Source organism: Populus nigra, chromosome 12, assembly GCF_951802175.1.
Source record: "Populus nigra chromosome 12, ddPopNigr1.1, whole genome shotgun sequence".
In the NCBI taxonomy this organism is placed as follows: domain Eukaryota; kingdom Viridiplantae; phylum Streptophyta; class Magnoliopsida; order Malpighiales; family Salicaceae; genus Populus; species Populus nigra.
The window spans coordinates 11647546-11718265 of record NC_084863.1 but is presented as its reverse complement, the minus strand read 5'-3'; the positions used below and the strand labels follow the sequence as shown (position 1 = coordinate 11718265).

General features: G+C 33.7%; 7 protein-coding genes across 9 annotated transcripts in view; 4 read left to right on the top strand and 3 right to left on the bottom strand.

Annotated features, from left to right (window-relative positions):
- Nucleotides 1–5411, top strand: part of LOC133669067 (MICOS complex subunit MIC10-like) — a 5714-nt gene extending 303 nt beyond the window's left edge. The window contains exons 2-3 of the mRNA XM_062089078.1: nt 639–820; nt 4955–5411. Of these exons, the coding sequence (XP_061945062.1) occupies nt 639–820; nt 4955–4969 (197 nt within the window). The 3' untranslated portion in view covers nt 4970–5411. The remainder of the gene's footprint in view (nt 1–638; nt 821–4954) is intronic.
- Nucleotides 5412–11901: 6490 nt separating this feature from the next.
- On the bottom strand, nt 11902–16436 carry LOC133669292 (uncharacterized). Of its 3 annotated transcripts, XM_062089372.1 has the most exons (8): nt 16005–16434; nt 15453–15521; nt 14132–14248; nt 13977–14051; nt 13470–13601; nt 13040–13126; nt 12507–12648; nt 11902–12342 (listed from the first exon to the last, which is right to left on the bottom strand). In XM_062089372.1, the coding sequence occupies exons 1-8, from the start codon at nt 16359–16361 to the stop codon at nt 12182–12184; spliced, it is 1140 nt and encodes a 379-aa protein (XP_061945356.1). In that variant the 5' UTR covers nt 16362–16434; the 3' UTR covers nt 11902–12181. The 3 variants fall into 3 exon arrangements, with proteins under 3 accessions (XP_061945356.1, XP_061945358.1, XP_061945357.1); XM_062089374.1 differs by lacking the exon at nt 14132–14248 and having other exon boundaries at nt 16005–16436; XM_062089373.1 differs by lacking the exon at nt 13040–13126 and having other exon boundaries at nt 16005–16428.
- A 3834-nt stretch (nt 16437–20270) lies between these two features.
- On the top strand, nt 20271–26606 carry LOC133670177 (uncharacterized). Its single transcript, XM_062090683.1, has 5 exons — nt 20271–20778; nt 21256–21455; nt 24420–24521; nt 26044–26095; nt 26217–26606. Exons 1-5 carry the CDS (start codon nt 20688–20690, stop codon nt 26327–26329), a joined length of 558 nt encoding a protein of 185 aa, XP_061946667.1. The 5' UTR covers nt 20271–20687; the 3' UTR covers nt 26330–26606.
- A 4657-nt stretch (nt 26607–31263) lies between these two features.
- Nucleotides 31264–39098, bottom strand: LOC133669506 (uncharacterized). Its single transcript, XM_062089676.1, has 11 exons — nt 38712–39098; nt 38495–38625; nt 37491–37935; nt 37283–37398; nt 35721–36465; nt 35166–35627; nt 34848–35036; nt 34515–34742; nt 32407–32719; nt 32128–32311; nt 31264–31968 (listed from the first exon to the last, which is right to left on the bottom strand). The coding sequence occupies exons 1-11, from the start codon at nt 38910–38912 to the stop codon at nt 31485–31487; spliced, it is 3498 nt and encodes a 1165-aa protein (XP_061945660.1). The 5' UTR covers nt 38913–39098; the 3' UTR covers nt 31264–31484.
- A 7461-nt stretch (nt 39099–46559) lies between these two features.
- On the top strand, nt 46560–51123 carry LOC133669068 (phenylalanine--tRNA ligase, chloroplastic/mitochondrial). Its single transcript, XM_062089079.1, has 10 exons — nt 46560–46825; nt 47197–47387; nt 47511–47717; nt 47820–47937; nt 48554–48630; nt 49020–49199; nt 49371–49415; nt 49535–49639; nt 50670–50783; nt 50878–51123. Exons 1-10 carry the CDS (start codon nt 46633–46635, stop codon nt 50926–50928), a joined length of 1281 nt encoding a protein of 426 aa, XP_061945063.1. The 5' UTR covers nt 46560–46632; the 3' UTR covers nt 50929–51123.
- A 7607-nt stretch (nt 51124–58730) lies between these two features.
- Nucleotides 58731–66751, top strand: LOC133669268 (beta-galactosidase 16-like). The gene is made up of 19 exons (XM_062089335.1): nt 58731–59434; nt 61366–61461; nt 61573–61685; nt 61770–61836; nt 62097–62189; nt 62268–62411; nt 62578–62672; nt 62796–62904; nt 63103–63187; nt 63281–63399; nt 63632–63796; nt 63903–64084; nt 64333–64424; nt 64674–64783; nt 64899–65003; nt 65147–65251; nt 65367–65509; nt 65877–66231; nt 66428–66751. The coding sequence occupies exons 1-19, from the start codon at nt 59270–59272 to the stop codon at nt 66536–66538; spliced, it is 2454 nt and encodes an 817-aa protein (XP_061945319.1). The 5' UTR covers nt 58731–59269; the 3' UTR covers nt 66539–66751.
- Nucleotides 66752–67450: 699 nt separating this feature from the next.
- LOC133669269 (pentatricopeptide repeat-containing protein At1g51965, mitochondrial) lies at nt 67451–70225 on the bottom strand. The gene is made up of 2 exons (XM_062089336.1): nt 69350–70225; nt 67451–69154 (listed from the first exon to the last, which is right to left on the bottom strand). Exons 1-2 carry the CDS (start codon nt 70130–70132, stop codon nt 67949–67951), a joined length of 1989 nt encoding a protein of 662 aa, XP_061945320.1. The 5' UTR covers nt 70133–70225; the 3' UTR covers nt 67451–67948.
- Between the last annotated feature and the right edge of the window lie 495 nt (nt 70226–70720).

Sequence of the window (70720 nt, the reverse complement as noted above, 5' to 3'; positions counted from 1 at the left end):
TTTTCTTATCCTCTTGTTTCGTTAATGAATAATAATGGCTTGTGGTTCTGGGCTTTCTTCATTTCTCTTTTCTGCGGTTATTTGATACTGCCACCCTAATTATTTTGTATTGAGTCAGGGTTTTGTAGCTAATTTACAAGTTTCGATGTTTACTTTGGCCTAATTCTTCACTGCTGTTATTTTAGTAGTTAACCCGGATTTATCTTTTGATTTTACTTTGAAATTTCCTTTTTTTTTTTAGGATTTGTGAGTGACAAATGTTATGTTTTCTGAAGAGAACAATGGGGGTTAAATTTATTAATAATTTCCTCATTGGTAAATCTGTGGGCCTATCGATTAAGAATTGCAATAAGCATACTTGCATTTATCTAACAGAGTTCGTAAAATGTAAAAAGTGAAAGCTTCCCGTAGTGCTGTGTTTTTTGAGTTTCGAGGATCTGAACGGTTTAGATAACTTATTTATTAGGCCCCTGGCATTTTATGCTTGGTGTGAAAACTTGGTCTATTGTATGGATAGCTCTACTCTTATGTGTCGTTGACTGGTTACATTATATTTTTTCCCGTCAGTGAGAATTTCAAATTGATCAATGTTTTCATATATATATATATATATATATATAATTTTTTTTTTCAAATAGGGACCCCAGTGTCTCGCTGGGCATCTATAGCTTTCGGTGCTGGAGTAGGCATTGGATCTGCATATACTGACTGTTCTCGAATTTTTGATGGGTCAACTGCAAAGTTGGTACCACCTAACACTACTTCAAGTGCTCCTGAAGAGTTACAACCTCCTAATACTTTGAGTACTCCTGTTTCTCAGGTATGCTGATGATAACGACAAACATGTACATAAATTAAAATTTTCACTCTCTTTTGGACTCCTTTCACTGATACTTGTGCTGCCCTTCTGTGTAAATCTTGAGAACACATTGTTGTATGTTTATTTCCATGTGTTTTTGCCTAGTGGCAATGCTCCATATAATGTGTTTATGCCTGAAAAATGGCATTTATATACAATTGCAAGGAACATAGTCCATTTCGTATGAGGTGAAATTTTTACAATATGAGCTGTCATAAAAAGTTGTCATATTTCACGTTCTCATATATGATGGGCATGGTATTGGTATTTACAACTGCTTACTTTTTTAAGGACCTTTGATGCTCGGAATCTAATGATAAAGCATCAAAGGATTGAAGAAGTTGATGTTATAACTTGTTGATTTATGAAAAATGGAGGAACTGTTCTTTACCATTTTATATGATGCCTTCTTACTGGTTTGTGTTTGGTATCTCCTCTACTGACGTAAAACTACATGAATCCCATCTAAAAGCGTGGTGGGGCATAATGCATTGTAAATGTGTATATCTCTGTACCTTACAGTCTGATTTTCACAAAGGTAGGATTATTTGTTTCCTTTTTCATTTAATTGGAATGGCTCCACATCATAAATAGTAGTAGTAGTAGTGGTAGTGGTAGTAGTAGTAAAATCAGTGTAAAATCATAGTGTATTTGTAGATGAATGTAGGTTCATGATTCTATCCTCTACAAGTCACTCACAATTCCCTTTTGTTCTTAGATTATGTCACACTTGTTCATGACCACGAAATAGTGTCATTAGGGGGCTAGGTAATTAATGCTTGTCTTGATTGTTGTTTTTTTATGCCATTCTTTCCCTTTACTACTTGTTGACTTGGTAAAATGAATGAACTGTAGATTCAAATATTTTGACTTCTTATATTATTTGCATAGTTTCTGACCTTTTATAGACCTATGCTAGCACTATTGATTTTTTTTTTGTCTACTTGTCATTTTTTTTCATTTTTCATGTTTGTAATGTATTCTGATTATCATGTCATTTATTGAAGGACACCTCTTTGTGTTATTTTCTCTGTTCTAAACTAGTTAGACAGTTTTCTATGATTAGATTAAGAGCTTATTTAAAATAGTACAAATTTTATTCCCGAGCCTTGTTTTAGTTGGTGAAGAAGGGATGTGGGGTTAAGCAAATTCTGTGTCTTGTACAAACCAACTATTGTGGCTTGTCAGTGATGCAGTACCTCTAATTATACATGGATTGGGATTTTTAACATCGCACTTTGACATGCTGTATTTTGCAACTTTAACACATGCACGATGCACCTTCGGAAGATAGCTCAGTTCATTGAACATCATTTTGATTAAAATTGGTGTAGAAATATGCATAAGAAGCTGTAGATGATTGCATCTTAGTGGGATTCTTTACTTGGTGGAATGTGTTCCTGAGAAAAAAAATGTTATATTAATTAAAGAGCAAGCAACGTTTAGAGTTAAAACTTTCAAGCAATGGCCTGTTTGACATTAGCAAGGCCTAGATTCAATATCTAAAAGGACCATATCTTTTCATTATCCACCCCTCACCTTCTCAATTCTTTACATTGTGCGTGCATGTTTGTTTTCTTAAGGGCTAATTGCATCTGACATTCCTCTACTATTGATGTTTGATTAGTTGGGTCCCTATACTACAAATAAGATTAACGGTCCTTTTACCATAGATTCAGTTAACATTTAAGACCCTCAAGTGTTAACATGAATGGAAAAAAAACATGAAGAATAAAAATTATTTTTTTTTTATTTACTTTACATTATAGAAAAGTAAAAATAATAGAAAATCAATAAAACTTGAAAATTCCAAAGTACCCTTTTGTTCAGACAAGGGTAAATCACCCCTCTTTACCCCTAAAACTAAACAAATTGAAACCCTTCTCCCTCTTTCTCACAAAACAAATTAACCCTAAATTAATTAAGAAACATTGCTCGCCATGCCCATTTAACTACTCGAGGGCATCATTGACAAAAAGAAAGATGTGTGAAAGGCCCATGACATAGATTGCTTCAAGTGAAGTAGCGGGCCAGGAGAACCAGCAAGAACATCCAAAAGAAGTAGCTCACAATCTGCATTCTTTCAAGCCATAAATCAGTATTTCTAGCATACGAAGCAGATCTATTCTATTTTTATCCAAGACTCGTATTTAGGATTGCTCCTTTTGCATTAAAAAATTGCTCTGCTGGTTCTGGGCTCTCTTTGGTTTATAATTATTGGATTGGTTAAATTGTTAGAAAGAGAGAGGAGGGAGTGAATAATGGAAGATGATAGCAATGGGAATAAACAAGGGGGTATTTTTTGTTGGTTAGGGTTTTGATTGATTAAAAGTAGGATTGATTAATTACTGGACCTGCTCTCTTCTTCTTCTTTTAATTTGTTCCATGAGAAAGGGAGGCAGGAGGGGTTTCAATTTTTTTAGTTGGGGTTAAAGAGTGGTTATTTAACTTTGTCTAAACAAGGTTAATTTGGAGTTTTAAGTTTTATTAATTTTTCTTTCTAAAATCTAAAGGAAATTAAGAAAAATTTATTTTTTTTCTTATTTTTTTTCCATCCAATTTGGTGTCATGCAGTCAGCATGACAGCACATCATTGTGAATGTTAACATATTTACGTTTGAGGGTCCTAAATATTACAGAATATAGAATAAAAGGATCTTGTTAATCATATTAATAGTAGAGGAGCTCAACTGATCAAATACCCATAATAGAAGTACATCGAATGCGATTAACCTGTTTTCTTGAGTTGGCTATTATGATATGAGTTTGCAGCCTGTTCAGTTTACAATTATGTTATGCAGTCATGCTGCCTACTTTATCTTGATAACCATAGTCTCAGTACAGATGACAGCAAAACTTTTGGAATAAGTATGCCAAAGTTAAAACTTTGGTTTAATCAGTTTATTTAATGTGCTTTAAAATGTTTGCTCCTTTCCCTGAATATTTTTCAGTTGTCTAATCATTACTTTTTCTCAGATTTGCACAGACATGATTATTATTTCTATTATTTGAATTATAAGAAATTTCAATTCTTAATTCACTAGGTCAATAAGTCAGCATGAGGTAGTAGATTGGAATCTTTTTTTTTCCCCTGTTTTTGTCCATCTCCTTTTATCGTTGGATTTTTTTCTTTCCAAGGGATACGGTAAAAGTGTTCCTGTCAATAGAACCTTTTTTTGACTTGGTTCTCACACTTAAGAATGAATGAAATCCCATTTCTTTTGTTACATAACAAGCCATCCATTATTCTCACCAATTAGTGAATGGGTTCAATAAGCAATGTTTTTTTTTTTCATAAAATACTGCAAGAGTTAAATTCATTACAATCTTAGAATATTCATAGTCATCTACTCCCTTTTGAGTATATTAGCACACTTTCTGACTTTTAGGTTTAAGCAGGAGATAGAATATCCTCAATGAATACATGGATTATTAGATACCAACCTGTCATATTCATATTTCCTTGATGTTAAATTCAAGCATATCAATTTAGTGTAACTTTGTGCATGTAACATTGAGAAAAGTGATGTAAATGTTGACCAATGAGATTCTGTGTAACTTCATGCTTCTTTGAAATTGGACTTTGGTTCTAGTTAAAATAATGCTATATTCTTATTGTGAAATATAATTGTACTGGAATTCTTTTGATTACTGTCAATTCCTTTTTTTAATTATAAATTTAACACCTTTTCTGGTCTTTGTTTGGATGCTCTTTAGACTTATGGGTGGCCTGAGTGACCTACAAATTCCACTCAACATAAATGAGTTCTATAAAAGTAGTTCAGTCAGAGTAAAATGGGGTTAGAAGGAGAACCAGGAAACATGAAAATCTTGTTGAGGGCATACTCTGTTAAACTATTACATGGTGATGGCCTATGGCCTGCACACTAATAATGATAAAGAATCTGAACGGGGTTTTATTTTTATGTTCATGCACCAACCAAAGCCAACTCGGTGACGTAAGTGTATTACTGCATTGTGATCAATAAGATCTGTTGGATCTTTATTTATGAATCTTTTTTCTTTTTATCAACTCATATTTATTATAAGAATCTACATGAAGAGTCAGTTTATGTGGAGATCTTTTGTTTCCAGGATGGCCAGGACTGAGAACTGATATTTGAAGCTATCCTCAAGTTGCTTTGGTTACAGATCAGGTTTTTCTTAAGATGAGATTGTTGTTGTCATTTTGCCCAGATGGCTTATGAAATTGTAGAATGAACGTTGTTGTTCTTGACGGCCACACTGTTAATGTACTGTAAGTTTCATTGGATTGTTACCTTCTGTCCTGTAATTTTATCAGGGTAAAGTTTAAATACCAGGAGAACAAAAGAAATAATTGATTCTGCTGATAAGATTGAGATCTTATGCGCAAAGTTCATTTTTGGAAAAAGGTAATCTTGCAGAAAACTGCTGCTGTTGTGCAGCTTTTAGTTTCTAGCACCTTGTAATAAAGTAGGGACTCTTCTGTCACTCGGTGGCTTGCTGACATGGCGGGATAGATCATTCCAATTATGCAGAAAATCAAAGATGAAGATTGATGGATGTGAAATTTTTGTTTTTTGTTTTGTTTTTCAGTTTCTGTTCATCACAATTCGTTTGATTGCAGTATTGAGGAACCGTAGTTGGGACTGGATATTGTCCGAACTACCAGGTCCTTATCCTTGGCTAATTAGGTAGGTCCTTATCCTTTACATACAGGAAGTTCTCCAATTCAAGCAGCAGCCTGCCATATGAGCAATACCAAGAAATTCATTGGCCACATCAAACATATAACGACGGAAGATTTTTCCCTTGTCATAATCAGTAGCAAACTTGTTCTGTATAATGAATATGCATGGACATTCATGAACTTGCTTTCAGTTTTGCGTGACCAATCCATCATGCAGCCAATTTCTCATAATTGTAAAAGCCTCCTCTGCATCTGTATCTTCTTCGTGAGAGTTCGGATGATGAGCAAAGCCATGATCTCTTCCCTAAAAAATTACCACCTTCTACGCCTCACCGATCCTCTTCTCACTATCTTCCAAGACACTGACTGTACAAAGAGGGTCATTGTCACCTGAAATAAAGAGGACAGGAACCTTTATGGTGGAGGCTAAATCAGGGTCCATCCTTGTACCATAGAAGGATACCCAATTATGCCATGCTTCTTAGATATTCCTGCAGCTAAGAATTCGTCAGCCATCCATTTTGTTGATGCATCAATGTCTTTTCTGACCCTCTGTGGTTCCTGTTTTGTGATCCACTGTTCCATTACACAAGAAAGTTATGGAAGCTCAAAGAGTCAATTTCAACTTGCGGGGAAAATGGATCTAAGAATGAATGAAACAAACATAAGTGCGGCAATTACGAATACCAAACCAATCTCATGCCTTTGTATCAGAGGAAAAACATCAGGAAAATGTGTTTGCAACATGACAGAAAATGAACACTACTATGAAATTGCCTATCAATTCAAGGTTAACTAGCTTACTTGTAGCCATTAGAAGCCACACGATATGGAAATCTCTTGTAGATGAATCTTCAAACCCAAAAATATCAGACAAGAGCAATATCCCAGTTCCATTATCATCGCCTTCCAATATTGAAAGCTCCAATCCACTGACTAACTCGCAAGCTTCATCATCTACATCCTCTTCAACTTTCAATAGGCTGCAAGGAACTCTGCAGGCAGCGTTTCCTCTACATGATCTCCTAAGATTTAAACTGCATTTCCTCTGCACACAAACTGAAGCTTTAGAGTCAGAAAGTTGCATTGTTTCAACAATAGCAAGCAACAATTGCAACTATGACATTTTTGTAATAGCTCATTAAAATATGGAATAAAGGGTACCTGTTGTTTATATTGAAGAGAAAACAAAACTTTCTAATTGCAGAGGCAGGAGAACACATTCTTTATTGAATTTTAATATGATTATTTATACAACAAGAAACAACATAATTGCAAGATATTCTCCAAGTATATCTGATTTTCTGTTACATAGAATAAAAGATAGCTATTAAAATAACAACAGTAAACAAACTCAGATTCTGCTGAGATTTTATTTTACTTCTAAAGTCATTCTTGGTCAAGGATTCTCCTTCTTGACTCTGAAGCTGCAAACTCCCAACTTCTGTCTCAAATACTCAAACTTGAGCTTGTGAAGTGCTTTTGTTAAGATGTTTGCATGTTGTTTCTCTGTTTTGCAGTAAAGCAGCTTCATTTCTCCATCTTGTTGAACTTCTCTTAGAGAAAAAATTTTAATCTTGAAATGTTTTGTTCTGCCATGAAATATTGGATTATTTGAGATTCATATTGCAGCTTAGTTGTCCATAAACAGTTGTGTGCTTTCATTTTGCTTCAAATTCAAATCTGTCAATAGTTTCCTAATCCAAACTGCTTGGTTTGCAGAGGCAGTAGCAACAACGTATTCAACTTCTATTGTAGATTGAGCAACAATTTCTTATTTCTTTAAGCTCCATGAAAAAACACCTGAATCGAAGCTAAAGCAATAACCCAAGGTGCTTCTCATGTCATCAATGTTTCCTGCCCAGTCACTGTTAGAGTAGCCATGAAGATTGAATTTTCTAACTTGACTGAATTTGATCACATAATCAACTTGCCTTTTATGTATTTGAGGATTCTCTTTGCTGCTTTAAAATGAATTTCACTTACACAATGCATATATCTAGATAATAGACTTACAACATGCATGATGTCTGGTCTAGTTGCTGTCAAATACATTAGGTAACCTATTAGGCTTTTGTATATCTTTTCATCCACTTTTCCAGCTTCATCTTCCTTGTAGAACTTCTCCTTTTGATTCATTGGTGTTGTAGTAGGCTTGCATTGTTCCATGTTGAACTTCTTGAGAATTTCCTTTGCATATTTGTGCTGACACATAAATATTTCATTTTGTTTTTGAAATATTTGCATGCCAAGAAAGAATGTCATCCCTCCAAGGTCTGTCATTTCAAAAACAGACTTCATCTCTTCTTTGAACTTGTCAATTTACTCTCTGCAACTTCCTGTTATCAGCAAATCATCAACATAAAGAGATACAACAAGTATATGTCCTTCAGCTCCTTTAATGTAAAGAGTAGATTCACTTAGACTTCTTATAAAGCCTAAGTTCTGCAAGTAAGCATCAATCCTACTGTACCAGTTTCTTGGAACATGCTTTAAGCCATATAAGGCTTTTTTTAGTTGATATACCTGATTCTCTTATCTTGCAATAGAAAAACCTTCAGGTTGTTCAACAAAGATTTCTTCCTCAAAGTAACCATTTAAAAAAGCTAACTTGACATCCACTTGATGTAAAGTCCAGCTTTTTTGTGCATCAAGTGCCAGCAGCATCCTTATTGTATCCATCCTTGCAACTAGAGTGAATGTTTCAGAAAAATCCACCCCAAACATTGAGCATATCCCTTGACAACCAGCCCTGCCTTGTATTTATTCATAGAACCATCAAAATTCAATTTGGTCCTAAAAATCCACCTAATTCCTATAGCTTTTTTATGTTGAGGTCTGTCTACCAATTCCTACTTATAATTCTTTTCAATCATCTTTAGCTCCTCCTTCATTGAATTTAACCATTTCTAATCAGTTGCAGCTTCTTCATAATTTGCAGGTTTTATTGCAGTAACATTGCAACTTTTATAGATGTCAGCAAGAGTTCTAGTTTCTCTTACAGGTTCATCATATATTTTATTCTTTTGATTTTGATCTTCAATCTGCTTTTCATCTTTTCAATCCCAGCTGTTAGATTCGAAAACTGAACATCTCTGTTAATGATTATTTTGTTTCTTTGAGGTATGTAGATTATATAGGCTTTTGCAACAACACTATAGCTTATAAAAATCTCAGCTTCAGTCTTCTTGTCCAGTTTGTCTCTTTATTTTAAGGAATATAAGAGAAATATAAACAACCAAATATCTTCAAATTAATTAGCTTTAGTTTGTAGCCAAACCAGGCTTCAAATGGAGTCCTTGTCTGTAAGGCTTTTGTTGGCAATTTATTCAACAAGAATACTGATGTATTAGTTGCCTCAACCCAGAATTTCTTGGGCATTTCTTTATCATGAAGCAAACATCTCTTCATCTCCATCACTGTCCTATTTTTTCTTTCCACAATACCATTTTGTTGTGGAGAATATGGTGTTGTTAGTTGGTGTTCAATGCTTGTATCTTCACAAAATCTATTAAATTTTTCAGAAGTGTATTCAGTTCCATTATCAGATCTGATTTCCTGAATTTTGCAGTTGCTTTGAGTTTCAATCCAAGCTTTGAACTTTCCAAAAATATTAGCAACTTCAGCTTTGAATTTCATAAAGTAAATCCAACACATCTGGAATAATCATCAATGAAGGCAACATAATACTTACTACCATTTAGAGATGAAGTGTTCATTAGTCTTCCAACATCTGTGTGAATTAATTGCAACTTTTTGTGTAGCTCTCTAAGCTTTGCTTTGTTGAAATGAAAGTCTTGACAGCTTTCCATATTTACTGGCAGCACATGCAGGAAAGTCTTTTTCTAATTTGGGTAAGCTTTTCACCATGTTGTTCTTTTCCATGAAAAATAATGCTTCATAACGATAATGCCCTATTCTCTTGTGCCAAAGCATTGAATTATTGACTTCTATGTGTACAACAACCTGCTCTTCTTTAAAATCAAGTAGAAAACTTTTGCTTTTCATTTTAATATTGAAAACTTTTGTGCCCTCAACATCTTCAATCACACAGCTTTTATCTTCAAACAACACTTTATAACCTTTATCTAGCAGTTGAGAAACACTTAACATGTTTTGATTAATTTCAGGAACATACAGTACATATGAAATTAATTGGAAACCTGAATGTGTTTCAATAGCCACTATTCCTTTGCCTTCTACTTTCAGGTGAGTTCCATTTCCAATCTTCATTTTGAAAATAACATTTTTATCAAGCTCTGTGAAGAGCTTTCCATCATGAGTCATATGATATGTACAGCCGCTATCGATGAGCCAGTTTTCTGTGAATTTATTTGTAGCTAAACAAGATACCACAAACAAATGCTCCTCCTAATGTTGATCATTCGCAACTTTGGCTTCAATTTGTTGTTGTTGAGTCTTGCATATCTTTTCCATATACCCTAACTGACCACACTTAAAACAGCATGCATTAGGTCTCCACCAGCATTTATTCTAAAGATGATTGTTTTTTTGCAGTGAGGGCAAGGAGGAAAGCTTTGAGTATCGCTGGTCTTATTGTTTCTGGTGTTGATTGCAAAGCCTCCAAACTTGTTCTGGTTTTTTCTGTTCTTACCATCATGGTTATTTTGGGATTTGACAAAGAATGCACACTCTACAGTTCTTTTTTGCCTCATCAGCCTCTTTTGCTCTTGTGCTTGTAGTGCATTCAACAACTCTGCCAAGGTAATGCTTGACAGATCTTTAGAGTTTTCTAAAGATGGAATTGTTGTCTCAAACTTCTCTGGAATTGTTACTAGAATTTTTTGAACAATTCTAGAATCAGAAAAATAAGTGCCAAGAAATCTTATATTGTTAACAATACTAAGAAGTTTGTTAGAATATTCATTGATTGTTTCTGATTCTTTCATCTTTTGTAACTCAAATTCTCGGATTAAGTTTAGCATCGACATCCCTTTGATTCTCTCATTTCCTTCGTATTCTCCTTTCAGAAAATCCCAGATTTCCTTTGATGTTTTCAGAGTCATTATTCTGTAAAAAATGGTAGGTGAGACTATTGCAAACAGAGTTGCTTTTGCTTTCAATGTTTTCTGCTTCTTCTCTATGTGATTTTTGATTTGTGCGATAGTTGGAGATTGACACTTCATATACTTATTCAATTGCTTCCCATATATCATTAGCATTAAGATAGGCTTCCATTCTAACAACCCATACTTGATAATTGATCCCATTAAATACTGGAAGTGCAACTGCTGTAAATAGCATTTCTGAGTTCATATTAGATGTGTTGTGTTTAGATAACAAGTATTTGAAAGTTGTATTTAGGATCTCTTAATCTCACAAGTCCCTCAAAAAAATTATCTCTGATATCAATTTGTTGTTTATATTAAAGAGAAAACAAAACTTTCTAATTGTAGATACAGCAGAATATATTCTTTATTGAATTTTAATTCGATTATTTATACAATAAGAAACAATAGAATTGCAAGATCGATATTCTCTAAGCATATTTAATTTTCTGTTACATAGAATAAAAAATAGCCATTAAAATAGCAACAATAAACATACTGTAAACAAACTCAAATTCTGCTGATATTTTATTTTGCTTGTAGAGTCATTCTTACCAAACTACAGAGTTAATCAAGTGTCAAATCATTAAAAATCTGTTATCTGGTAGCTTGACTCAGTTACTACAAGCTTGATATTTGTAAACTGTAGGGCATGCATCTTAAATTAAAGAAAGAGTACTTGAAAAGAAGATAATGACGTACAGGAAGGAGTGAACACTTTGAAAGGAAGTGAAGGCGGTTGTGGTGGTGGAGGAGACGTGGCTTTCTGATGGTCATAGTAGTGGTAGTGGTTATGGTGATTGAGAATGGCAACGAGGCGGTCGAGACAAATCCCATGTCAGTGGCTCTCCTGTTTTAACTATAGATGAGAAGTACAAGTCAAAGGAAAAAGGAGAAGCAGGAAGTTGCAAGACTTCGTGATATGAAATTATCATCCTAGTTGCCTGCGTTTTCAACTCAGATGTTTCTTCTTATTTTTTTGGAGCTTTTCATAATCAAAGACTTCGTGATATGAAATTATCATCCTAGTTGGCTGCGTTTTCAACCCAGATGTTTCTTCTTATTTTTTTGGAGCTTTTCATAATCAAAGACAGATGTTTCTTCTTATTTTTTGGAGCTTTTCATAATCAATTCCAGGCCTCGTATTTTCCATTCTGGCTCCTTTTTTTTTCCTCCTTTGGTTTTAAGAACTAGAAAGCGCCCCCCAATTTTTATAGTAATATAGTTCAATACTATTCAGCTGCTGAAATTTATCTTGCAAGCTTGACTGCTCTTTATTTAAAAACCGAAACTGAAAAATATTGACGTAAATTGAAGATTAAGATCCTCTCATATCATTATAAAAACAGATCCTGTCATACCAAGGCCTGTGTTAGTTTGATTTACAATATTATGGACAGTGATAGTTTGCTATATAAAAATTAAAACTACTTGAGATTTCTCCTTTGAGAAGATAAAATGCAGTAAGAAGAGAGAAAAATGAAGCAAAAATAAGAAAAAAACACAGCTACAATATCCATAGAATAGTTCTGTCGTGTCATCATGAACTGTACATCAACAGTAACTAATCTCCACCAATGCTTACTGCATCTCTAATGACTGAATAGCAAGCTTGGCTGCTACCATGGATATATTCTCATTCACTAAATTTAGTGAATTGTCCAGCCTTTGTAGCGTGTCTTTCAGATCCATTGCTCTTAACTTCTGTTGCTGCAACTTGAGTGTTTCTGATTGTGTAGATCCTGTCAAAAAACAGAAACATGCAGATCATTTTTTTCTTCGCAGGAGTGGGTCGTGAAATTCCAACTACTAGAATGATTACCACAACAAAATACTGAAGCTTTGTAAGGAACTTAGTTTTTTTGTTTTTTTTAATGTTAAGAATAAAGAGCAATGAAACACTTGCTTGTAATGGGTTGGAATGCTGCAAATGATATTCGCTCAGCAGGAGATGGGATGAAAGATTGATCACATTCCAGGGACGGTTCCTTCTCTGCCCATGTTAGAGAGTTTGCAATACAGGTTTGCAACAATTCCTCCTTGGGAGCCTATTGACATGAAATAGAAGAGCAGTCAACTCCACTCCCATCTATACACCACATGGTGGTAACACGATATAACAGTAAATAATGTGCAAAAATTATATGACAGTAATATTCCAATCACATAAAATCTGACAAGTAAACATATAAGCAATCCCCAATTCGCCTTGCAAGATAATTTCCCATATGAGTTGTGGACATATTCAGTGAGAGAAAATATTTCACTCAATTCAAACCAATAATGCCTTAGTGGGACAAACTGTGAGTGTTCGATTTTTGCCACCATTTATATGTTATGCCAAAGTATTTGCAACAGCCAAGAACATCCTTCAGCCCCAGAAATTCCAGTCATGCTAAAAAAGTTAGCAGAGAAAATCACAGCACACATGTCATATACCTTCTTTCCAATGTTAGCAGACAAATGTCTGGCTCTTCTACTACTACTGAATTTCCAGTGCAGCCAGCTACTTAAGAGGAAAGGAACCTATAAAATTGAAATCTAGTATCACAGACGCTTAAAGGAATTTTAGCCCAAACAGAACTGGATGGAAGGGGTGAATCCCAGAAGCGATCTCAGCCTTGGCTAGTTAGGTATTCAAGTTTAGTTGAGTATTTGTTTTTGGTTTTATATTTTTTTAAGCATTTGCATAAAAAGTTGATTATTCACTGATGAAAAGTAACGAGGGCTAATTTTTTGTGCTTTATCTTTGGACTCTCATTGAACTCAATTGCGAGACACATTAGAATTTTCTTGATGAAAGCATTCAATTGCACAACTGTACAAACTCGAGGATAGAGAATCAGAGAGCAAGAGGGACTAGTAGTACCTTTAGTTTGATTTCCAAGCTATTCAAACTGCGAAGAGCGTCCTTCACTGCTATAACTTTAGAGCTGATTTCATTTGCACCAATAAACCTATCCTGTAATGGTATGACTTCACCTTTCAGGTAAGGCTCCGACTGCAAATTAGAATCACAATCACAATCACGAAAATAAGCAAAAAGAATTGATAAGCAGAAGGAAGCAGCAAGATGAACACAAAAGATGCAGAAAAAGAAAAATAAATTGACATGGAAAATTGGGAAAACAAGAAATAAAGAAGAAAAGAGGACTTCGAAACTGCAATAATAAGCTAATAACTATATAGATAAAATGCTTGCAAAAAAAATTGACAAGCATGGGCAGGTTTCAATGAACACCCCCCTGCCTCCACCACCACAAAACCCCAAATGAAAAGTTACAATTTTTGTTCAACATAGGCATTGCTTGTTCTTAAAGGCAGACAACTTCGTTAACAAAACTTTATATTAAGATACTATTGACAATTTACTCACCTGTACAAAATTCAAAAGCTTGACACGGCCAATTCCCCTTATGGAGACTAATGCTCCAACATCTAAGCGTTCGATCTGCAGAGTACTAAAACTCAAGTTATCTGAAAAGGTGCTCCGAACCTCTAAGTTTTGATCACAAAATTTTGGATGCTTACATTTTCTATATTGACTAAACAGCCATATCTAGCAGCAAAGGATGCTTCAGTTCCTGAGTTGCTAATGAGAATAGGATCCAACACAAAATGCACAAACAGCTTCTTTCTTAATAAAGACTGCCACAAATGATAGTCACAAAGAGATTGCACACACATTAGACTTAGCTTATTGCAATATTGCTACAGCAATTAAAAATTCTCAACCCAAGCAATGGATTAGAAAATGGGGAAAAAATGCTTATATATAAGATATCAATATATAAGCAATGTGCATGAAACAAAGAATTCAGTCCCTCCCAAATTCCAAAACTAACAAAACTGAGTTTGATGCAATAAGTTGCAGAAGTTAAGCATATATGAATCACAGAATTACGACTTAGCCAGAAATAACCACCGCACGCATTTGGGTAAAAGAGGATAAGTGACAATCTGCTACTCTCTCTGCACTTGGGTTCTAGGTTATTTGTAAGCTGGAAAACATCATTTAAGCATAAGAACATCACAGTAACAACCTCTCAGCCATAACTTGGCTTCTGCTCTTTTCTTTCTTTCATCTTCGCCCTTTTCTTGCTATTCTTCTTCCGAAAGTTCAAGCATTCAAGAAGAAGAACAATAAGCAGATCCCAAAAAAATTGAAATAAAAAAAGGTACTCAAAAGTTGTAGCAGGGCAGCAAAGGTGCTTGTTTCTACATTTGGCAATCTAGTTAGTATACACATCCATAAGGCTGACTGAAACATCTGAAAATACAGGGATGCAAACCATTTTCTCCTCTGTGTAATTGCAATCCCTCTTCTAGACCTCACCTCAAATTAAGTGGCAACGTATCCTCAAGTTGAAGTATCTTATGAGCCTAAAATGAGTATCACTAATACCTACTTCACATCATCATGCCCAGAACATTTTTCCAACAAATACAGGACGAATAGAGATATGGCTGTTTAGTCAATATAAAAGAAGTAGCTTATCATATCGCTATATTGACTACACAGCCATATCTAGCAGCGATATGATAAAAACTTCAAAAGGCTTAAACATGAGATGCTCAGATCATCCGTACACCAAACAGAAGTAGTAGAGATGTCTATAAAAGAACAAAAGGAGTAGCTTATCACAGCTCTATATTGACTAAACAGCCATTTCTAGCAGCGATATGATAAAAACCTCGAAAGGCTTGAACATGAGATGCTCAGATCATCTATACACCGAAGGTCGACAGCTTGCAAAGTCCTTCCCCCGCAAACAAAATAGAAATAACTAGGTGAATATACAAGCAGATAGATAAACAAAGGCGTGCAAGGTAGCATGGCAATTTTGACTACCTCCTCGAGCAGAGCTAGATATCTGGCTTCATATAGATGGAGTGTTTTACTCTCAGATGGAACTAGAACCTGTCATTATGAAAAGAAAAGATTGTTACTAATAAATCCTTACCACATCAATTAAGGGCTAAGGAAGTATCAACACTTCTATCATTCTATCAATTAGAGAAATCAATATTGAAAGTATCACTCTTTCAATGCCAGGTCTGGCAATTTCACATCTCTTTTATGGTTTTTCTGTACTCTTCATCTTTTCATGCCCATGTCAATATATATTTTGCACATATATATATCAAGTAATTGTACAGGATTAGACAAGCCCTTTAAAGGCAAGCGTAAAAATATATCTCACAAGAGAAAAATAAAAAAATCAAATAAAAATCCAAACGATAAGTTCAGGTCTTGTTATCTAACTAATTAACTAGAGGCTCCATGTTGTACAAAACCATGTGATTAAGTAAAGAACAAGAGAAGTAGCTCATCATATGCCCACCGGAATTAACAACAAGAAAAATGGACAGACAAAGGGTGGTGAAATAAAGTAGCAAGTACCTCGTTCGTGTTAAAAGGAAGAAGAGGGAGCTCAAGAGAGGAGGAGGCATTTGGAGACACACGGCACCATCTGCTTATTCTCCTCCTTATAAAGAGTTGATGATTCCCATTTACATTCACTTGGAGGTGGAAAGAATGAGATGACAGTGGTAATGAGTTACGAGTTCGGGTTCTTGAAACAGTACCATCAATTCTTGAAGCAGTACTGAGGATTGCTATACTGCTGCTGCTGCAACAAATCATGGAAAAAGATAACCTGACTTGATTTCGTTTACTTCTTTTGTGATTTGGTTTGTTTGGTGCCGAATGATAGTGGAAGGAGGAGGAGAAAAGAGCAGTTAAAATTGTGGCTAGCATACATTATGATCCTCTCCAGTTCCCAGCTAGCTTTCCTTCGTTTTTAACGGTTGATGGGTTTTATCCTCCTTTCTGAGGGGATAATACCATGCTATTACACTTGACTTCGCGCGCGGTTGAAGTTGTAAACAATTATAATGGGAATATTTGGGATTCTACATTTTAAAATATTTTTTATTGAAAAATATATTAAAATAATATTTTTTTATTTTTTAAAAATTAAAAATAATAAAAATATTAATTTTAAACAAAAAAAAATTAAATTTTTAGGATCACCGATTAATCACTTTTTCCAAACATGCTCTAATAAGTAGTTTATTTTTTAGTTTTAAAAATATTTTTTAAGAATTTTAATTTTTTTATTTTAAATTAAATTTTTTTAATGTGTTTTAATGTGCTGATATTAAAAATAAATTTTAAAAAATAAAAAAATATTATTTTTAAATATTTTGAAGTTAAAAAATATAAACATAAAAACATAATATTTTTTTTAAAAAAAACAACTTTTAAGTAAATAATAACTTCTTTTAGTGATGATGATATGGGGTATTTTTGGATTCATTTGCCAATCATTCAAGATTAAACCTCACTCCTGTGTGATTTAAAAAAATTATATTCCATATATGTGATTTTAGAAAAATATATACTATTTATTTATTTTCATTAAAGTTTTTTAAAGTTAATTTTGTATTTTAAAATAAAAACAGATTTAGGTTTAGAGTTTACGAAAGCAATTAACCGTGGCAAGCTGTGGGCCTGTGGTAGCCCATATATAATATATGGGTAACCCATATTAGGTGGCTGGACCCTCACGATCCCAGGCTTAAAATCCATTTGTATTCGGGGTTTGTTCTTCTGTGTTCAGTCACCAAAGTTTCTTGTGGTGCGGTTATTAATGAATTAACACATATTAATGTTAAGGAGTTAAATAAAATGAATAAAAGGACTAATGGCGGTGTTTGGCCCGTGGTTCAACTGGAGTTTTGCAAAATTTTGAGCTTTTCTTCTTCTTCTTCTTCTTTTTTTAATTTTTTTATATATTTTTAGATAGTTAAAAATACAACAGCTACTGTGAATGATTTGAGTGCATGCTTTGCAAACAGGAGCCCTAATCTCCTTTGCAAGCAAACTCGAGCTTCCCCTCGCTCTACTGGTCAAAGCAATTTGTTTTTTTACTGGAATTCGTGGATCTTTTGGGTGTGATGTTTACAGGAGAGAGAAGGAGGATTGTAGTGAGGGAGAGAGAGGGGGTCCGGTTGGTGAAGAAAGAATGTAGAAGAAGGGGATGGCTAGTGGTTGGTGATGGTGTTCTTAGATAGGAGATAATAAATATATTAGATTTTGATGGATTTGATTTTTTTTTTGTTAGTTTAGATATAAAAATTGAGTTACTCATCACGTAAATTGTAATTTTTTTAAAATAAAATAAAATAAAAAAATAACCAAATCATATAGAATATTTAGGATGATTTTTCCAATTAAAAAAAATAACCATGATAATCTCGGAACTTTTTTTCTCAAAATAAATAAATAATATAGCTTAATTCTCAGTTTATTAAATATAAAATAAAAAAATTAAATAAAAAAAACCTAAAAAATTAGCTTGGGTCAGTTAACATTATAAACTTACAAACTCTATAATCAAGGCCAAACTATCTCGAGTTATCCTATCATAAGATTAAGATAATTTGATAAACAAATTAAAAAAAAATAAAAAAACTCATTTCTTTATATATAAAAAATCAATGTCAAACTATAAAAATAATAAGAAAATAAGTGAAGAACACAAAACAAATATCAACCTGAGTTATGTTTTCAAACTCATAACCTTGGTTAAATTTTCAATCTCATGACCCGGATCATTAGTTTTGGAGCACCTTATTTGAAAAAAATCATAAAGTTTAATTTTTAATAAATTAAATGTTGATGGATGAAATTGAAAAAAATTCAATTATATAGAAGGATTAAAAAAATAACAATTAAAAAAATAGTGATTAAAATTAAAATACAAAATAAATTTTATTTTTGATTAAAGGGTGAAGTTGAAAAGAAAAATCAATTTAACAAAATGATCCAAAAAAATTAAAAAAATAAAGATCAAAATTGAAATAAAAAATAAAAACAATTTTTTGATTGAATGGTGTAGTTGAAAAAAAATCAATTCAACAAAAAAAATAATTAAAAGAATAAGGACTAAATTGAAAAAAAAACATATCTTAAATCGAAATTGAATGATGAAATTGAAAACAAATCAAAATTTTATATAAAAAAAAACAAGAACAAAACTTAGGCCCCATTTGTTTGTTGGAAATAAGTTTCCTTTTAAAAAGTGAATTCCGAAAAAGTGAATTATTTTCCTGATGTTTGGTAGTGTAATGAAAAATAAGTTGGAAAACACTTTCCAATGTTTGGTTATGTCATGGAAAATGAGCTGAAAAATAACTTATTAATGTTTTATTCTTCTCAAGTTTATTAAAATAATTAAAAACAAATCTTACAAATTAAAAAGCTAAATGAGAATGAAATTGAAAAAAATATAATTTCATAAATTATCTCAAATAAAATAAATAATAATCAAAATAATAGAGATCAAATCTAAAAAATAAAAGAAATAAAAGATGAAGAAATTAAAATAATAATAATTAATATTTCATAAATTATTTCAAATAAAATAAGTAACAATCAAAAGAATGAGGACTAAATTTAATAGATAAAAAATTTCAATAAAAAAATAATAAGGGAAAAGCAAATAACAATTATAAAAATAAGGACCAAAGTTAATATAAAAATTAAATTTTAAGAGATGAAATTGAAAAATAAATATTCAAAACAAAATATATATTGCAATCAAAAGTTTGAGGACCAAATTTGATATAATCAACAAATAATATGACATTTTTAAATTTTTCACAACTTCTGGAAAGTGTTTTCCACCCAAATTTAACACTTTCCTGAAAACTAAGCCAAATTTTCCTTTGACTGGAAATTTTTTTCCGTTAACCAACTTTCCTAATGGCAAACAAACACAGGAAAGTTTGGGAAATGATTTCACGAAAATCACTTTCCGGGAAACAAACATAGCCTTAAAATTTTTTTAAAAAATAAGGATCTAAGTGGCAATACTCTTAAATCACAAGACAACTCTGAAATTTTATATGGGTAGCATGAATTTCAAGGGAAAAAGAGAGAAAAAAGGAGGGAAAAAGTGTCTTCAGTGATAAATCATGTCGCCATTGACCACACACTTTGCCTTAAAAGAAAGAAGACACAATGACGCTTCTACCAATACGAAAAAATAATGGTTTAAGGTGTTGACAGATGCCGCACATACCAAACAATTTTTTTTTTGTTTTATTTTTTTATTTATTCAAATATCAATTTGCTTATCAACTGACCTAATAATAACAAAATATTATTGTGAAAACACAAAAAATTCATTGACATTAGTTTTAATTTTTTTGCTTTTAAAAATATTTTGATCGTTTCACTATTTTTTTATATTTATTCAAATACCAAATCTCCACTTAGTTGAATTAATAATAATAAAAAAAGCTTTCTGAAAAATATGAAAAAACCCCTCAACGCTAATTTTAATTTTAATTTTGCTTTCAATAATATTTTAATTGTTTCATTATATATATTTTTAAAATATTTATTTATTATGATTAATTCACTTATAAAAAAAAGACTCAATGCCTCCAATAATGAAATTAATTTTTTTTTTATGGGATGAGCAAAACCATAAAAACACTTTTCATAGTCTGCAGTATCTTCCCTTCATATTTTAGCTTTCGTTAATTGAATACACACACACACGCTTATTAAAAATATTTAAATAATTGCTTGAGGTGTCGGCTTAAGTGAAAAGTAAATTCGCTTCATATTTGAATTTGAATAAATGTTAGGGAAATAAAATATCTCACGAAAGCATCAATTCAAATAACAGGGGAGCAAATGTTACAAAATATCCGAAATATGTACAAAAACAGGATCAAAGATGCCTGATCTTCAAACCAAAAGAAAATATTTAAATTATAGGGAGCAAATGTTAGAAAAACTATGGGATCCCATCTGTAGTTTGCCCTCTCTCTTTTTGTCCTTTATAGTTTTAGCCAATCCTTTCTCGTATATACTCTATAAATACCATATTATGTACAAGTATTTATCATTTTTCAATCATTAACAACATATATCACCTGCTGGTCTGTTTGAGACTGAGGATTTGTAGAGAGGCAGCTGTTGAATTATTTATTTTAATGGTGGAACTCTTTTTCCATTTTCCCTAAACGAGAAAGAGAAGAGAAGAGAAGAGAAGAGAAGGGGGAAATGGATGGACCTCCAGGGAACGATTGTTGCGCCATATGCCATGGACAGTTCAACATTGCTTGTCAGGCCAATTGCTCTCATTGGTTTTGCGGTCAGTTTCTATCTACACATTTGCTTCCTTTCATGTTTTGCTGATTGATTGGATCTGGGTTCTTTCTGGGTGAGCTTAAATACGTGAATGCAATGTCGGTTTTTATTTTTATTCATCTTTTATTCAGGAAGAAGATTTTGATGATACCATTCAAGAAGGATAAATGCTTATCTTTTATGGGTTTTCTTTTGTTTGCTAAATTACCATTGTAATGATGCTTGATTTATAGTTTATGGTCTGCACAGTTGTCTATAGGAACATAATTGGTTTGGTGTCATTTTATTATAGTTAAAGAACGAATTTTTGTCCAGTTATGTGGTCAAAATGCATAATTTTATCTGTTTTTTTTGTCAAGCCTGTTGAAATGATATTTGGGGGGTTTACTTAATTTTTTTTTCTCCTTCTAACATTTGGGTTCTAGACTGTTAAGATTAAACCTGCAGGTAATTTAACATTTTCTTCACTTGGTATTTTTAGGTGATTGTATTATGCTTGTTTGGCATCATGGATCTGTACTCCAGCCATGTAAATGTCCGCTGTGTCGTCGACAGATTACATTGTTGGTTCCTGGTGAAGCTTCATTAAGGGAGCGCAATGATCCTAATGTTGCTGAGGTTCTTGGAAAAATTGAAAGATACAATCATCTTTTTGGTGGAAATACCAGTAGTCTTGTTCAGGTATGTGGATTACATGTTCGGGTATCTTGTCTATAACAAAATTTTCCCTGCAACTAATATTTCCTTAGAATATGGCAACTCTAGCCCGATCTCAAAAGGCAACAGCCAAAACAAAGGATAGATAATGATTTTGGTCTTGGAATGCATGTTGTTTTTTTTTACCAACACTACTAAGATTCATAAGATTAGAGTCTTGATAAGAGTACGTGCATGCACATGTATGGCTTGGTGTCCCATATGCTTTTGGCTGGTTCTTGTGCTCTCCTTGTCTCTCCACTACTTGCACATGTTTGTGCAAGTTTAGGAGGATTTTTTGTCTTCTTAAATCTGTTATGTGGAATTTGATCCTTAAAGGCTGTATTATTGCCTTCTTGGTGCTCCCTCAAAATTCTTGTTTGTCCCACTTTCCTTTTTCCATGCAGCATTCTCAGCTGCCAGCTCGTTCTCTGCAGATAGCAGTTGCTCTAGCTTTAGAGAAAAAGGAGAAGAGGAATAGTTGCTTTACTTTATGGTCTATATGGTCGCACTACTTTGTCCCAGTTTTTTCTCATTTTCCACAGATAGGAAGTATATTTTTTTTCTTCCTCATGGATGCATTTGGGTATTTTCTTATGTTACAGAATATGATGTCATATGATTTGTGATTACTCAGCTAAAATCATAGAAAACTACACAGCATTAGGAAATTTAATTGTATATAGAACTTGTATGTGAGATCGAGTTCTCTAAAAAATTACTTGGTAGTATTAGTAAGATTTGAAGTAGGTACTCTTTTGACGGGGAACAATGAGGTCTGATACCTATGCCCCATGTGTAGTGATGCAGGACAGCTTAGGGGCTGTTCTGGATCTAAGTTTCAGAGGTTTTTTAGAGCTGTTGTATTGATGTAGATTTCTTGTGGATTTGAGGAAAAATGTGGATAAATTTCTAGGAGTCACACCTAGAGGATAGGAAAAAACTAAGCTTCACACTTAGGGTTCTTAGGAGTCACACCTAAGTGGAGATTGAGTCGCACAATCAAAAGCAAATTGCTAGAATTTTATTCATAAATAAACTTGTATTCATAATATTGAAAGATTACATACTTAGTTAAAGAGTTCTAGTAGTCCAAATCCAATAAGGACTTAGATTCCTAAATACAAAAATACTAAGTTTATGTAGAACATGAAAAACCTAATAAAGCTATTTACTCCTTAGGACTAATAAAGTACTAGATAGAAGTTAACAACATTTTTGGTTCATGAACTTTTCATTTTTTTCTATTTGAATGTCTTTTATTTTTGCTATTCGAGTACATAAACTTTCAATTTTTTTCCAATCAAGTGTTTCTGTGAGGTTTTGTCTATTTTATTCTGACATGGTCATTCAATTGACACGTGATATAATGACATGTCTGCCAATTATGTTTGAACTTTTTAGTTTGTTTCTAATTGAGTGCTTGTATTTTATATTTTTTTTCTCCTTAAGTGTTTGTACTTTTATTTATTTTTTATTTAAGTGTCTCAATTCTCAATAATTTATTAATTAATTGTTCTTTTTTAATTTATTAGTTAATAGTTAATGTTTCTACCTGTTGACATCCTTATATGGGATAAAACATTTTTTTAAAATACTTAATAATGGTGGATTTTCTTAATGAACCTTGTTATGGATTTGTACTTAAAATTGTTAATTTTTTAAAATAATTAAATTTTTTAACTTACCAAAATAAAGATAGAGATATGTTTCATTCTAGCGAAAGAAGAGAAAATCAAATGAATCTAAAATCTATTTTTCTTTTTTCAAGGCATGCTAGTTTTATTTTTATTTTTTCATTTTAATAAATTTGATATGTGTGGTTTTGTTGTAAAAAATTCATTTGTTTGGTCTTAGTCAAATATGATCATATAAAGATGCAAAGTAAACATTAAAAGAATCTATTTAGAAGCACATCAAATAGACAAGACAAGATATCATCTAAAAGGGTAATGGTTATTATTGTAGTTGTTGAGTTATTTTTCTTTTGACCAGAATCAACTTTCGTGCTCATATTTTTCTTGAGTCTTATATAAATTGTAATGGCTTGGTATTAATTAAATTATTTTTTTTTCTATATAAAAAATGGCTTTTAACAAAAGCATAAACATTCAAATAGAAAAAAAATACAAATATAAACACTTAAAAAGAATAAAAGTATATATACTTAATTAGAAACAAGCTAAAAAGTTTGTGCACGCTTGGAAAACATGTTATCATGCCACGACAATTTAATAGTCAGGTCAACATAAAATACACAAAACTTAACGACAACACTTATATTTGAAAAAAATTGAAAGTTCAGCAGTTGAATAGAAAATTTTAAAAAGTTCATGAATTGAAAATGCTATTAAGCCTACATACTTATTTATAAGTCCTAATAGTCCAAATCCAATAAAGCCTAATAAAAAAATACCAAGCCTATGTAGAGCAGGAAAAACCTAATAAAACTAATTACTCCTTAGGCAAATAATTACTAAATAGAAAATAAAACCAAGAATTAGACAAATTTCCAGATTTTCCTGAAATTACAGAAATGCCCATTGTCTATAAAAAGACACAAGTTTTTTTTCTTTTGTTGTCCGCATCCTGTAGTTGTCACTTAACTGGTTTACTAAGAACTATTATTGGGTTCTATTGATTTGGAGGTGCCAATTATGCAAACAGCAGCCTCTTTTTCTGGATCTACTAGTCTGCCATATAATCTTTACCTGATCTGTTCTCTTGATGTTCTGTTTCAACTTTCAACCATACTTGATCAATGTCTTGCATAAATTAATACCATTTTTATCCTAAGTAAGCTAGAAATGATTGATGATTAGTAGTACTAGTCATGACATGTACCAGAATTTTTATCTGTTTCAGCATTTATAATCATATCATACGTACATTTAACTACTGTATTTTAACTGCTATGAGGTTTTAAAAGATGGTTTCTCTTATCCCCAGAGAATGCAAGACCTTCCATTTCTTCTCCGGAGGTTGTTGCGAGAAATAATGGATCCCCAAAGATCTCTTCCTGTGGTCATCAAGGCACGTGTCTACATTGCAGTTAAGTAAACTAGCAACTTTTTACCAGTCCTATTTCTAGCATTGTGGTTTCTAAACTCTTGCGTGAATGATGAACCATAAGAATGCTGCTAGCTATTTGATTTTTTTACTCGGCCTAATGTTTTGTCATCTTTTAGGAACATACTATTAACCTTTTTATCTTCTTATTTTTGTTAAGATTTAACCTAAAATTAATCCATCTGTTCAAAAGAGATTTAAGATCAAACCCCTGCTCGATCCTGCCTACAGTATGCGGTGAGAGTCACATACTTTTAAATTTAAGTATTCCATGCCTTCACATCTTGAGCGTTTGAGAAGGCTGCTAATGATCTTCCTTAACAAACAAGTGTGTAGAATACACCACTAAATATTCAATCTTATTTCCCGAGTTACAAGTTTCCAATACCATGACTTAAATACAATGAAATGCATTATACTAACTGTTATACTAACTGACTAACTCTTAACAGCTCAAACTAATTTCCTAACCAACTAAACTTCCTTCACGAGCTTATTATTCCCTTTAGTTACAACTATTATTACTGCTGCTGCTATTGAACTGTTTTCTGCCATATTTATCGCATGTTGCTACTAGGTTTCTTCCACCAATCCTTGGCTTGTAACAAAGGCCTCTAATGGAATGCTAGAAAACTGGTGCTTAGTTCTTCAACATCTAATATAATATATTATGTGAACAAGAATATTGTTTTGGGCACTAGAGCTTAACTCAAGAAAGACATGGTATAATCACTAAGCAGAAGATCGTCAGAATGAGAAATGGCTTCCTAAGTTATGATATGATTTTATGGAAATCTGGATGCTGGCTTAATGGAATTGGTATAGGTTTTCTTTACTAATGCCCTTTCGTGGAGGAATTCCTCCCAAATATATTATTCCATTTGCTGTTCTTCAGTTTCAAAGGACTAATGCAGCTGCATGTTGTCTAATCCATGACATATGGCAATGACATAATTGTTAGAATTTACAGAGGAGAGTTTGAAAGTAGGTTGTTGAAGGAAATCTACAAAGACAAGAGGCTGCTGTAATGCTGCCATTCTGCAGCTGCTTCTGCCAATGAAGACAGCTCCTTCTACTACGTGTTTAGTGTGTTTGCTGTCACCCTTTGCCCTCTCTGATCCTCTCTATTTATAGCTGAAAATGGGGGACAGCAATTCCTGCCAAGAATCTGTCATAATTTCTGCCATTGACATGCTGATTTTCTGCCACTAACAATAATCTAGTCTAGTATGAACAGTTATTCTTGTTGGACTGCATATGCAAGATGGACTAGCTTAGCAACATCGTATTCAGTTTACTGTTATGTTTTGCAATCATTGACTGGCATATAATTTTGTTAGTTTGCTAGGAGAAACTGTAACTACATTTGCTGTCAGAACTCCATGAGACTAAAGGACTAGTCTTCTTACATTAACCCAATTGAGTATTTTATGCATTACTTGATATTGGTTGGACTACTAGTTTCATTTCTACAGCAAGATTCTTATTTGTTTCTTGTTTGCAGATGGTATTAAGTGCTGTCTACATCATCAGCCCTGTAGACATTATTCCAGAAGGTAAGTAATTGCTTTATTTTAATTACTCATTTATATTTTGTATTTCTTTTGGATTACGTTGGTTCTCTTGTTTTGGTGAATAACATTAAAATAATGCAATCAGCTATGGGTGAATTTACAGGAATTTTGGGAATAGTTGGTCTCTTGGATGATCTCCTCATAGTGCTCATCTGCTTTCTTCATGTTGCTGCCATCTACCGGTCAGTGCTCTATTATCGTCATGGAGGTTCTTGAACAGAACATGAGGCATGATATGCTTACAAGTTCTTCCGTATAAACCTAAACATGTTTTCACTAATTGCGGAGGAAGGCTTTTTTGTATATGCTAGTACCCTTTTTCCACTCCTGGTGAAATATTGAGTTCATATGTATTTGCTTATACGCGTCTTTTACTCCATACAAAATCACAGGTGTAGTGATTGCATTGATGAGAGAGTAGAATATCCCTGTTGTTTGATTTTGATGTTGTAGTTTATACATGATGAAAGCGTACGTTTTTTCTTGCTCTGTATTTCTGGATAAATACCTTCTTCTTCCCCTGTGTGAGGCAAGACTTATGTTTGGAGCATGGCTACTGTTAATGTGGACTTGCGGTGTGCAGGGTATCAGACCATTTAGGTTATACAACCCAGACCGGGACAAGTTTTTTCTAACTTAAAAAAGGATGTTCATGTGGACTTGGAATGCTAGCATTTAAGAAGTAAGTTTTTGTTAATTTAATAATATGATTAAAAAAAATACATTGATAATAAATAAAGTGAATAATTTTTTTTGAGTAATAATTAACTATAAAAATAAGTTCTCAAAATTATATTTGGAAGAAAAAAGAAGTTTTATGAAAACTTATCGTTGTTTTGCAGTGAGAATTGTCTCATTACTAGAAAGAAAGAGTTCACCGGACGGTTTTAATATTACTATGAAATGTTGTATGAGGACATATAAATAGGTTGCACAAGCTGCAATGACTTAAAAAATAAATCAAATAACATATTATAAAGTGAACATCTCATAATACTTAAATGATCAACTAGTTTAATTTAATTAAAAAAATTCTTTAAAAACAATGAAATTTAACAAAAAGACTTGAGATAACCTATGTGTTTTTAAAATTAGTGAAAAATTTTATAGAAAACAAATAAAAAAAATAAGCATTTATTTGGCCTTCGAATGATGCCTTTTATGTTGCTTGAATAGAACGGACGTCTCCCATCTGCTAGCATGTGTACGCGCTACCACTTTTATTTTTAAAATAATATTTTATATTTATTAAAATACTAAATTTCTCCTAGTCAACTTGATTATAACAAAAAAAAAAAACAGGTTGAAAATACAAAAAAACCTTTGGACGACAACTTAATAATTTTTATTATGGGTAATTCATTCATTTCATTGTGCTTAAAAAGGTGAAAAAGATGAAAAAAACCCTTAGATGCTAATTTAATATTTTTTTTTGTTTTTAATGGTAATTAAGTTATTTTACTATGCTAATAAAATGTGAAAAGATCTTTTTGTCCACAATCAATCTGATAATGATCAATAGATCATGTGAGAAAAACCTTATTACACTAGTAGCAAGTTAATTTATTTTGTTTGAGAAGGGCAAAATGATCATTTTATTATTCCAATTTATAATGAAATATGTTTTGGTTCACAGTGAAAGACTTAACGTTGTGATGAGTCCTAAAATCTAAGACGTTTAGGAATAAGGTTGATATATTGAATAATTGGTTGATCTCTTAGTATAAGCAATCTGATCTATTCTTCATAGTCAAGGTATCTAGTGACTTGATATGGAAAGTTTAGAGGGTTGGTAATTGGTAGTAGATAATGTTTGATAAGCCTGGTGACCGGTAATTGTGGTAGTAGCAGGTGATGCTTGATAAACCAGGTGACCGGTAGTTATGGTAGTAACATGTGGTGCCTGGTAAGCCAGATGGTTGGTAGTTGGTACCTGTAAAATATTTTTTTTATGGATGTAAGAACTCTCCGATTGAAAAGTCAGTAACTTTGTAGAAAGAAAATGTATAAAGATATTTTAGAGAGATAGACTTTGAAAATATGTATACTGAAAATGTTACGAATGAAGAAATTGTGAACCTTTGGCTTGAAATATGATGTATTGATAGCATTTGAATCTTGTATTTTTTTTTAGAGGAGAGGCTAAAGTGTAATTTTATATTTGTGATATTTTGAGTTGTATTTTACACAAAATAATATGTATCAAATTAGTATAAAATATTGAGAGATTCACATGGGGTCCCAAAAAAGTTCCCTGACGAGTGTTGGGTTCGGGGTGTAAGCTCGAGCCCGTAAGGGGTGTTGGGTTTGAGACACGTGCCCGAGCCTATAAGGGCTTTTTAGGCCCGTTTGTGGGGGGGTTTGGGTTCATTTTATTTGGGTCCATCAATAGCTCCTAAGTATTTGTAATATTAATTTGTAAATACTTGTAAAAATACCTGGTTACCATGATGAGTTCGTCAAATTTTCTTCATATAAGAACAAGGATTGAAACCTTGGGTAATAAACTTAAGAGTCCGTGTGTAAGGGTGTGCGCCATGTTTGAAAAAGTTTCTAAATGTGTAGAGGGGAATTATAGAGGAATCCATACTTAGAAAAAAAAATCTTAGGAAGGTGAAGTGAGATATAAAAGACTTCATACTTAGAAAAGTTTTCTAAAAGGTCAAGGAAACTTATGAAGAAGAAGCTCATACATAGAAAAAATTCTAAGTGGCTAGTACAAACCCATGAAGGGTGAGCCTATACTTAAAAAAACATTCTAAAAGGCTTATAGGAACCCAAGGATGGTGATCAATGATGACGCTCTTACTTAGAAAAATTTTTAGGGCAGAAGGGAGCAGATCCATGTCGACATTCATACTTAGAAAAATTTTTAAGGGGCGAAGTGGACGGATCCATGAAAGGTAGTTCTATTACACTAGAAAAACTAAGTTCATCCCTTGAAGAGTGATCACACTGAAGTGTGGGAGGTATGTGACCTCCCTAGAATGACATGGTGATTTGGGAGCCTCTTAGAGGTTTGTAGCCTTCCTGGTGATGGTGTAAGAGCTTGGGAGCCCCTAGGATGTCTATAGCCTCCCTGGTGATGGTGTGGGGGCTTGAAAGCCCCCCACTGAAGAGTGGTGCCAATTCGAGACTACATTGAAGAGGTGAGAGGTCTAAGATCAACCATTGGCAAATTGATGAGAGGCTTTAAGGTATTACTCGAGGAATGGGGGATCCCAGATTAACCCTTGACGAATTGATAAGAGGCCTTTAGGCATCACCTGGGAATGAACTGACAATTTGATGAGAGACCCCTAGGCATCGTCTAGAGAATAGGGGATCTCATATCAACCTCTAATGACTTGGTGAGAGGCTCTTAAGCATCATCTAGAGAATATGTTAGTTCAAGACTATACTATGGAGTGGGGGGTCCGAGATTAACCCTTGATGAATTGGTAAGAGGCCCTTTGGAATCATTTGGAGAATGTGTCAGTCTGAAATTGCACTAAAGAGTGGGGGATTCAAGATCAATCCCTAGTGATTGTGGGAATATTGCTCTAGGAAGACCAAGTTAATTCCCTTCAAGAAGAGTAGCTGAAAGCCCCCCGCTAAAGATTTATATTTAAAAAATGTATGTCAAAGATACATTATTATTATTTCAAAAATAAACTTACATTCTCATTGAAGATTATGCATCATAGGTGATTTGTTGGGCTTTAGGAAGCCTAAATAGTTTGGCGCGAAAGAACAGGATTGGTAACTGAGGTCTATTTAGGGACCGTGTCTAGAGTATTGGCTATATGCACAAGTATCACAATGGCGCAATCGACCCCTAGAGGGATTTCACGAGCATGGAGGCAAAATACTCTCATAAAGGTCATTCTACCCAAGCTCCTATGGGTAGTGCAACAAGCTACAAGCATTGGGAGTGGCCAATGACGATGATGATAAGGTCAAGTGTGTTACCATAATTGCCAAGACTTGTTGGGGGTGACAAAGTTTGATTTTGATCTTGGGTTGCCAACCTCTATCTCAGTGAGGAGTTGCACTTGACTAGTGAATTGTTGAAGGTCTGGTTGGGTAGATTTATCTTGCATCCTAACCCAATAGTGTCTAGGTTGTATGTCATGGAATGACCTGAAAATATATAAAAAAAAGTAGAGTTTTAGAAATTAATGGCTTTGTTATCCATTTTCCACAAACAGGGTCAATTGATGAGTCTCAAAATCCAAGATGTTTAGGAAGAAGACTAATGTTTGGTTAATTGGTTGATCTCCTAATTCAAGTAATCTGATTCAATTTTCATAGATAAGGTATTTGGTGACTTGATATAGAAAGTTTAGAGGGTTGATAACTGGTAGCAAGTGATGCTTGGGAAGCCGGGTAACTGGTAACTGGTAACTATAGTAATAGTAGGTGGTGCCTGCTAAGCTAGGTGACTAGTAGCTGTGGTAGTAGTATGTGGTACCTAGTAAACTAAGTGAACAATAGTTGTAGTAGTAACAAGTGGTGTCTGATAAATCAGGTGACTAGTAATTATGGCAGGTGATGCCTAATAAGTTAGGTGGTTAGTAGTTAGTACTTGCAAAAGGTTTCTTTTTATGAACGTAATGACTCTCCAATTGTAAAGTCAGTAATTTTGTAGAGAAAAAAATATTCTTTTTTGTATAAATATTGATATAAAAAAACCAATAAATATGATATAAATATTTGAAATTCTTACCTAATAAATAAAATATAAATATAAAAAAATCTAACACATGGATAATTATTGCCATTCCGGATAATTATTGCCATTCCTATTTCACGTTGAAGCTCTATGATGGTAAACACATGTGCTTGTGCATGAGGCATGAGTAGGCAGGTGCTCACATTCAAGTTTTTTAATAGATCTATGTGGTTGCAATTAACCTCATACAACTGTAAGAACTAAAAAGAAGAGGAAAGGAAAAACCGAAAGCGAAAAATATTATGCACATAGCAACTGACACTGTCCGACTTAAGACACTGTTTCAATGTCTATTTTCACTCATAGTCCTTGTTGCTTGGACGTGACGGCAGGGACTAGACGGCGATGAAATGCCGACGGAGGAAAGCACATCTTACACAAGTAACTATATCTTGGCCCATACAACAGCATGCATGCATCTTGCAGAGAGAGGAGATGTTTAAAAAACATAAATTATGCACGTATTGTCACAACTTATATTCCCAATCCACAAAGTAGGATCGGTGTTGGTGTTCGTTCTACTACTTGTCTACCACAAGTGAACATCACCAGCCATCAATATATAATACAAGATATACAAACACATTCACTGACACAGATATGTAATGCAAAGGATATTCGATAATATGCAATCTACAAGCACATTATATGAGCATGTTACAGATTCTTGATCAATTCTTCATACCATTCGCCATGAACGCTCAATGAAACCATTGCCACCACAACAAGAACTTCAGCAGCCTCCATTACCCTATTTGAAAGAAGAGTTGCTCCCACTCGCCGAAGAGCTGTCTCCACCAATTCCCTTCCTTTAGATCCACTTCCTCCCAACACAGCCCCCTTCATAGCCAGAAAAATAGTGCGAGACACAAGCTCAAATATAGCATCCCCGGCTTGCAAGCTTTTCACCAACATGTTTGACATAACCTCCTTCCTCGCTCGGAGCTTTTCATCATTTGAATCATGGCCACTGCTTTTTGACACCGCACTAATTGTATCAACAATTTCCAAAATACCCACATCTTCCACGCTGTCTAATAGCTCAGAAAGCTTCTTCGCACACTCAGATACTACATTCTCCATGTCCACAGAACTAGTTACCAAGTTCTCTGTCAGAAGGGTTTGCCTCAGGACCAATGCACTGCCAGAAACACATTAACTTGGTTTCAGCGTACAATTAGATGATATTTCTATGCATGCACAGAGAGTAGGGAGGAAAAAGAAGATGAAAAAAGAAGTGCACGAATGCACACTTAAATTTGAGGAGTTTTAAGAGGTAACAACCCAAACAAGTACCAACCTTGTAGAGATGGTAATGATTTTCTGAAGTTGTGATTGGACACGTCTTAGCCTGGATAGATTAAGTTTGAGAGTTTCGGGCAGAGCTTCAAGAGTCAGCCCTCCTACTCCGATCACAAGCTTCATCAAGCCAAGCCTAATCAACAAGTCAGCCTTTTCTCCCGTGCATCCTGGCTGTTCAAGACCTGATAAAGTTGTGCACAGCAACAAAAAGGGATTAGTCCAACTTTAGGCAATTCTAAACGAAACAAAAGTTTATGCATGAAGTCACTATTCAAACCTGTTGTGGAAGCTGGAGGTCCAATTTTTGATGTTGTTAAAACACTGCCTCCAGTCCTAAGTGCTGTTGGAATAGACAATTGGGTATCACTTGTTGTAGCAGATACAGAATCTACGTACTCTTCCCACTCCTGTTCAGCACCTGCATGCACAGATGCCATCCATTTCCTCGTCAAAGGTAGCAAGGATGTAGCATCAGCAGGAGAACCATATCGGTCAGTGAAAGCTTTTTTCAGATATTCCAAACCAGCAGGTCCTTTGATGAGTGGTTCCACAAGTCTAATGCGTGCTCTACTAATCTCAGTCTTCAGAATCTGCCAGCAAACCACCACTATAATTAAAGATGGGAAAAGGAGGGAGAAGAATGAGTAGAAAACAAAAACAGAGGGAAGCATCTGCACTATGTGATAACTAATCTCTCTGGCCTGAGAAATTGAAGAGTACCAAAGTTCCCACAGAAGGCTTATTTCAGCACATTCCATCAGCACAGATTATTTACACCAATATAAGGTCAGAAAACATGCCGTTTATGGATGACATGTCATCTAAATTTCTTTTTTTTAACAAAAAGTCTACAACCACTCATCCCATCATCATAATAAGCATCTGCAGTATTTGAGAACTAATCTCTCCTGGCCTGAGAAATGCAAGAGTTCCAAAGTTCCCATAGAAAGCTTATTTCAGCTCATTTCACCAGCAAAAATTATTTACACTAATGTAATGACAGAAAACATGTGGTGTATGGATGACTTATCATATAAGTTTCTTTCTTTCTTTTTTAACAAAAATATGTCCAACTATATCAAGGAAACCACTCATCCTTTGCATATCAACAGCATCAAAATTGAAGACAAATAACCATGCTACACTAAAGCAAGGTTGATGATCCTTTGCGAGCAACAGATCACACATGGAAACAGACATTAAAAACAGAGACCCTTGACCAATTGTTTTTGCGGTGCAAAAGCGTTTTTGAAAATAAATTGATTTTTTTGCTTCAAATTATTTTTTTGGTATTTTTTTATTGTTTTAGTGTGCTGATATCAAAAATGAATTTTAAAATGTACAAAAACATTATTTTGATGCATTTCCAAGCGAAAAACACTTTGAAAAGCAACTGTTACCACAATGCTAAACGGGCTCTAAATATTGGTTGAATTTGCAGATCCAGCCAGTTTGTTAGTATTTTTACCTTGTTTAGAACTCAAAGAAAGTAATTTATGTGGGATAATGATGTATGTTTGGGTGCTTTTACAGCTTAATAAAATGAACGAAAGGCTGTCTTCATTTTGTATTGTAAGTGATGCACCTAGCCTTCATTTTGTATTGTGAGTGATGCATCTAGCCATCCTTTGTTTTGCAAAGGTAACACATAATGTCAGTGTACACACAATTTCCCCCACACAAAGCCAGATAAGGTACAACTTGTTGTCAAGACATAAGAGTCACAAATGATAATTCAGCAGCAGAAAATGAGGTATCTTTAATCCAAGAAATAAGAGGGTCGCCAAAAAACAGCAAGTCAAGCATAAAGAAGAAGAAACAGTCTCCAATGCATCTAACTGGTTTGAAACTGGAAAAGGAATAAAAATTAAAGGTGAATCCAGAACACTCTAAGTAGATGGCTCAAGCCACTGTGTTGTACCAGAATGAAGCAGAGAAAATTCAAGTGGGCATTCTAACCCTTGAATAAATTAAACATCCTACAATTAATTCCAGCAGATGTACAATTAGCGACACCAGGGATCAAGTTGAAACTCCATCCCAGAAAATAAGAGAAGACCAGGATCCAACTTTAACGAGTGATTCAAAGCAAGAAATTTTTCCTTGAATGAGATTTTTGTTCACCTCTATAACCAATACCACGCATGTCCTTGTGAACCATAAATAAGAATTGCAGGCACAGACACACAAGCCCATACACGCACATACACTGACTCACTCACAGAGACAGCCATGCTGCTTACAAAACATGCATGAATCATACAGCCACTGATAGCCAGAATGAAGGGTGACACTTTTCAGGTTCCACAGAAAAAACACTAAAATTGCAGAAACCGCAACTACTTCAGGATAGACGTGAGACATAATACTGGAACCAAAACATACCTGAATCTCCTTCAGGATAAAGCGCAGACCTTTAATCATTACGAGGGAAAATGAAGCATTTGATATATCCGCAGCTTGAGATATCTCTCTTAGTTCTTTCAGTAAATTATCGTGAGAGGTCTTGATCTCCTCATCATTTGCAGGAGCAGAAAGTTTCTGCAACGTGACTAGTGCAAACTCTAGAATCCTCCCAAGATAATCCATATCTAAAGTTCCTGATTTGAGCACCTTCATGGGGCAAAGGATTTTGGAGATATGATAATAATATTAGTATTTCAATACATAATAACTGGTAATGGCTGCAGAATTAAAGAGACTAAAAACTTTATTTACCTGGGAAAGAATATCAACATCAATAGTCTCAACAATCTCCTCTCTCCAACTCTGAGGAGACATCTCACAGAGCTCATCCCTGACTTCCTTCATGAGTTTAAGAACCCAACTTAAATCAGGCTCATCCTGTTGCATGGATTCTGTGATTCCATCCCAGAAAGCTTTTTCCATAGTCTCTCTTACTTTTGCCTGCACAATATTGGAAACAAGCAAGCATTGATGAGGATTTCTATCTCTATCCCACACTAACAAATTACTGAGGAAGAAGTGACACTTCTGAATAAACAGAGAGCATGAGAAATATTTTCATGTATTGACCTTGAGGCTATTCTGATCTTCATCAGTAACATTAAAACTATCATCAAAACCACGATGATGTTCATGGAGAATTTCATTTACTAGTAATTCATTCTCATTGGCCAACATGGAGTCAGAGTGCACAATGCTATTTATGGTTTTTTTAGAAGGTGAAGGATCAAGTTCTTTGACCGGGGAAGAATCATCTGCCTGAGATAAGGAGAGAATTTGGTGGCTTGAGTTTCCAATACATTCAGCCAGATCACGCGTCTCACCAAAGCCAGAAATTGAAGAGCCCTCAAGGGAATTGCGTGAAAAGGAAGATAAAATATCTGAAGTAAAAGATGCCATTGAAGTCCCAGATTTCTCAGCTTCAACAAATCTAGACCGCACATCAGAGAGAGCATGTTCCATATGTTCCAGCCCACCATTGCCACTCAGATGCTGTACTGTTTCCCTGAGAAGTTTCTGCTCTTCTAAAACCTAGCGTCACCAAAATGATTCAACATGATGTTAGTTTATGGAAAAAAGCTCTATAAAAAAAAAAAAAGCTTCTGTTTAAGGCAAGTCTACTACCTGTTTTTTAATACCATACATATCACGAGTAAGACCACCATCATTTCTGGAAGTCAGCTGGCAGGTTTGCAACAGAGAGAGCTCAAGCTGGCAAGCAGCTCTCACTAAATCCTTCTCTAACAACTTCGCATCCTTAGACTTCCATGCTACAAAGTGATGCAGGTAAATGCACCAAGCTTTATCAAAGGCTTCCAGCTGAGATCTGAAAGTCTTTTGACTTGGATTTGCAGAGGCTATTTCCTGTGACGTTTTAATGGGGCCGTCTATTATAATTTTGACCAACAACTCAAACTCTTGAATAAAGTTGGCTGCAGAGTCAGCCAGCACAATCTCACACTCACCCACTCCACTGAAAACCTCAGCTGGGTGTCCCATTATCATGTAAGCACACAGCAAAACTCTGACAGGGTACCTTGATAGTTTACTAGACTTAATCATTTTTGCTCCTCTTCTTGTAGCATTGCTTGAAGGGCCCTTACGACTTGGTAAAGCAGCGTACTTTAGAAGGTGATCAATTTTGGAAAGACTAGATAGGTTACCTGTAACTTCCTGTGAGAGTGTGATGCGACTCTCTAGCCGGTTGACAAAGGCTTTCACAATTTGAATGGTTGTTGCTGACTCAATACAGAGAGCAAGCTGCACAAATGGCATTGATTTAACCGATTCTTGGTTAATTTGTAACGACATATAAGCTTTTGCCAAAGAGAGAGTAGTTTTCCTCAATTTTACAAACCGCCTCCAGCACCTGTAGTTAAAGACATTGTAGTTATACAATGAAACCAGAGAGAAGAAACAACTTTTATTTTTGCAGAAACATAATAAGGGACACCAACATGCAACAAAAATTTGTACAGGAATAGATAAACAGAACTTATCATACCCAATTTGAATATTATATATTGTCATACCCATGTGAATATTATAAATATATAACAGGACTACTGGTTGACTAACACACATTTCATCATTCCATAGATGAGTTATCCAGCTCAGGGATTGCAGATTTAGCTCACTCATAACAGCTGATAAGTTAAAATTTTCTAACTGATGCCAGAAAAGCAGCCAAATCAATTTTAATTGAACTGGAGAGAGAATAATAGAAAAAATAGAATCAAAGTTCTCAAAATCCATATTTTGAATCCATAAGAAACAAACACTCTACAAATGAAAGGAACAAGAAGATCTCACAAGTCAATTTGATTCATCAAATGCTTCCCCCAAAATACAAAATATGCATAGTTAAATGGCACCACCAAAGCTCTAAAGAGTCCAAGCAACATAGGAATCAAAACCTAAACAAAATGTTATTCCTGATAATAAAACCATGATTATGGAAATGGGAAATGTCCTACTTAATGGAGAGACACAATAAAAATCCTAAATGAAGACAATATTATACTGCACAAATTTAAAATAATTTGCAAATAGTCATTCCTCTTATACTGCACATCAACACAGACCCTGAAAGTGAAGGGGGGAGAAAAGAAACGAAAAAAGAAAGAGGAAAAAAACTAAAAACAAAAGCACCACTTAGAAAAGGTCACTTTGAGCAGCTTATGCACCTTGTTAACTTTCTTGAAAGATATTCCCCTTGCTCATGCATCGTTTTTGAGTTGAAATGTGCTTGGCTATTCAGGTTTCTTCTTTGCCTCAAATATTCTGCCCTTTGTTTCTTAGCCTAGTGAAATCAAATTAACACTTCGCATCAACAAAACAATGAGATAACAGAAGATACTTCAATGAAAAAAGCAACTTCAACCAGGAACATACCTTCTGGAGCTTATATTCCAACTGGTCCTTTATCCGTTTTCTCTCAATCTCCCGTTGACTATAGATGGACGTAGCTACCCGCTGAACTTGCAATATCCTTGAATGGGCCTTTGTCCTTTCTGCTTCCAACAATCCCAGCCGTTTTCTCTCAGCAGCAGCACGTTTTTGGTAAATTGCAGCACGAACACTCTCTTTGTACTTGATCTCTTGGGTCATTTTTTGCATCAATGACTGAGCAGCTCGCTCTCTCCTTGCTGCTCTCCTTTGTCCATAAGCTTTAAGAAGAAGCATCCGGTTTGCTTGTGCTTGCTGAACCCGTGACTCAACCTTCATGCCAAGCTCACCCCGCTCCTTCTCAAAACGCATTTCTAGTCCACTTTTAGCTTCTTGCCGGTGCTCATCTAACCTTGCCAGGCGCATCTGAGCCTCAGTAAGAATGCTTAGCCTGAACATATCATTACACATAATATTAAGATAAGCTAGTGTCGTATGAAATCACAGTTTATCAGTTTAAGTGATGTGCCTTGGTCAAACATGGTAGCCATTGTTCAGTGAATTAGTAAAGGTATTAGGCCTGTAATTATAATAAGAATGCAACTTCGAATAATGGCACCCACTTCATGCAAAAAGAAGTTAATGGTTAGGTTCTCCTCAACAGAAGACCATAGGCACGATAAATAGGTATCTGTCTTTTATCTTGTTCAAACAGACTTTGAATTCTAGCATCCAGCAATAGCGTGCATTCGTCCTTCATTACTTGATCATCATAGAATTTAAATCGGGAATGCAAGTGGGGTTAGAGCATTGCTTGAGAAGATCAAAGCCAGTAGGATAAAGTTAGAATTTTGAATTCAAAAAAAGATTCGGGACTCAATTATCTGATTTGACACTTCTCGTTCCGAGCTACGCATAATAAATTACCACCCAATTTAGAAATTTAATAACTTCAAGTTAATTCTTAACATTTTTAATTAAAACTACAAAATCTAACATTTTTTATTCACCTTTTCTGTTGAGCAGCATTGAGCCTTGCTTTAATTTTCTGCCCCAGATCCTCCTCTGCTTGTAAACAATCCCTTAAACCGCTTTTTGAAGTTGACGACCGTGCTTTACTCGACAACAATTCATGATATCGCTGCATCACCGCCACAAACAAAAAGAAATATTGGATGCAATATAGAAATGGTAGCTTGTTTTTCAAATTACCAAGATCAATAATACCTGGCGACGGAGATTGGCTTCACGGAGCTTAGCTTCGATTTCTTCGACGGAGGGTGGTGTTTTGGGCTCTCCAAGCAAACGTCTTCCTAATCTTGGAGGAAGAACCTTTGGAGAATTTAACATCGCTTCGTCATCGTTAACCGTGAAACTCAAAGCCACTCCTCCTCCTGCTACCCTCTCCGGTTCCGTCATCTCCTCCATTTACGTTAATTATGGTTTCCACGATTCAAGATTTGAAGATTTTTTTTTTTTTTGTGATCTGAAAATTTGAAGTGATGATATTTTCTCAAGGTTAGGTGAATGACAAAGACAATAGTCAAGATTCAGGATAAAACATCATCTACTTGCATCTTCTAAACATGAATTTGTTTTCTACTAGAATGTTCTACGTGTGTGTGTGTGTATATATATATGTTCTCGTTTTCACATATGGATATGGATGAGGATTGTTCTTTCCGATTCTAGATTTTTGTTTTCATTTTATTAAAAAAAGTTATATTTAACTTCTAATAATTTAGTTATTATTTTTAATTTACCTCTATCTTTTCAAAAATTACCGTTTATATAATAATATAATTTTTAAATTTAAAAGAAATCTATCTTTATATATAATATAATTAAAATACTAATGTTTTTTTCATTTTATTATTTTTGTTATTAACTCTGGAATATTAAGGGTGTGTTTATTTTTGTAATTTAAATTTTTTTTAATTATTTAAAAAAATATCAAAGAATTTTATATGATCACAAATAACTTATTCTAATTATATAAGTTAGTTAAATATGATCTAATTTTATAACATTAAATATATTTGATCAATGATGATCTTGAGTAATTTAACAAATTTTCATGAATAAAACCCTAGTTTTTTACATATAAAATCAAAATGCAAAAACTCATGCTCAATATGTACTTAATATATTAATAAGGGATTTATTATTTTAATTAAATGTCATTTCATGAAATTAGTGATATATCATACATAACAATTATATATAAATATATATTTCTAGCATGTTATTCTAATTTGATGATTATGAACATATTAATATAAACTAAATGATGTGGAAAAAGTATTGTAGCTCAAAAAAAAAAGCATTATTAACTGGAATAATGGAGGGATAAGTTTGTCATTCTAACAAAAAAAAAAACTAAACTTTTTATGAGAGGTAATAGAATTTTTTCACAGGATCTATAGATTATAATTGATTTTATTAGGGATAGCTTTATCTTTCTTTTCATGTAATTGCACACTAGAATTATTTAAATGCCCTTAAAGATAAAAGATTTGTTAACTTGAATGCTTATTAAACATAATAACCATATAGCTCTTAAAATTTGAAAATTTTTAGCCTTTTTAAAGGGCTTATTAATACTTTTCTTTTGTTTTTTTATGTAATATTAGGGGCACATTGGTATTTTTATTGAAATATAAAATAATAATAATAAAAAAGGTGACTGGAAATTTAGTCTTCATAACAGCATTTTAATTTGTTTTTTCATGAAATTTAGTTCTTTTTATTTTAATTACATTTCTTTTATTTCAATTAATTATTTAAAATTGAAAATTGTTTTCAAATTCATTTTCCTTTAATTTTTTTATCTCTCAAATTTGATCCTTGTTTTTTTTTTTATTTTTTTTGTTGAGAAGGTTTTCCAAATTGATTTTTTTGTTGCAATTTCACCCTCCATATTTTTCACCTATTAATTTTGATTTTTTTGCTTTGGAAGTTTTTTTACAATTTCATCATTCAGTATTAAATTTATTAGGAATTGATATTTTTTTTATTAAACCCGGTATACGATTTCACAGTTGAAAATTAAGAAGATTAACCCAGGTAAATAAGGTTTGCCTTACTTCGCCTGATTTTTCATATTATTAAATTAGAGTTTTTTTCATATTATTAAAATAATTAAGCTTATTAAATTTGTTGACTCAATGACTCGAGTCTAGAATTTTTTCTCGATTTCATCCTTGAACGTTATATTGGTTGGGAGTTGGGCTTTTTTATTGAATCCGAGTCTAAAATTCAACGGGCTTCGAATTTAAAAAATTAACTCATGTTAAGAAGATTTGTTCGGATTTACTTGGTTTTTCAGTTTATTAAATTAGAGTTGCTTTTTTCATATTATTAAATTAAACGATCTTATGGAACGTAAGTGACTCAAGGACTTGTCTTAGATATTTTTTACTCTTCTAGAAACACTTATATAGCCTTAATTATTTATTTAATATATGTTTAAAATTTTCTCGACCTATGGTGTTGCTCTAGCCACCAATCTAGATTTAGTCAAATCGTTTTTTTTTATCTTTTTAGATTTATATTTTTTTTTCTATTTTTGACCTTCAATATCTGGTTCATCACAATTAACCTTCTTGGTTTGTTTTGGTATAGGTTGCATGTGGTTATCATGTTTTCATGCCTCATATCACACGTTTCGTAGTGGTTTGCTCCATTTCAAGAATTTTTTAGTTTAAATCTTGAAACTAGTATTAAAAAGATATTGAATTTCTCTTAATTTAAGAGACCAATATGCAGGCGTAACATTAAAATCATATAGGGAGGGACTTTGTAACACGAAAACTAATATAAAGATATCCTTTCCATAAAGAAAAAAAAGAGATTCAAATAATATAGTGATGTAAGATTTGCTTGATTGACATTACTAGGTAGTTATTTATTTTTATTTTTTTAAGAAATCAGCTTAATTTATTCTTATATTTAAGTTGAGTGTTCGTTACGCCTCCACTAGTTTAATTGCTTATAAATCATTCTTATTTTTTAGGTTATTTTTTTATTTATCCTTCTAGTTGATGTTCTCATTCAAACAAGTAGAAATTGTTATAATACCAATGATCTTGAACAACTTTAACTGTGTAGTCTTTTTATTTAATAGAATGCCTTCGGCTTAAATAGCCATTACAACTTGGAATCAAAGAAAACAACCCACATCTTCATATCCCGAAGATTGTGGTAACAGAAACAGAAAATAATGACTAAGTCATTATTTGACTTAATCAACTATTAAAAAAAATGAATTGCTGGCTCCTAAAAGACAGGAGTTTATTCTTAAACAAAACATCAAGATTCTAACATATCCTTCCTTAAGCTGCACTTGTTGAAAACAAGTCAGTTTATGTTATTCATGCTTTGCACTCCTAGCAAGTTACTCAACTTAAAAAATGATTCTAACTTCAAAAGCTTTGTCATGATGTCTGCCACCTGCTCATTAGTTCCACAATGAACTAACTCCACAACACTTTCCTTTACCAGATCACGTAGGAAGTGAAACTTCACATCTATGTGTTTGGTTCTTCCATGAAGAATTGGATTTTTTTGATAACTTGATAGTTGAACTATTATCATAAAAAATCTTAACACACTGACATGAAGAGAAACCAAGACTGTTGAGCACTCTTTTCATCCAAATATTATGACAAGCACACGTAGCAGCAGCTACATATTCTGCTTCGGTAATGGAGAGAGTCATCACTAATTGCTTTCTTGAGCTTCATGCAACTGCACCACCACTTAGAAAAAACACATATCCAGAAGTGCTTCTTCTATCTTCTATATTACCGGCATAGTCATTGTTGGTATAGACTTTAAGATCATCTTCAAAATTCTCTGCATTTTTTTTATAAAACACCCCTAAGTTTGTAGTTCCCTTCACATATTTGAGGACCCTTTTTGTTGCTGCCATATGAGATGATTTCGGATCAGTCATAAACTTGCTTAACAGGCAGACAACAAACGTAATGTCTGGTCTAGTAACTGACAGATACATTAAGCTGCCAATTATTTTCTTGAACAAGGTTGAATCTCACTGGTTTCTCCACCATCTTTTATTAGTTTCATGACTGGCACGATAGGATTTTTCACTAGATTGTAGCTTCCAATTCCAAACCTTTCTAAAACTTCTCCAACATACTTCATTTGACACAAATGTATTCCTTCACAACTCTGCTGAACTTCAACTCTTAAGAAATACTTCATTTTTCCCAAATCGCTCATGTCAAATTCTAGCTTCATTGACTTTTTAAATTTTTCACATAGTTCCACATCATTTCCTGTGTAAATTAAATCATCCACGTAGAGGCTAATAATTAAGCATTTACCTCCATCTTCATGTTTGAGGAATGGTGTGTGTTCATGATTGCATTTATCAAAACCTTCCTTCATGAAGAATCCTTCAATTCTGCTATACTATGCTCTTAGAGCCTGTTTCAAGCTGTAGAGAGCTTTTTTAAATCTCAAGACTTTATGCTCTTCTCCTTAACGAACATAGCATTCTGGATGCTCTACGTAGATTCCCTCTTTTAATTCCCTATGAAGAAATGCACTCTTGACATCTAGCTGAAAAGCAGTCAATCCTTTCTACGCTGCCAAAGCCAAGATCAATCTTATGGTGTCCTAACGAGCCACAGGTGCAAAAACTTTGCTGTAGTCGATCCCATATCTTTGAGCATAACCTTTTACTACCAGACGTGCTTTGCATTTATCTACCTCTCCCTTTTCATTCAACTTTTTTCTAAAAATCCATTTTACACCAATTCTCTTTATCCCTTTTGGTGGATTTACAAGTTCCCATGTCTTATTCTTTTATATAGCTTCCATTTTCAAATCCATTGCTTTCCTCCATTTCTTCTTTTTTACTACTTCATTAAAGCATATTGGATCATCATGTACCATAAAGCACATTGATTTGTCAGAAAAACCAGCTCAATGAACATAGTTTTCCATCCATCCAAGTGTCCTTCTAATTCTTCCCCTCAGTGTAGAAGAATCATTTTCCCCTGGTGTATCAAAATTGTTCTTTGGTGCAGCAAGATCATTCTCCCCTGGTGCAGTACCATCATTTCCACCATCCAGTACCTCATTATCCTTTTCAAATCCTTTTGTACTCGAATCATCTCCTTCTACTGATTTCTCATTATAGTCACTGATTTCTCCATCATAATCGTTATCTACCCAAGTAAAGACATCACTCCTCACATCTTCATCACTCTTCCTCCAATTCCAACCCTCATTCTCATCAAACACTACATCCCTACTAACAATCACCTTTTTGGTCGTAGGATCATAAAGTCGATAGGCTTTAGATTCTTCACTAACGCCTAAAAATACACATCTATGACTTTTATCATCTAACTTTATCCTTCCTTTGTCAGGAATATGCACATTGACAATACAACCAAAAATTCTAAAGTGCTCAATATTGGGTTTTTCTCCACTCCAACACTTTTCAGGAGTCTTTTCTTTCACAGCCACAGTTAGACTCCTATTCAACACATACAATTCCCATCGAACTGCTTCTGGGAAAAAAAGTTCAGGCATTTCCTTTTCTGAAAGCAAGCATCGAACCATATTTAATATAGTTCGATTTTTACGCTCTACCACTCCATTCTGTTGAGGAGTGTAGGTAGCAGTAAGTTGCCTCTTAATGCCATGATCAATGCAAAACATATTGAATTCTTTAGAAATGAACTCACCTCCCCTATCTGACCCCAAACAACATATATCACACTCTGATTCTTTTTCAACAAGGCTTTTAAATACTTTGAACATTGAAAAGGTTTCATTATTTTTAGCTAAGAAATAAATCCAAGCCTTTCTGCTGAAATCATTGATAAAGCACAATAAGTACCTTTTGAGGCTGCATGAAGTTGGAGTAATTGGACCACATAAATTTGCATGTACTAGTTGAAGTCTTTTTGAAGCCCCCGACTGACTCTTCTTAGGAATAACTACTCGATGTTTTTTACCACGATGACACATTGTGCATGCTTTGTTTGTGATTTTGAGTCGAGGAAGTCCTTTGACAAGTTGTTTGCTCTCTAAGGTTTTGAGACTTTTGTTGTTCACATGGCCATAATGATGATGCCACAGATCTGATAAGTCATCCTCACTTGCTTTTGAAGGCTGAGTAATCATGGTGGCTAGTAAAACAAACATCCTATTTGCTGATATAAGAGTTTGCATAATAAGGCCTCTTGTAGGATGATGTTTTTTACAAGCCTTATCCTTCATGACAATAACAAGTCCTCTCTCTTGAAGTTGTCCAATGCTTAATAAGTTATTCTTGAGCTTAGGAATGAAAAACACGTCTCTTACCACTTGAGTTAATCCTTCAGTCTCAAGCTTAACACTTCTTTTTCCCATCACTATCATTTTTGCACCATTGCCTAACTTGACTGAGTGTCTGAATTGCTCATCTAGCTCTACGAACTAATCTTTATTTCCTGACATGTGGTTAGAACATCCTGAGTCTAGGAACCATACATATTTCTTTTTTGTTTTCTTGTCCTAAATGTAAACCATTAATAGAAGCTCTTCCTCTTCATCCAACTCGGTATAATTAACATCCTTTTCCCAACTAGGACACTCGTTTTGAAAATGTCCTAGTTTATGGCATTTATAGCATTCCACAGTAGCTTTGCCTTCCTCTACCATGTCCACCTCTCCAAGCTCCTCATCCCCTTTCTCTTCCTGCTTTGTCTTTATGAGTAATCTTAAGGACTTGTTCTTCTTCTCCTTGACCCTTTATTCTTTTCTCATGCACAAGAAGACTACTCTAAAGGTCGTCTATGGTCATTGTAGTCATGTTATTTGACTCTTCAATCGAACATACCATATAATTGAACTTAAAAATCATTGATCGGAGAATCTTTTCAGTGATCATTGTTTCATTTAGATTTTCTCCACGAGCCTTCATTTTGTTGGCTATGGATAAAACTTGAGCGAAGTAGGCATTCATAGATTCTCTTTCCTTCATACAAAGAATTTCAAAATCACAATGTAATGACTGTAATTGTGCCCTCTTAACCCTTGTTGAGCCCTAAAATTTTTGCTTCATAAAGTCCTAGATTGCCTTTAAAGAGCTTTTATCAAAATGGTTTTAAGCACATCTCGTTCGATTGCTTGATATAGAAGATTATTTGCCTTTAAATCCTTTAACTTGTTTTCTTCATACTCTTTCCTTTAAACATTTGTGAGTTGATGACTTTCTGTCACTACTAAGGAGAAAGACCGTGCTTCTCCTGCGACATCCACCATGATGCCATGATTTACAACATTCCAATACTCCTTAGAATAAAGCAAATTCTCCATCAGCTCAGCCCAATGATCATAGTGTCCCACAAACTTAGGCACATAGCCGGTGTTGCTTTCTTATGTCATTTTAAAGAAACACTTAAGTTCTCTTTTCACTCTTGTACTTACAGTCAAGCCTTGTTAAAAGGCTCTAATACCAATTGTTATAATACCAATGATCTTGCACAACTTCAACTCTGTAGTCTTTTTATTTAATAGAATGCTTTCAGCTTAAATAGCCATTACAACTTGGAATAAAAGAAAACAACCCATATTTTCATATCCTGAAGATTGTGGTAACAAAAACAAAAAATAATGACTAAGTCATTATTTGACTTAATTAACTCTAATAAAAATGAATTGCTGGCTCTCAAAAAACAAGAGTTCATTCTTAAACAAAACACCAAGATTCTAACAGAAATATGCTCGCATAAAAAAATTATACTTGACTTGATTAATTAACTTAATTTTTTTTTGAAAAATAACAAATTATCATATATTATTAAATTTTAATATATTCTCATAATTATTTATTTTTTTAATAAATTAGATGGGATTTGAGTTTTTTTTACAAGACTATTTTTACAAGTTTGCAGCCCGTAGAAAACCAAAGAAAGAGGAAGAAGATAAAAAGAAGAAGAAAATTATCCTATAATTCAAGTAAGACGAGTCATTCATAAGGAGACTACACGTCGTCTCCAACAAAAAAAAAAAAAAAAAACAAAAACCTAACCCGGATCGTTTATCCATGTCATCAACAGTTCACTTAAGTCTTGGGTTCTCATTTCACCAACGCTGCTCCTCTTTCTTTCATCAGAGCGTGGCAATGGCTCTGTCACTAGTCCACTCCACTCTCTTCTCCAAAACTTCCCAACTCTTTCTCCACACTAAAACTGGATTCTCCCACTTCTCTTCCTCTATCCCTTTCTCCTCCTCTGCTCTCCCTTCAAACCCCAAAACTTGGAGACGACCTGTCATTTCTGTTCTTGAACTTGGTGGTGTCAAGATTGCCAGAGATGGTATAAACTATGTGCTCTTATCTATATTTCTACTTCAATGCATTAATGGGTTTTCTGTACCCTTTTCATTATTCCACTTTTGTTTGGTTATCATTCCGCTCTTCACTGCAGTGGTTCAATCTTCATTTTTTTCCCTTCTTGTAGTTGACCGTTGCTTGTTTTGTAACATGGAATAATTGAAGTGCTTATACAAGTTAAATAAAATGTTATGGACTTATAAAGATCGTATAATTTCAGTGATTGAAGTTTTTGCATTTGATATGTTGTGCTGTTTATGCCCTTTTTTTCCCGGTCAAATTGGGATTTGTTAAGTTGATGTTTTGGAATTTTGTTGAGGAATTTTGACAGTTTAGGATGTTGGGGTTTTGTAGATGTGGTGAGGGATGACCCTACAAATAATGTACCGGATACAATATTTTCTAAGCTTGGATTGCAACTTCATAGGAGGGATCAACATCCACTTGGAATTTTGAAGAATACGATATATGACTATTTTGATACCAATTACTCAAATAAGTTCGACAAGTTTGACGAACTTTGCCCAATTGTTTCTGTAAAACAGGTAAAGTTCTTTAATTTATGAAAAATTTCTATCTAGTTCTATTCTTGAATGTGTCTGTAATAGATCTTTTTTGAAAACGAACTGCTGTTTAGTTTATAGTGACAGTAAATATACGTTTTGCAGAATTTCGATGATGTCTTGGTTCCAGCTGACCATGTAAGCAGGAGCTATAACGACACATACTATGTTGACTCTCAAACTGTTTTAAGATGCCATACAAGTGCACATCAGGCAGAGCTGTTGAGGAAGGGTCACACTCACTTTCTTGTAACTGGAGATGTCTATCGCAGAGATTCTATTGATTCAACTCACTACCCTGTTTTCCATCAGGTTTCTTATCTCTGATTTTTGCAATCATGGTTTCTGAATCTATTGGCCTTGGAAGCTCTCTACTTCCTTTTCAATTAATTAGTTTGTCTTGTTACCTTGCAGATGGAAGGGTTTCGTGTTTTTTCTCCTGATGAATGGGAGGCATCTGGCGTGGATGGCACATCTTTTGCAGCTGAGGATTTAAAGAAATGTCTTGAGGGTTTGGCAACACATTTATTTGGTAAAATCGTTATAACTTGTTGAGAAAAACTGATACTGTATAGATAATATTTCCAATTGGTTTCATAATGTTATTGCACAGAATTTGGGAATTATTTTGGGCTGTTAGATAGTGTTTGGAACCTGGTTTATCCAGTTTATAAATTTGGAAACTTGTGTTGCCAAGTTGGACTGGGAGAGGCAATACATATATTAAAACTGGGGTAGGGGTGTCAATCTGCTGCACCTCACTTGGAATGATGCTAAAGAGATATGGAATAACATACAGGCTCTTAATGTTGTAAAGAGAAATTCATAAATAACATGGATAGCTGGTAAAATATAGGATAATCTAAAGTTCTGAGTTTATTTCATGTTCTCATTTATTTGTTTTTTTTTTTCATTATGGAGGAGAGATTCTATCAAGTTCATTGTAATAGTTGTTAGTCTTAGAGGCAATGGCTTATAGATCCTTTTTTTCTGGTGCAATTCACCATTGCAGCCTTGGAAGACGAGTAATTTCTTTTAATTTGTTTGGTGCCCCTTCAAATAGTTATATCTCAAAATGGCCTCCTTTTTTCATATTATCCTAGATCCATCAGGTGTACTTCTATATGTTGATTTGGTAAAAATCTCAGGTGCTGTGGAGATGCGCTGGGTCGATACATATTTTCCTTTCACCAATCCATCGTTTGAACTTGAGATATATTTTCAGGTACTGTGCTGATCTTGAACCTTTTCATATGGTAGCTTTGCATGTTTTTACTGATTCATTATCCCTACACTATTTATTTAGTTGGCTAAACATCCTAAGTTAGGATTCCCAACTCATGGTTTGAGCATGGGGTGCGGCATTAATGTTTAATTTGTGGAGATTTAAAAGTTGACTTGGCACTAACAATAGGATTTCCCAGATACTTTGGATAGTTCTCATGTACAATTAAACCCTCCAACATTTTATTTTTAATTTTTTTTATAGTGCATGGAAACACACTGCTAATGGAAATGTATATGATGGTGTGTTTGCAAATAATAAAATTGATTTCTCTGTCAAACTTGTAGCAGAACATCTGACTCACCGACCAATGACCAATAAATTTTCAGGAGAAGTGGCTGGAAGTTTTAGGCTGTGGGGTGACAGAGCAAGAAATTTTAAAGAGGAATGGAAAACTTAATAATGTTGCTTGGGCTTTTGGACTTGGTTTGGAGCGACTTGCAATGGTTCTGTTTGATATCCCTGATATCCGGCTTTTCTGGTCAAATGATGAGCGATTTACTTCTCAGGTCTGTCTTGAATTATAATACTGTGTTGCTGGTTTCTCCTCTTCCTTCATGCTATTTGTTTTGATTTACTCCATTAAAAAAAATTGAATGCTTTAAAGTCGCAATTTGGCATTTTTAATATGTCAGTGATCCAGTAGGCCCGAGTAACTAATCTGAATGTCTGTTATGCAGTTTTCGAAAGGGCAGCTAGGAATCAAATTCAAGCCATTCTCAAAGGTACAATTGTGTTTTTCCTTCATAGATGGACACTGTTTTATTTGCTTGCTTTTTTTGAATAAAAATTTAAGAAGAATGACAGCAGGATATGAATATCTAAAAGTGGAATATATGTGCAGTATCCTCCTTGTTACAAGGACATGAGTTTTTGGATCAATGAATCATTTACAGAAAACAATTTATGTGAAGTTGTCAGAGGAATTGCTGGGGATCTTGTTGAGGAGGTATGGATTTTCTTTTCTTGGGGTTGCAACTTTGTTTGTTAATCACAATATTGACCTGCTGATGAAGAACCACCAAGAAGATTCTCCGTAAGAAAATTCAATTTATCCTGATCATTAGTATCCAATGTTCTTTGAATGCCTAGGTAGGGTGCTTATATACAAGCACCAAACCAAATAAAATAGGAAAACCTACTAAATATTCTTGATTCATAAGTCCAAAATACACTAAATTATTATTCAACTCCTAAATATTAAATATTAACAGTGCTAGAATCTAGAGTAATTGTACAGCAATAAAATTTCTAAATAATCAAGTAGTAATTTCCATTGTTATCTTTCTTCATCCCCCATCACCTGGGTAGTTTGGCCTTAAGTTTTATAGACGCGGTCCACTTCATTCTATGCATGTGAGTTGTTTTAGTTATGTTATCATTTTCCATCAGGTAATAGTGTGAAGGCCTTTCACACGATCCCTTGTAGATGGAGGTTTGTTAAATGTGCAAATATTCCTCTACTCTTTCTGTAAAAGAATTGTGGAAGACTTGACTGTGTCTTCATCTCCCTGTGGTTTTCATCGAATTCTAAACATTTTGTAAGCTTGAAGTTTAGTCACTTTGTAGTTGCTGTGCAAACACAACCCGCACAAATAGAAAGTGAGAGGAAAGGGGGATAAGAATGATGGTAATGCACCATAGCCCTTTAGAGATATGAGGGTGAAATAAACATACTGTTTAAAAGTTGAAACTTTGTAGTACAAACTTCTAATTCACTAAAACATTCTAACAGAATTCAAAATGGCTAAACTTTCTGAATTGGACTAAAGTTGAAAGTTTCGAACTTCGAAAGTTAGTTTTCCATAGAAGTTTAAATTGGGCAAAGAAGCCTGGAATTATTGCATTGTCTACAACTAATCACCTTCTTTCTATGATTGTTCTCTGAGGTCATATAAAACATGACCCGACAGTGTTTCTTTGGTGTGGACGAAGATTTAATACTGGTGCTAATCTTTATAAATAATTTTGTGACTCAGGTGAGCTTGATAGACAATTTTACAAACAAGAAAGGAATGACAAGTCACTGCTACAGGATTGCTTACCGATCCATGGAACGTTCACTTACTGATGAGGAAATCAATGATTTGCAGGTATTTATTTTTAAAGGAAATTCATCCTTTTGTATTTCATTTTCCTGTGGGATATAGTTCATGATTGAAAACATATTTGCTATTGTGAATGCAGATGTCTGTGAGAGAACAGGTGCAAAGCAAGCTAAATGTCGTGCTAAGATGAGAGTTTCTTGCGCTACTAACCAAACGAGACATCTTGAAAGATGTAAATTTCTCTGTGAGCACAGCAACATGCGAATTTTTTTCTCTGTAAACTGTATTACTATGCGTTCCAAATTGTTGTTGCAGGAACCTACTCCACTCACATGTAAAGCACTTCCTACATTTGGGTGCATTTATAAATCATAAAAATTTGTCATTTTGTAGTTTAATAAATCTATGTTAGTATCGTTCTTGATTCTATTAGTAGACGCATATGGATATTCAGCAGCCAATTATAACTTGTAGATGTAAAATCACGAAGCTCAGCGATGACGGACCTGTATCAGCTGATTCTTCGATTTTTGTTTGAATAGATTTGTTCTCTAATCCTAAGGCGTTCTACTACAATTTATTGATTTTCTTCTGATAGTCCAGCTTTCACATTCCTATTATCATAGGAATGAATGGCGATGAGTTTTTTTTCTCTGTATACTGTATTAGTATGCGTTCCAAATTCTTGTTGCAGGAACCTACTCCCTCCCATGTACAGCACACTTTTTACTTCATTTGGGTATTTACTATATTAAGCGAAGCTGCGGGTAAGATGTATTTTTTTAATATAAAAAAAAATCATCCAATCATTGCAGTGTTTCTTTTAGTTGAAAAAATTTAAACAGTGAAGACATTCACTTAAAATGATTTGTTTTGTTTGACTTGATTGTTTATATATATATATATATATATATATATATATATATATATATATATATAAACAATCAAGTCAAACAAAACAAATCATATATATATATATATATATATATATATATATTTTATTTAGTTTCTTTCAGTATATTTTTGATTATCTTTTTAAGATTTTCATTATTTTTCTATATATTCTTATTGTTTCTATAATAGGCCTAGGAATAAGGAATGTGATTATGTTTATTAGACCCTAGAATTAAAGGATTTGATCATTCTTGGTGTATATATATATTATAATTCTCTTAGTGAAAGATACACAAAACATTTCAGAAATTCTCTTGAATTATCTTGTCATGGTATCAAACCCAAAACTCTGAAATCAATTCATCTTGTGCTTGGTTCCTTGTCTGGTTCTTCTATTATGTTTTTCTTGGACTTGATTTCTTAGTTCTTGTTTCTGGTTAAATCATATCTCTGGAACAATCTGAACATTTTTCTATTTAATTTAATGGCAAGAACTATTTTGCCTAGGTATTTTAATTTTAGATTTTTGTCAAGGAAAAGGAATTATGGGGTTATATTGCTGGGACAGATCCTGTACATAACAACGAGAAGGAGGAGGAGAAATATGTGAAATGGGAGGTGAATGATGATTAGATTATGTCTTGTATACTTGGAAGTATGGAACTCTCCATGCTTCTCAATCTCAAACCTTACAAATCCTTTAGAGAAATGTGGGATTACCTAAAGAAAGTTTACAACCAAAGCAATACAGCATGAAGGTTCTAATTGGAACTCGAGTTGGGTCAACTCAGTCAAGGCAATATGTCAATACAAGAGTTTTATTCTTTCTTTGCAAATCTTTGGGCTAAGTACACAAATATTGTGCATGCAAGTGTATCTCCTGAAGGACTCATTGCTATCCAAAGCGTGCATAAGACTAGCAAGTGTGATAAGTTTTTAATGAAGTTAAGGGGGGATTTTGAAGCAATTAGGTCCAACCTGATGAATAGAGAACTAGTTTCTTTATTGGATATTTGTGGGAGAGCTTCTCAGGAAAGAATAACGAATCATTACACAGGCTGTCTTGGAGTAGAAAGCTCAAAATTCTACTCCAATTCCTGTTGCCTACGCTGCTCAAAGGAGATCTAAAGGAGGCAGAGATATGTCTAATGTCCAGTGCTATAGTTGTAGAGGATTTGGGGACATTGTCATTAATTGTACTAAATTTTTTTGCAATTATTGTAAGAAAACAGAGTATATCATCAAAGATTGTTCCATTTGGCCTCCAAAGAAATCTGAAACTGCCTATAAGGTCTCGGTTGGTCCCTCAAATGCTCCTAGTCCTGGTCAGTCTTCTATTACTCCTGAAATGGTCCAACAAATGATAGTTTCTGCCCTTTTTGCTTTAGGCCTTTCAAGCAACAGAAATACTCACAATCTACTCTTAATTTGACTGCATATAGTGATGTAGATTGGGCTGACTACCTGGATACTAGGAAGTCTACCACAGGCTGATGCATTTTTCTTGGAGATGCCTTGATTTCTTGGAAGTGTAAGAAGCATGTTTGTCTCTAAATCTTCTATAGAGGCTGAGTATAGAGCCATGTCTGCAGCTTGTTCTGAAATTATGTGGTTACGTGGTCTTATTTCTGAACTTAGGTTTCCTCCAACTGATCCTACTCCACTTCATGGTGATAATACTAGTGCCATTCAAATAACTGCGAATCTGGTATATCATGAATGCACAAAGCACATAGAAGTGGATTGTCATTACATTAGGGAGGCCTTTACTCGAGGTGTTATCACTCTTCCTCATCTTACAACTGATCTTCAAATAGCTGATGTCTTTACAAAAGCTTTGACATGTCAACGACACAAGTTTATTAGTAGCAAATTGATGCTGCTAGACTTACCCACATCAATTTGAGGGGGGATGTCAATATATTCTTCTTTTCTTATTTAGTTTCTTTCATAGTTATATATCCCTTGATTATCTCTCTAAGATTTTCATTATTGTTCTATATATTCTTATTGTAATCCTTCCTACAATAAGCTTAGGATTAAGGGATCTGATTACGTTTATTAGACCCTAGAATTAAGGGATTTGATCATTCATTATTTGTGTGTGTGTGTGTGTGTGTGTGTGTGTGTGTGTGTGTGAATTAAGACAACAACATGATGGATTGATTAGAGTCAATTTGGGTTAATCTTTCATATCCGCGATTCAGGTCATGAGATCATGATACTTTCACATAAAACAAATTATGAAACTCAATTCCCAATCAATTGAATATTGAAAGACGAAATCAAAAAAAATATATTAAAAAAAAGATAAAAATTGACCCAAGTCTACCTGCCAAACCAAAAACTTGGGTTATGGGACCAGATAACAACATAAAAAGTAAACCGAGACAAATTATAAAATCTAATTCGTAATCACCTCAATGTTGAATGATAAAATTAAAAAGAAATCAATTAAAAAAAACACAAAAGACCTGAATCAACTTATATTAACATGTCAAATTTATGACCCAAGTCATGAGTTTGATATAAACTCATAGAAAATAAATTGAAAAAATGACTCGAATCAATTGGTGTTAACCTGCCAAACCGTCATGAAATTAGAATAACCCTGTAAAAAATGAATTAAAATAAATTATGAAGTTTAATTCTCAATCAACCCTTTATTTATGAATGAAATTGGAAAAAAAAATCATTCTAAAAAAAGAACACAATAAAACAACCCAAGTCCACTTAGGTTAACCCGCAAAACTTGTGACCTGACTCATGAGACCGCAATAACCTCATAGAAAGCAAACCAAAATAAATCATGAAGCCTTATTCATAATAAACTCAATGTTAAAAGATAAAGTTGAAAAAAAAATACTAATTAAAAAAAACTCGAGTCAACCAGGTTAACTAATCAAACTCGTGACACAAGTCAGTAGATTGGGATAAATGTATAGAAAAGCAAATACAATAAATTATAAAACGTAATTTCTAGTAAATCAAATGTTATAAGATGAAATTAGGAATAAAAAATATAGATTTAAAAAATAAAAAAAAAACAAAGGAAAAAAAATACACATTCACTATTACAATGAATAATATTTTGTGAAGTGGTGCATAGTAAAAACATATTTTTTTTCAGTTTTTTTTTCTAATCTTTTATTTAATCAAACGATTGTCTGTGCTAAAAAAAGGAAAAAAAAACCATAAAAAGAGCAAACTAAATCAAATTATAAAGCTCAACTATAAAACAATTCAATGTTGAAAGATGAAATTGAAAAAAAATAATTAAAAAAAATATCTAGGTTAACCAGCATTAACTTGCTAACCCCGCGATCATGGACACATGATTTGAATAAACCCTTAGAAAGAAAAGGAAAAATAAATACGAAGACTAATTCTCAAAAAATTAAATGTTGAAGAATAAAATTGAAAATAAAAATAAATTGAAAAATGAACCTAAAAAAAAATTCAAATTCAACTCGTATTAACTTTTAAAATTCGTGATTGTGATTATGAGTCTAGAAGTTACCACGTTGAAGGAAAACCTCAAAAAAAAAAATTTCATGGTATGAATTTTAAAAAAATAATTCTAAAAAAAACTAATAAAAAAAAAATTCGAGTCAACCAAAGTTAACCTGTTAATCTTATAACTATGAGAATAGGATTGAGATAGCACCATATCTAACATTTCCATTTTTAATATTCAAATCTAATGTAAACATATTGGTACATTCCTTAAAACTGGATTTTTTTTTTTAAAAAAATTTAGTAAAGTTTCCTTTACTTTTAAGCATATCAAATTATCAACATTATATTACAATATAAAAACTCAATTCTTAATCTTACAATCACGAACCAATCATCCTAAATCACATCTTAATTAACATTAATCTCAATCTCCCAAATTTACAAAATACTCATTCACACATGTAACACCTAAATAATTAAAAAGATTTAGAATATGAACTACTTCTAACTTTAGAATTTAATTCAAGAATTTACAAATCTAATAGTATACATGTCACCAAAACACTAAACCATAAAGATTTAATTATTAATTAATCATAAAAATATTGTCCATAATTCTACATCTGCTGTTATATATTTTAATTAACACAAACATCTCAAAGTCAATTCTTTACATAGTTATGCACATATTCAACTAATCCACATTAATCATCTTTTCACCCAAGCAATCCTTTACAATTGCTACAACCCCAACACTTCAATTAATTATCAACAATCTAGTTATCCTCTTATATATTTTAATAATCTAAAAATTTCCTATCCCTTCCTATTAAATCTGGTAATTCATATAATTGCTGTTAATCTGGGCTCATGAATACCAATAAATCCAATAATTTATAAAATTTAAAATAATTTAGCTATTTCCTTCCGGATACCAATACTTCCAACAATTCATACAATTATCATCAATATATATCCTCTCAATTCTTATTGATACCAATAAATCTAACAATTCATATAACTGCCATCAAATTATCTATCCCTTGAAGATGCTAATAAATTCGATAACATCTTTTTGTTACCAATATTTCTTATCGTTATTTTTCTCTTTAATCCTTTATCTCCATTTTCTTTTACACACACATCTTTATGTATGTATGTATGTATATGTGTGTCCCACCTTTATGCCTTTTTAAATAATATTATATATTTATTAAAATATCAAAATTTTCATCTTTAAACTTGATTAGAACAAAAAAAACCAAGTTGAAAACACAAAAACATCCTTGCATGCTAGCTTAATAATTAATGATTTTAAGGTAATTTTATCATTTTACTATGTATAAAAATTGAAAAGAAGAAGAAGCCCCTAGATGACAATTTAATATTTTTTGTTTTTAAAGGTAATTAAGTAATTTTATTGTGCTAAAAAAGATGAGAATATCAATTTGCCTCCATTAAATCGCTAATGAGCAATGAATCACGTGGAGAAGACGATATTACCCCATCAACAAGGCCATTAGTTTTTGTTAAGAAGGACAAAAAAGTAAAAAATATTGTTTCAATTTATATTGTTTTGTTTCTTGGTTTATAGTGAATTTCCAAACTCTTTTAGCTGTTTGGATAATAATATGGTGCATAAATAAAAAAATTTAATGAAAAGTTGTGATTAATCTATATATTTTAGGATTTACTAGATCATTGGCTTGGACTACATCAAGGGTCTGATTAATTTTTTTTAATTTTAAAAAAAATATTTAAGCATTAATAATGCTTATTTTTTAGTAAAAAGAAATTAAAAGCGTGTGGGAATTGACCTAATATAATCCGGTAGCCTTAACGGGTTCAAAGGCAACCCAAATGACCGATATGTACAAATATAATTTGACTGAAAATAAATATTTAATATGATATTTTTTTTATAAATAATGAAACGATAACAAATTAGATCAATTCGGGTTAACTTGTCAATTCACATGCCAAGTCATAAAACCATGATAATCCCATAATAAGCAAATAATTTTTTTTTTATGAAAACAAATTTTCAATAAATTAACCCAATGTTGAAGGATGAAATAAAAAAATAATCAATAAAAAGGATTTAAAAAATGACTCAAGTCAACCCAGGTTAACTTATCTGGGTCATGAGATTAAGATAACTCAATATAAAGCAAAATGAAATAAATTATGAAGCATAATTTCTAATCAACCTAGTATTGAAAGACAAAATTAAGAGAAAAAATCAATTAAAAAAAGATACAAAAAATAACTCGATTCAACTTAGGTTAACTCTCTAAACATGTGATCGAGTCATGAGATAGAGATAACTCCATAGAAATAAAACCAAAAGAAATCTCAAAGCCTAATTACTAATAAATCCAATGTTGAAGGATACAATTGAGAGAAAAGTGAATTAGAAAAAGAAGAAAAAAACTTGAGTCAGTTTATCAAACTCATGACCCAATAAATTTAATGTTAAATGATGTAATTGAAATTAAAAAAAAATTTGAAAAGAACAAAAAACACTATTATAGTGAATAATATTTTTTTGAAGATGAGTAAAGTAAAATTCCTCTCTCTTTTTTTTTTGTTAATTTTAAAAGCCATCTATTTTTTTTTAAAAAAAATATCATAGTTTTTACTAGTGAACATGAGTATTAGTTGTATATTACGATGTTATTAATATTGTATTAAAGATTTTTTAGAAACGAAAATTTATATTAAGAATATAATAATTAATTGAAAGTTTTTAACGCTTTTATATAATTTTTTATATAGTAATAGATTATATAGTAATAGATTATAATATAACCAAGGCCCAGCCAGCATGTTAGTCCATATCTTAAGATTTAAATTGTCAAAATTAAAACAATTCTCTTATATATATTAAAACAATTTTACATGTCAAAATTACAAAGACATAAACTCTCTAAAGAAAACAAATTATATTTCCTTTTATATATCACAATAGAAAATATATGTTAATGCTAGAATGCAATATTTAACTTCTATATATCTCTTATTATGAAAAAGACTGAAACATGAATATAATTTACAAAAAATAGATGAATCCCATATTATTTCTTAAAACAAAACAAATAGTTTTTGAAACTAGAAAACTAAAATGATTAATTTATAATTTACCTTGCTATTTCAATATATATATGAAAGGGGCTACGACAGTGTTTGAGAGTGTGGTAAATATTATTTTTTAAAGTGTTTTTTTATTTGAAAATATATTAAAATAATATTTTTTTAAAAAATTATTTTTAATATTAACACATCAAAACGATCTAAAATTAATAAAAAATTTTAATTTAAAATAAAAAAAATCAAATTTTAACCAAAAAAAAAGATTCAATTGCAATTACAAACACTAGGGACATCCCATGAAGGCAACTATATATATATATATATGTGTGTGTGTGTGTGTTATACAAGAGATGCTTGTACTATATTATAAATGTCTAAACAAAGGGATGAGTACGGAGTCACATAATTTATATATCTTGCTACAGCTCAACTCATTATTTCCTTTACTTACGCCACAAGTTTCTTCAAGCAAGCAAGTAAGCAAGATCTCTTTTTTGACTGCTGCCTCGTAAAATATCAGATGGCGATGCATAATTGGTTATTTGTTACTCTCTCAGTCAAACACAGTGGAGGAGCCGCCCAAATTCTATGTGAAACCGATCTGACGTGCGACACTATACCCTCTCCTCTGCCGTCTCTTCCTCTCACCAACATCTTGTTCAGCTTACGACTGTGCACTACTTTCATTTTCTTTGTTCGCCGGCATCTTCCGTTAAAATCGATCGAGCCTATATTTTAATATCCAGAGAGGCACTCGAGCTACAAAAACAAAGGCAAGGGCAAACCTCCTTACTGCTAGGGTTAAACCCTTTAATTATTTTATTAATTTGGCGGAAATACAACAACCCTTATAAGCTCTTTATTTTATTTTATTATATATGGAAAGCTGTTCTACTATATATTTAAAGGGAAGTTCCCAAACTAAGCTTACACTTGATTTCCGTATGTGCATGTCTTGCCACAAATACTTATAGAAAGTGCCGGCTCTTGCCGCCATTGTTGTGTTCTTAACGAGAGATCATATATAGTTCTTCCCTCCAACAGAGAAAGTATAGATTTTTGGGTAGCGATCAGTACTACTATAGATGAGGAGGGTATTGTTTTTAGTGGCGGCTGTTTTAGCAGTTATTGGCAGTGGTAGTGCCGTTCGTGGCAGAGATGTAACCTACGATGGCAGATCTCTGATCATTGATGGGCAACGGAAGATTGTTTTCTCTGGTTCTATTCACTATCCTCGAAGCACCCCAGAGGTACTTTAGCTTACAAACCCTTCTATGCATGCCATAATTGTTTTCGTTTTGGAAGAAGAACAAGCTTGCCACCGAGCTGATCACTGTATTTCATTGCAGTAGTTGTTCTCGTTGAAAATTAGAATGAAGAAATCATGAATATCGAAAGTTAATTTGTTATAGTGATCAAGTTAGTTCGATATCAATCACTTGGATAATTTCATTTCATTATAAGTTCACTAACTTGGAAAATCATATTCAGTAGTCTAGAACAAAGGATTATCATCAAGTGACACCACAGCAATTTAGAACCGAACTAGTAGCTAAATTAATAATAGTCAAATCATGAAAAATTAATTAAAAAAAAATATTTTTTATCCAAATTTTATAACTTACATTTCTAAACCCACGTATAAGTATATTATTAACTGAAAACCTCGAGTTTGCGATCTCCCCCCATCATTTAGATCAAGTGCTGGAACACTTGGTTAGGTTTTTTAGTTTGTTTAAAAATTGTAGTATATAACGATTGTTTTTAAAATATTTTTTATTTATAAATATATATATAATATTTTTTTTATTTTTGATATCAGCACGTCAAACAAATTTTTTTTCTACCTCAACTTTGCTTTCCGTAAATTTTTTTTCTACCTCAACTTTGCTTTCCGTGGTTTATATTTGTTTTTGAAAAAAAACCCTTACAAGTTTCACACATACATTACATTACATGTTCTCACACAAACATTATATAGTTTAACAAAAGAAATCCAACACAGCTCACCAAGAACAAGCTAGATGTAGGGTTTTATTGCATTTGTACGCAAATGTTTGTAGTATACATAGCAGTTGACTTTCTTTTCTTTCTCAAGTATATATTTTCTTAGTGTTGTTGGATCTCCATGAGAAATGCCCCTCTTTCACTCTTCCTAATCCATCCTTCTATTATCTTTTTTGCTGCACTTAAAAGGCTCATCTGGGTAACACTGAAAGAGATCCCTCGAGATTCTCGTTGAGGCTTTTTTTTTTGTTTTTCTTTTTTTTATTAGCACACAAGGAAATCTGTCCTGCTGTCTCTAGCCATGTAAACCTACATTTCTAAACATTAAATACTTAGAAAATAATATAAAATTACTATCAAAATTTTATATAGAAAGTTAAGTTTTTGGGTTGAAAATATTTTTAATATGATATGAGAGTTTTATTGATTAAATGATCATAAATTCAAATTTTATTAGTTGTAAACCTATACAAGTTTTGAAATTAAAAAAACTTTTATTTAAAGAATTTGTTAATGAATAATATAAATTATTCTTGAAACTTTAATTGTTTGTGGAATTTATATAGTTTTATAAAAATAAATAAATTTAGATGACCCATTTTTCTTTTTTAAGATTTGAATGGAAAACATATGTAAATGAAAATCCCAAGTTTCAACTAGATTATCTCTTCAAAAGACAGCTTTCATGGTATTATTTCAACATGGGGAGGCATCGTAATATTAGTGGCCTCGATTAAGAATTTATTAATTGAGTGGCTTGATCCAACGTTATTTAATATTTGAAGATAATTACAAGAAATGCGATGATGGTAAATTATATTATATATCTTATAGTAATGTTGACGTTTTAATAAATTAATCATCAGAATTGAGAGTTGGATGTAAATGATATTTGGCCGGGGATTTGATCCATGTAGCTTCTACGTTCATCAGAAAATAATTGTATAATCTAATGTTATGTTCCTTACATTTTACTCAAGATCAATTAATTTCTCCTCGCTATATTAAAAATAACTGGATATATAATTTCTTGAAATTACTAGTGTTGACCATTCTCAATTTATTATTTTTTTTTCTCCAAAACCCAATTCTTTTCTTATAATTTTCCCCATCTTACCTGTTTTCCAAAAAATTAAAAAAATATGACTGCTGCTCTAACAGTAAATATTTGCAGATGTGGCCATCTCTGATAGCCAAAGCCAAGGAAGGAGGACTGGATGCCATAGAAACCTACGTGTTTTGGAATGTCCATGAACCACAACCTGGTCATGTCTGTAGCCATGATCCCAACTCCTTAATCCTCTCTTAATTACTTTTCGCATTCACTGATCACTTGTTAATCTTTTTGTTTTTTTTGTTTTTCCTGTGTAATTAATGGCAGTATGACTTCAGTGGAGGGCACGACATAGTGAGGTTCATCAAGGAAGTCCAGGCACAGGGCCTCTACGCATGTCTTAGGATTGGACCCTTTATTCAAAGTGAATGGTCTTATGGGTAATAATTAATAATAATCATAATAATTAAAAAATATATAAAAAAATATAAGTTAATAGACGAAAGATTATTATTATGTTGCAGAGGGCTCCCATTCTGGCTGCATGACATCCCGGGGATTGTTTTTCGATCTGACAATGAACCTTTTAAGGTAATAATTCTTTCCTTGAGATCACTTGTTGTATATATCTTGGCATGGCATCCTGACATTTATTCCCAAGGACTGGATAGACTAACAGGTTACAGGGTTCAAAGTGTTGACGACAATATTGTAAGAAATACCAGACTGTACTGTGTGTGAGTAAATACCAATGGAAACTAAAACTGTTAAATCTGTGGTAGTGTGTGAATAGCTACAGTATACAAGGGTTTTTTTTTTTAAGGCAACTTATTTAATCGATGGCATGGCAGGTATATATGCAAAACTTTACTGCAAAAGTAGTGAGCATGATGCAATCAGAGAATTTGTATGCTTCACAGGGAGGTCCAATCATACTATCACAGGTTCAATCTGCAATGAAACTATGTGAGTGGGTATGTCTGTAGAAGATTATTAGGATCTAATGTTTCTCACTTTTACAGATCGAGAATGAATATGGCACGGTACAGAAGGCTTATGGTCAAGAGGGTCTAGCATATGTCCAATGGGCAGCACAAATGGCTGAGGGACTTCAAACTGGGGTGCCATGGGTTATGTGCAAGCAAAATAATGCTCCTGGTCATGTGGTTAGTCTTCTTTTTCTGCAAACTAGCTTGCAAGTTTCAGGAAACTGTAAATTATAGGGCACAGGTTCTTCTGAATCCCTTCCTTGAACACCTACGTACATTTTTAATTATATCTCAATGTACCCTGTATCATAATGAAGAAGCATTAATGGAGTGTAGTTTGCAGATAAATTCATGCAATGGAATGAAATGTGGACAGACATTTGTTGGCCCTAACTCACCAAATAAACCATCAATATGGACAGAGAATTGGACAACTCAGTAAGTTTATGTTTATGTACTGATGCCTTTTTCCTCCCCTTCCTTTGACGAGCACTATAGCTGTTCGACTAAGAAGGTATACAAAAGATTTTCTCCGAACTGATTTCCATGTTTTTCTTTCAGCTATCAAGTATATGGTGAGGATGCACCACTGAGATCTGCAGAGGACATTGCATTTCATGTTACATTATTCATCGCTGCAAAGAAGGGAAGCTTTGTAAACTATTACATGGTATTACATTCCTCTGATAACTATATATATGTTCACAAGCTTTTTCCTCTCACATTTACATGAGTCTCGCCCTGCAAGTATCAACAAGCATACGAGATGAAATATATGTGCCAGCCTGCTGGAAGAATTGATGATTTGTTCTCGGATGCACTTTAGACCATGAAATAATTTCTGCTAAGGCTTAATTTGCCGTTTCAGTATCATGGTGGAACCAATTTCGGGAGATCAGCCTCTGCATTTGTAACAACTAGTTATTATGATCAAGCCCCACTTGATGAGTATGGTAAGCTTTCGCATGCATCTATACCTCCTTTCGTAGTATTTTCTGTGTTGTCTAACAGAAAATCTTACCAGACATATCTTTGATGAAATTTAGGATTGACTACACAACCAAAATGGGGTCATCTCAAGGAGTTGCATGCCGCAATAAAACTATGTTCAACGCCTTTGCTTTCAGGAGTGCAAGTTAATCTCTACCTAGGCCCACAGCAACAAGTAAGGACATCAGAAAGGAATTCTTAGCATTTTTCTTTCTTTTGGATGCAAAACAGAAAAGATTTTGTACTGTTGAAATTGACACATCTGAATAGGTATATCAAATTTTCTGTGAAATCTCATTGGCAGAATGCCATACGAATCCCATAAATCAGATGGTTCATGAAAAAATTGTGCAGAACAGCACAACTCTACGGAGTAATCAGTATTGTATTGTGCTGCCATATTGTAGGCCTATATCTTTAATGCAGTATCAGGAGAATGTGCTGCTTTTCTCATAAACAATGACTCAAGCAATGCCGCATCTGTTCCCTTTCGAAATGCTTCATACGACTTGCCTCCAATGTCAATTAGCATCTTACCTGACTGCAAGAATGTTTCCTTCAATACTGCCAAGGCAAGACTCATTTCCTGACCCTGATCCGAAACTGAACACCTTTTAGTACTGGCTGAAAGTTTGTAATTGTTAGGCTTAATTCTTGAACCTCTTGAATCTTGAACAGGTCAGTACTCAATACACCACAAGAACTATGGGAAGAGGCGAGGTTTTAGATGCTGCAGATGTGTGGCAGGAATTCACCGAAGCAATCCCTAACTTCGACAGCACCTCAACAAGATCAGAAACGTTATTGGAGCAGATGAATACCACGAAAGATTCATCTGATTATCTTTGGTACACATTCAGGTATACCGCAATCAATTTTACATTAATTATGAACTCAGTTCTTTGACTGAACTTGAAATGCTTGAGAAAAACTATACTAGTCTTGTGATCAACTTTGATTACAATTACCATACACGTTCACATTTTAATCCAACTCAAATGTAGGCCTCTTAATTTAAATATGAAGTAAATGCTTAACTGAAAAATGTTCACAAATTGTCTTGTTTGGATTACTAATTTTTGGAATTGTTTACATTTTTCATCAAAAGGTTTCAGCATGAGTCATCTGACACACAAGCCATACTTGATGTGAGCTCTCTTGGCCATGCTTTGCATGCATTTGTCAACGGACAAGCAGTAGGTGAGCTCTATTTCACCTATGCGAAAGAAACGAGTCAGTATTTAGGAATGGCCATGTATACATTTGTGAAAATATATTTTATTACCCAAGAAAGATACCAACACATAATTTCTTAACTATTACTGCATGTACAGAGAATAAATATTGATTAACTTCTTGAATCTGGAGTTTGCTCTTTTATGTGAAATTCTTCCCTCCTTACTGTCCAAAATTTAGTAACAAGCAACTTATAGATTTGTTGTGTTTCAGGATCTGTTCAAGGAAGCCGTAAGAATCCAAGGTTCAAATTCGAAACAAGTGTTTCTTTGAGTATAGGGATTAACAATGTCTCCTTACTGAGCGTGATGGTTGGAATGCCGGTAATATTGAAATTCCACCTTCCTCGCACTACCAGATTTTACAGTTAAAGAAATTACTTCTTAACATGCTAAAGAAATTTCAGTTCACCTTGAAATTTATTCCAATGGTGTAAAGGATTCAGGAGCATTTTTGGAGAACAGAGCTGCAGGACTGAGAACCGTGATGATTAGAGATAAACAAGACAATAATGACTTCACCAACTACTCATGGGGATATCAGGTACTGTCTTCTGCTCTTTCCCTGAACTCATTTTTCTTCTTTATTATTCCTGCATGACTTCTAATTTAATCATCTTAACTTCAAATAATGATTTTAGACTTGTTCTGCTCTCACCACTCATAACTACCTATCTTTTGATGCAGATAGGATTGCAGGGAGAGACATTACAAATTTACACAGAGCAAGGATCAAGCCAAGTTCAGTGGAAAAAGTTCTCAAATGCTGGAAATCCACTTACATGGTACAAGGTAACCAATTTTTTTTTTAAATAGAACTTAATATCTCATTTATATAATGTATAAATGTTTCATGTGATAGTTCTCATTTATTTCTTATCTATTTTGCGGATTGTTTATATGCCAGACTCAGGTTGATGCACCTCCAGGGGATGTCCCAGTTGCCTTAAATCTTGCCTCCATGGGAAAGGGTGAAGCTTGGGTTAATGGTCAAAGTATTGGTCGATATTGGCCCTCGTATCGTACCCCGAATGGATCTGCACAGACGTGGTACGTGATTTGTAGTATCAGATGCTTTTGGTACATTCTGTCAAAGTTAAATTTACTGCTGAAGATGACATAAAGAGGCAGTCATGGCATTTTACAGCATTATTTCTGAGTGATCCTGAAGTTCCCAACTCAATTTGTCGAAATAATTGCACACGTATATGTTATAAACACTCTCAGATGTTGTGTCTGAAAATACTCCATGGGAACTTGGTAGTTGAGCTTCCTTGAAGCTAAAAACAACTTGCTGAAAAGATGGTCACCATTAAAATAGCTTCTAGAATTGCTTTTAGAATGTAGATTTCATTTCCCTAAGTGTAAAGGTCCTGAATGTTACCTTATATATATGCCTAACCACTTTTCATCTTAGGTATCATGTACCAAGATCATTCCTCAAACCTGCAGGAAACCTATTAGTTTTACAGGAAGAGGAGGGTGGGAACCCCCTCCAAGTATCCTTGGACACTGTCTCAATCTCACAAGTGTGCGGTCATGTGACTGCTTCTCATTTGGCTCCAGTATCTTCATGGATAGAACATAATCAAAGATATAAAAATCCTGCGAAGGTCAGTGGAAGAAGACCTAAAGTACTGCTAGCTTGTCCTTCAAAAAGCAAGATTTCACGTATTTCGTTTGCAAGCTATGGAACCCCCCTTGGTAACTGTAGAAATTCCTTTGCTGTTGGAACTTGCCACTCCCAAAACTCAAAAGCTGTTGTCCAAGAGGTCAGTTATTTCATCACTGTATTTGTTTTCATTATCTCATCAATCAATGCTCAAGAGTTTTAAAAATCAAGCTGTAAGATGTTCGAGACTCTGGTACACGAGCCTTTTGTGCATTTTAACTTAATATGCCTTCTTGCATTTGATGTTCATGTTAACAACTCAAGCAAGCTTTTTACCTCTCTATGCAACTTTCCAGGCATGTCTAGGGAAGATGAAGTGTTCCATTCCAGTATCAGATCGACAGTTCGGTGGCGATCCGTGCCCCGCAAAAGCAAAATCATTGATGGTTGTTGCAGAATGCCAATGATTGATACTGCCGTATCATTTAAAGCTTTGAATGATTCTTATACATAGTTTCATTTTGAAGAAATTTATTTTTTGGTTATCCCATATTAATGTTCATGTGAATAACAGAAGACATTGTTTGAGGCTAACTGTTTATATTTCCTTAATGCTTTTTAATTCATGACTAGTACAATGTTGCTATTGTTGAATGGAAGTGCAGCAATTCATTGATGAACATGGTGATATATCCACTCCTCGTACTTCAACTTTGAGTCTTTTTTTTTTTTTTGTAATAACTTTAAGTCCTTCACAAATCACAATCAATCTCGTATTTTTCCCCATGTTTACTAGAAGACAGGATTCAGGAGCATATGTCTTAAGAGCATCAAAAGAGTACCCCATCTGTTCTCGAGAGGCCAAAGCTGCAACATTACCTCCGATTGCCTCAACTTCCCTGGCAATGCACGGATGATTCCTGTTTCTAGTACTCTTGAATGCCATTCTTTCAAGTAAGCGTGTGGCTCTGCATGAAATGGGCTCTCATAGACAGAACCGCAATCAAGATACAAGCCTATTGAGGCTGCAGGATTCTAATCAACCAAACAAAATAAGCTTCTTTAAAACTGCAAAACAAGAAAATGAAATAATTAATTTCAACTCAGGGAAATTTGGAGTACAGGTGGGAAAAAAGTCACAGCATATACTGATCATGCTTCAAAGTATATCATCAAACAATTTCCAGAACTTTTAATTTAGCTTTCCTGGTTCAACTTAATCAGGGCAATGAAAGGTGGGAAGGAAATACCTGCATGCGGTAATTCCATGGGAGGAACAGACCTAGCCAGTTCTCCAGCCAGCTAGGTTTAGCCTGATGAGGATGCCTCGAACCTACAGTATTTGGAGTATCATACTGGGAAATCCCAAGCCTTACAGATTAAAAATAGCAATTTTCTCAATCATTAAACGAGAATTTTATTTACATTAAAAATCAGTAAAGGGAGCTGAAAAATTAACTCAAAAAAAAATAAAAAATTCTAGTCTATAACATTCCAGGGACACCAAGCCTTGCAGATTTCATCTGAGGAAATCCCAAGCCTTGCAATTTCTCGGGTTAGAATCAGTATCCAGAATCCCACAGCTTCCTTTAAGTCAGTTCTATGGTATCAAGAATCTCATGATTTGAAGTTTGCTTCATTCTTGCTAAAAGAATAGGATGAACTTTATTTCCCCAAGATGCAGTAATACTTGCAATAGTTGAGGCTGCTCTTCTTTGATAGAGAAAATATCATCCATTGAAATTCAGGATCCAATCCCAAACCAATACGGCGCCTTGCCAAAGCATACAGGCAATTGGTCATCACCAAGAAGCAGGTCATCTATACTGCCACAAACAAATTGAGGACCAACTTTGGGGCCATCACGATCATCCTCCTCACCTTAACGGGCTAACAACCCAACCTGTAATAGGATTCTGCTTGCGAACTCTAACTTTTCCATGTGAACCACTTTGCAATCGTGCAAGCACTGAATATGTAATTGAATCAGGGATTAAACCTTGCTGTTTGAGTTTTGCATACAAATCAACAGCTTCAGCAGTCCTTCCACTCCTCTCAAGACAGTCAAGTAAGATGTTGTAAGTTACAATATTAGGATAGCAACCTTCAGCAAGCATCTCATTGAATAACCTGCAAGCCATTTCAACTTTATCTGTTTTTCCAAAGCACTCTATGAGAGTGCTGTATGTCACAACATCAGGATTCAATCCTTTTTCACACATTTCCTTAAACTTCATGTGAGCTTCATCAAGATGACCATTCTTCCCAAGGCAATTTATCAAAGAATTATAAGAGCATGTATCAGGTTTATAATCACTATCTTCAAGTTCCTCAAATATTTTAATAGCCTCGTCAACTTTCCCTGCCCTACCAAAGCTTGAGATCAGAATATTGTAGGTGAATGTGTCTGGCAAAGGACCATCTTGCTTCATCTTTTCATAAAGATCATGAAGAGGAGATATTTGTTTTAACTTGCCAAGTGCACTGAATACTGTATTATACATGACTGTATCAACACTTACTCCTTTCTCGTGAATTTTACCCAGAAGGTCAATGGCCTCTGTTGTTTTACCAGCACTGCATAAACACTCCAACATGGACACACATGCATCCCTATCCCCCCTTTCATGGCAGTTCCACATGTTGCAAAACAGCCTGTGAGCTTCACTTGCATGGCCCAATTTTTTCAGAGTCCTTACAAGATATGCATATATTGACCTACTCATATATTTCTTTGACACTTCCACAACCTCATCCAGCTTATGAAGTTTCCTCTCTGTAGCCAGAAGATGGAGGATGACGCTATATGTAAATTCACTAGGCCGGCACTCGTTCTCCACCATCTTCAAGAAAAGAAGAATGGCCTTATCCACCATCCGGGCATTAGCAAGTGCCTGGATCATGGTGTTATAAGCAATTAAATTAGGAGAGTAGCCCTTATTCAACATTTCCTCAAAGAGTTCCAATGATTCATCAGATTTACCAATCTTTCCAGTCATTCTAATCATAATGGTATACGTATATTCATCTGGCTCACAATGCTTCCTTTTCATGTCCTCAAAAACCTTATAAGCATGGTCAACCTGTCGAAATGCTGCATATCAGCTAATCAGCAAACAATCATCAAACAGAGCAGCAATGCTGCAATTCACACAAGCACCGGCCACATGCACAATAAATTAGCTTTATCGATTCGATTTCTCTATGTTAATTATAGGATTATTCCTTTTCTTTAAAACAAAGAAAAACCCACAAAAATAAAATCACAAAAATCAAACCTCGCAATCTTTGACCAAGGCATCCAAGAGCATATTATAAGCAAAAATATCAAGCATGTGGCCTTTCTTCTTCATCTCCAAATAAACCCCAAAACCCTTTTCAGTATTGCGTGACCTCAAATAAGCTTGAACCAAGCACTTATAAGTATATCCTGTCATCCTCAATCCCCATTTCTTTATCAGCCCAATACACTTCTGCAGGTCCTCACTATTCTCATAAAAACCAATCAATATATTAACGGTGGAGATTGACCCACGAACCCCATTCCTCTCCATCTCAGATACGATGGACCTGGCGAGGTGGAACCTATCGGAGAGGTTGGATTTGGAGAGGATGAGGATAATGCGAGAGTAGGTGAAGCAGTCGTGATGGAAATTAGGGGAAAGGGATGGGCAAAAGTGGAAGAACCTGAGAGCGAGAGACGGGGAGTTCAGGGATTTGAGAATCTCGGAGGCTTCGTTGGGAGTGAGGGAAATGGAGAGGGCGGAGAGGTAGTTCTGGAGGCAAAGGAAAGGGTCGGTGGGGTCAAGGAGTTTTTGGGGAGATCGGTGGGTTTGGAGGAGAATTTGGGTGGCTTCGCAGATGAGTTGACGGCGGGGGATTGGGTAGCCACGGGAGTCGGAGGGGAGAGGTTGAGGTGGGGTTACTTGGGCTGAGACTGTTCTTCCCGTTGGTGATGTTGAGGTTATTTTCGCTGTATATTTTGTTCCGTACCGGCGGATGAGTATGGCGGTGGTTGTTGTAGGGAGGAGGATCTGGCCGCGGTAGGTTTTCAATCTCATGGTGGTGTTCCTTAGCGGAGCAGGGAGCAGGGAGCAGGGAGCAGGGAGCAGGGACTTGTTAATTATTCAAAAAAATAATGCTCTATAAAGCATAAACCTTGCGGTAGGGTTTTTCAAGCTTATAAATTTTTAGTTTCCTGTGAAGTGATAAAATATTATTAGAAGCTTTTTCTTTAATAAATTATTATAAGTATCGATAATAAAAATTGATAAATTATATGTATAATTATTTTTCATTATCATGTAAATTCTTTAAAGTTTATCCATCTTTTTGTTAATAATAATTATATTGTGAGTTTTTGGTGTGGCTTTGGCCTATAAGAGCATCTACATCGATGCTCTCAAGTTTCAATTGAAGCTCTTTAGCCAGAACTAGTTTATTTTGCCGCAATTTTTAATATATATATATAAAGATATTAAAAGTATGAGGATTTTTTTAAAATGTTATTAAACCTGAATAAAAATATAAATTTTTAAATTTCTTAACTTGGATCTTCGTCTAGTATGAGTTTTGATTTAAACTATATAAAAATTAACTTGATGTAAATTAATTTATTTAATAGATTTAAGAAAAATCTAAATGATCGT

What these genes read in the sequence shown, in the direction of transcription:
- LOC133669292 (XM_062089372.1), bottom strand. Translation starts at nt 16,361, where the DNA reads ATGCTAGCCACAATTTTAACTGCTCTTTTCTCCTCCTCCTTCCACTAT. An exon ending in GCTTGGAAATCAAACTAAAG is followed by an intron (nt 13,127 to 13,469) that starts GTACTACTAGTC and finishes TCAATTTTATAG; the next exon opens with GTTCCTTTCCTCTTAAGTAG. An exon ending in AGCATTCCAACCCATTACAA is followed by an intron (nt 12,343 to 12,506) that starts GCAAGTGTTTCA and finishes GTTTTTTGACAG; the next exon opens with GATCTACACAATCAGAAACA.
- LOC133670177 (XM_062090683.1), top strand. Translation starts at nt 20,688, where the DNA reads ATGGATGGACCTCCAGGGAACGATTGTTGCGCCATATGCCATGGACAG. An exon ending in TTGCTCTCATTGGTTTTGCG is followed by an intron (nt 20,779 to 21,255) that starts GTCAGTTTCTAT and finishes TGGTATTTTTAG; the next exon opens with GTGATTGTATTATGCTTGTT. An exon ending in AGGCACGTGTCTACATTGCA is followed by an intron (nt 24,522 to 26,043) that starts GTTAAGTAAACT and finishes TCTTGTTTGCAG; the next exon opens with ATGGTATTAAGTGCTGTCTA.
- LOC133669506 (XM_062089676.1), bottom strand. Translation starts at nt 38,912, where the DNA reads ATGGAGGAGATGACGGAACCGGAGAGGGTAGCAGGAGGAGGAGTGGCT. An exon ending in ATGTTGATATTCTTTCCCAG is followed by an intron (nt 34,743 to 34,847) that starts GTAAATAAAGTT and finishes TGCCCCATGAAG; the next exon opens with GTGCTCAAATCAGGAACTTT. An exon ending in ACCTCCAGCTTCCACAACAG is followed by an intron (nt 32,312 to 32,406) that starts GTTTGAATAGTG and finishes CAACTTTATCAG; the next exon opens with GTCTTGAACAGCCAGGATGC.
- LOC133669068 (XM_062089079.1), top strand. Translation starts at nt 46,633, where the DNA reads ATGGCTCTGTCACTAGTCCACTCCACTCTCTTCTCCAAAACTTCCCAA. An exon ending in AACTTGAGATATATTTTCAG is followed by an intron (nt 48,631 to 49,019) that starts GTACTGTGCTGA and finishes ATAAATTTTCAG; the next exon opens with GAGAAGTGGCTGGAAGTTTT. An exon ending in ATGAGCGATTTACTTCTCAG is followed by an intron (nt 49,200 to 49,370) that starts GTCTGTCTTGAA and finishes TCTGTTATGCAG; the next exon opens with TTTTCGAAAGGGCAGCTAGG.
- LOC133669268 (XM_062089335.1), top strand. Translation starts at nt 59,270, where the DNA reads ATGAGGAGGGTATTGTTTTTAGTGGCGGCTGTTTTAGCAGTTATTGGC. An exon ending in GTCCAATCATACTATCACAG is followed by an intron (nt 62,190 to 62,267) that starts GTTCAATCTGCA and finishes TCACTTTTACAG; the next exon opens with ATCGAGAATGAATATGGCAC. An exon ending in AGCCCCACTTGATGAGTATG is followed by an intron (nt 63,188 to 63,280) that starts GTAAGCTTTCGC and finishes GATGAAATTTAG; the next exon opens with GATTGACTACACAACCAAAA.
- LOC133669269 (XM_062089336.1), bottom strand. Translation starts at nt 70,132, where the DNA reads ATGAGATTGAAAACCTACCGCGGCCAGATCCTCCTCCCTACAACAACC. An exon ending in CCTTGGTCAAAGATTGCGAG is followed by an intron (nt 69,155 to 69,349) that starts GTTTGATTTTTG and finishes GCATTTCGACAG; the next exon opens with GTTGACCATGCTTATAAGGT.